We start from the raw sequence: 67023 nt of genomic DNA, 5'->3' as shown, positions 1-67023 counted from the left end.
GAATGGATTTGTAGCGGGGGCGTTAACTAAACCTTGGATGTGTTGGAACATAAACGGTGCGGCATTGAAACGGATATTGTTAAGCGCACAGTAAAGGAAAAATAATTCATTTTGGTTTACCTTGTGGTTGTTGGATCTTGCAAAAATAATATGCCCCAAGACACGTTGAAAATAACGTATAGCGGGGTTTTGAATGTGAGAAGCATGAAGAGCTCTCCAACCGGTAGGATTTTCTCCAGTGAGATGGAACCAAAATTCAAAAGCGAGATCCTCCCAGGATCGACCATTGAGTTCTTGAAAGATTGAGCGGTGAGCAATTGGAGCATGATTAAAATGCAAATAGGAAGCTACGACATCTTGATCTAGAGCATATTCACGGTTGAACATCCGGAATTGGATGCTACCGGTTGAGAATGGTTGAGTAGAGGGAGTGTCGTAGTTGAAGGAACTCAAAAATTCTAAGACGAGCGGCTCATAAGTAGGTACGGGTTCGGTACAAAGGTGGTGGAGGCTAGATTTAGTGAGCAAACGGGTGACACCATCAATGAGACCCAAAGTTTCTAGACACTCGGTGTTCACAAATTTTGTGGGAACAACCGAACGTTCGTAGAAAGCAACATATTTTGTTCGTTGAGCATCATCTCGGAAGATAATGTTTGAAAGGTCGGGAGGTGGTCGCTCGGGACGCTCACTACGGATTAATGAACGTGGAGGCATGGTGAGTATGGAAATGAAAAATAAAAATGTAGTGTAGAAGAGTAGAGAATGGTATGATAGTTGTGAGGAAGAAGAGTGGTGGTGGTGTGGTTTTATAGTGAGGTTTGAAAATGGGGTGGTTAATGGAGAATTAAAATGGATTAATGGTGGTGTTTGAAGTTTGAATAGAATAGAATAATGGGAAATGAATGGAGTTTAAGAGGTGAATGATGGAGGATGAATGAGGTTAATGGAGTTTAAATGGAATAAATAGGGGAAGAATGAGGAGAATGAATTTTGAAATTCAAATTCAAAATTCAAAAAATGGGATAAATGTGGTCTTCTGCGTGGTCAAAAAGGCAGCACAGACTGCTGGCCTTGGGAAGGCGCGCGTCTCAGGCAGCCAGTCTGCTGGGGGACAGGCATGGAGACGGGCGTCTCCTGTCCTATGCATGCAGACTGCTGGTCCCACATGAATGGAGACGTGCGTCTCCTAGTTCAGGTAAGTGGTTTCCACACGTGCAGGTGTGGACCAATTCTGACAGTAGCAATAATACAGAATACCAGCTCAGTACATTGTCATTGTATCATACTATAAACGGCAAAAATATGGTATACAGGAATGCATAGCAGTTTAATAGTGATGTAGTAAAACACAGTAGCAGTAATAAATAGAATATTGCATTTAAAATTAAACCAGTACTGAGTGTTCACAGAAGCAGAAAGCAAAAGTGCAGAAAAATGTAAATCTAAACTAGGAATAGAAATTACTAAAACTAGAAATAAAAATCTAATAATCTAAACGGTAACATCTAGCCACGTCTATTGTTGTTTTGATTAGACTGAATGTGTTTGAAAACTTCGTCGAACTGAGCATTGACGGTGTCGATAAAATCGAAGAAATGCATTTGCAAAGTGTGTAGCTCGTTGCGCACATGTTGTATATCTTGTTGTAGCGCAGTGATGGCTTGCTCGTGCGTATTCAGATTAGGCAGTCTTTGATTTACCGATGCGGTAGATGTAGCGGGTTGTTGTTGCTCGACCTCGACATCAGTCATATCAACAGTGTGATCTTCAACGGAATCTTCAGAACGAGTTTCAGGCTCATACTCAGATACAGGTTCATCAATAGGAAGAGGTTCATAATCAGGAATGGGTTCATCAACAGGAAGAGGTTCATAATAACCAGGAGGTGTTTCAGGTTCAGATTCAGATGCAGGCATTTCCTCATCAAAATGTTCATAAGCTTGAGGAGTTTCAGGTGATGGCTCTCTCTCAGGAATCTGACCATAGTAAAGCCAGTTGGTAGGGTTGTGTACACTTGTCCTAGGATTCGGTAAGGTGAACTGATACCAAACTTTGTTATCAATGAGCAATTCAAAACGATCAGGTCCAAGATTACCGATGATACCTCGATTAAAGCAGAAATTGATGTCCATAGAGGTATGGGTACCAAAAGGTGTCAATCTAAGCAAAGGCACTCTCATTCCTATGGCATTAGCGATCATAGTGACGAATCCGCCGATCCTAATGGGTGAAACTTCGTCTTGCGTGATGCGTTCGAAGTTTGTTAGCATGAATGCGATGGCATTGACCGGGCGATTCTGAGATGTACAAAACATGATGAACAACTCTTCTCTAGTAACTTCAGTGACATTATCTGGTTTGCCAAAAATATAGTGAGCAAGGATCTTGTGAAAGTAGCGGAAAGCAGGATTGTGGATGTTCTCAGATTGAAATTCATTCTCTTCAGGGTTGTCGTTTCCAGTGATCTTGCCCCAGTATTTTTCCAACTCCCAGTATGGAAGATTTTCTTCAGCTACTTGGGCGTATGCATCAGGTCCATGAGGTAGTTCTAACATTTCAGCAAAATCTCGGATGCAGAAATTAAACTCCATACCAAAGAGTCTAAAGAGAATAACTCCTTTTTTCAGTCCTTGTCCACAGTTTGGAAGATAGGTCAGGGAGCTCAAGAATTCCAGAGTGAGCTTCCGATAAGTGCTAAACTTGCGTAACAAGTGAGAACCAGTCCAACCGATTTGGTTAAGCAGGTGTAGGATGCTTTCTTCGATACCAAGCTTCACCATAGTTGGTTGGTGAGGATAGCAAGTCAATTCCATGTGTCTTTCAGCCAGCTTGTTAAATCTTGCTTCTTGTCCTCTACCACGGAACACAACTTCCATATTGTCAACTTCTTGCATCGTAGTTAGTAGTTAATTGAAAAACCTAGAAGTTGAAAATATTGAGATTAAGTTAGAACTAGGCTAGTGTTAATTTTTAAAAAATAATAAAATTAAATAAAACAAGTTATAATAATAATAATTATAATTATAAAAAGGAAGTATTTTCTCGAATGAAGAAAGCGGCTATAATTATAATAGTTATTATAAGATGTATGAAAAATAGTAAGAAAATTAAAATCTAGAATAATTAAAAATAGAATAGTTAAATGGGAATTAAAAATTAAAAATTTTAAAAATAAAATAGAGTAAAATAAAAAAATTAAAATAAAAAATAATAAAAAGAATAAATAAATGTGGGTTGTCTCCCACCAAGCGCTTTGTTTAATGTCGTAAGCTCGACGATTGAAAAATAGAAAACTATTTTTTCGAAAGAGCGGGCAGTTCGTCAAGTTTAAAAACTTCGATGTTTTCATCGTATTCGAGATGATGGTAATACTTAAGACGTTGCCCATTTACGACAAAAGGTTTGACGGTTTCTCCTTTGATTTCTATCGCTCCACTCGGAAATATGTTAGTTATTTCGAAAGGGCCAGACCATCTAGATCGTAACTTACCAGGAAATAATTTTAGTCTAGAATTAAATAAGAGCACTTTATCGCCTATGCTAAAATTTTTCCTAGATATACGCTTGTCGTGCCATTTTTTAGTTCGCTCTTTATAGATTTTGGCGTTTTCGTAAGCGTCTTGTCTAAGTTCTTCTAATTCGTTTATGTCTAGAAGTCGTTTCTCACCAGCGGCAGTGTAGTTTAGGTTTAAGTTCTTAATGGCCCAATAGGCTTTATGTTCTAACTCTACTGGTAGGTGGCATGATTTTCCATAAACGAGTTTGAATGGGGTAGTTCCTATTGGAGTTTTAAAAGCTGTTCTATAAGCCCATAAAGCTTCGTTTAGCTTGGTTGACCAATCTTTCCTAGATATAGCAACAGTTTTCTCCAATATTTGTTTTATTTCGCGGTTGGATACTTCTACTTGACCGCTTGTTTGTGGATGGTATGGTGTGGCTATTCGATGATTTACTCCATATTTTCGAAGGAGTTTCTCAAGTATTCTTGAAATGAAATGGGAACCACCATCGCTAATTACCAATCTTGGCACACCGAACCTAGGAAAGATGACGTTTTTGAAAAGTTTAATAACTACTCGTGTATCGTTTGTAGGAGAAGCAATAGCTTCTATCCATTTTGAAACGTAATTGACGGCTACGAGTATATATTGATTTCCAAACGATGACGGAAACGGTCCCATGAAGTCTATTCCCCAGACGTCAAATATTTCTACTTCAAGAATGCCTTTTTGAGGCATTTCATCGCGTCTTGAAATGTTTCCAGTTCGTTGGCATCTATCACAGCTTAGTACAGCAAAATGGACGTCTTTCCACAGGTTGGGCCAGAAAAGTCCAGATTGAAGGATTTTGGCGCAGGTTCTAGATGTGCTATGGTGTCCTCCACACGGTGCAGAATGACAATGTGTTATTATGCTTCTTATCTCTTCCTCTGGTACACAACGTCTAAAGATTCCATCGGGGCCTCTTTTGAAAAGGAGTGGGTCGTCCCAATAGTAATGTTTTAGGTCATGGAAGAATTTCTTCTTCTGTTGGTAGCTTAGATCAGGAGGAAGCACACCAGCAGCTAGGTAATTTACGAAATCTGCATACCAAGGTGTGTTAGATCGGGCTAAAGCTATTTCAGCTAATTTCTCGGTTTCAGAGTTTGGACGGTATGGTTCGAATTCATTTGCTTCTAATTGGGCGATGAGTCTTTCATAAGGGAAATCATCGTCAATTGGTACTTGTTCGGGTTTCAGATTTTCCAATCGAGAGAGGTGATCTGCTACGACATTTTCAGTGCCTTTCTTATCTTTAATTTCCAGGTCGAATTCTTGTAGTAACAAGATCCATCTCAAAAGTCTTGGTTTAGCGTCCTTTTTGGTTAGGAGGTACCTAATGGCGGCGTGGTCAGTGTATATGATTATTTTAGCTCCTACCAGGTAAGAACGGAATTTGTCTAATGCGAATACGACAGCTAATAATTCTTTTTCTGTCGTGGCATAATTCATCTGAGCTTCGTCTAGAGTTCTACTCGCATAATATATGACATGTAGTTTCTTATCCTTTCTTTGTCCTAGAACGGCTCCTACAGCATAATCACTTGCGTCACACATTATTTCGAAAGGCTCATTCCAGTCGGGAGGTTGCATAATTGGCGCAGAGATCAATGCTTGTTTAAGCGTTTGAAATGCTTCAGTGCATTTATCGGTGAAAATAAATTCGGCGTCTTTCATGAGTAGTTCAGTTAAGGGTTTGGTTATTTTAGAGAAATCCTTAATGAAGCGTCGGTAAAAACCAGCATGTCCCAGAAAACTTCTTATTTCTCTAACGGTTTTGGGAGGTTGAAGGTTTTCGATAATTTCGATTTTTGCTTTATCAACTTCGATTCCTCTATCGGATACGATGTGTCCAAGTACAATTCCTTGTCGAACCATGAAATGGCATTTTTCCCAATTAAGGACTAGGTTTACGCTTACGCATCGTCTAAGCACCATTTCAAGGTTTTCTAAACATGTTTCAAAACTTCCTCCACAGACAGAGAAGTCGTCCATAAAGACCTCCATTATTCCATCTAGGAAGTCGGAAAATATTGCCATCATGCATCTTTGGAAGGTCGCGGGTGCATTGCAGAGTCCAAAAGGCATTCGTCTATAAGCGAATGTACCATAAGGACAGGTGAATGTGGTCTTCTCTTGGTCGTCAGGGTGGATAGGAATTTGGAAAAATCCGGAGTATCCATCCAGATAACAAAAATGTGAGTGTTTAGCTAGGCGTTCGAGCATTTGATCTATGAAAGGTAAAGGGAAATGGTCTTTTCGGGTAGCTTTATTTAGCTTCCTATAGTCAATGCACATCCTCCATCCAGTTTGGGTACGTTGTGCTACAGATTCTCCTTTTGCGTTAGTGATTACAGTGACTCCTCCTTTCTTTGGTACGACGTGAACAGGGCTAACCCATTTACTATCGGATATAGGATATATTATTCCAGCTTCTAGCAGTTTTTGGATTTCCTTTTTAACCACATCGCTCATAATAGGATTTATTCGCCTTTGATGTTCCCTAGAGGTTTTACTATCGTCTTCGAGCATAATGCGGTGCATACACAGAGAAGGGCTTATACCTTTCAGATCTGATATGTTGTATCCTAAAGCGGTAGGGTATTTTCTTAGGACATTGAGTAATTTTTCAGTCTCGGTTCGTCCTAAGTTGGCGTTCACTATAACTGGTCGGTTTAGTTCTTCGTCTAGAAATTCGTATCTAAGATCGGTAGGAAGTGTCTTCAGCTCTATAGCAGGTTTCTTAGGTCCAGGTATAGGATCAGGGGTTAAAGCTAAGCATTCACTCAGGTGGTTATCTTGATATTCCTCACGCCAGTTGTCATCTTCAAAAATTGGCGGCATAGGAATTCTTAGGATTTCGGTTTCCTTATTTGGTTCGGATTTTATTTCCTTGACACACTCGTCGATTATGTCAGCAGAACAGCATGTGTCAATTATAGAAGGTGCTTTTAGGAATTGGGAAAGGATAAATTCTATTTTCTCTTCTCCTACTTCGAAAGTAAGCTTTCCTCGCTTTACATCTATAATTGCACCAGCGGTCGCTAAAAATGGTCTTCCTAAAATGATCGGGATGTTAGAATCTTCTTGGATATCCATAATGATGAAGTCAGTTGGGATGTAGAATTGACCTACACGAACAGGGATATTCTCTAACATTCCTACAGGATATTTAACTGAACGGTCTGCTAGTTGAAGAGACATTCTTGTTGCTTTAAGCTCACCTAGATTGAGTTTCTTACAGGTCGAAAGAGGCATCAAACTAACACTAGCTCTAGATCGCACAAGGCTTTCTCTATGATGGTTTTTCCAATTACGCAGGGTATAGAGAAACTACCAGGGTCTTTCAGTTTTGGAGGCATGTTGTTTTGGATGATAGCGCTACATTCAGCGGTAAGCGTTATAGTTTCGTTATCCCCGAGTTTCTTTTTGTTTGATAAGATTTCTTTTAAGAACTTAGCGTACGAAGGCATCTCAGTTATGGCTTCTGTGAATGGTATGGTTATGTTTAATTGCTTCAGAAGTTCTACAAATCTTTTAAATTGCGCTTCGGTTTTTGATTTGGCTAATCTCTGAGGGTAAGGAATTGGTGGCTTGTAAGGTGGTGGTGGAACATAAGGTTTCTCCTTTTCGAGTTCCACTTCGTTATTGTTCTCATCAGTCTTAGCAGTTTGTTCGTCGGTTGTTTTCTTTTGGGTTTCCTTTGGCTCTTGTTGTGACATGGGTACGTTTTGGGTTCTAGGATCTATGGGTCCATCGTAATTAGTTCCGCTTCGTAGTGTTATCGCGTTCGCATGTCCTTTAGGATTAGGTTGTGGTTGAGCAGGAAACGTGCCAGCAGGGGCAGCAGTAGGTGCTTGTTGTTGAGCTACTTGTGAGATTTGAGTTTCTAACATTTTGTTATGCGTAGCTAAAGCATCTACTTTGTTCGATAGTTGTTTTAGTTGCTCGCTATTGTGGATGTTTTGATTCAGGAAGTCTTTATTGGTTTGTTGTTGGGAAGCTATGAAGTTCTCCATCATGATTTCTAGGTTTGACTTCCTAGGGGTGTTTTGAGCAGCTACAGGCGCTTTTTGGTAGCCAGGTGGTACAGCAGGTGCTTGTCCAGGTGCGTACAACGCATTGTTGTTCTTATAAGAAAAGTTCGGGTGGTTTTTCCATCCAGGGTTGTATGTGTTAGAATAAGGGTTTCCTTGAGCGTAATTTACTTGATCAGATGGGACTCCAGTCAAGAGTTGACATTCAGCAACTACATGCCCAGTCAATCCACAAATCTCGCAGTTAGGTGCTACAGCGGCAGCGGTGGCTGAAGGAGTGATGGTCAAATTCTCGATCTTTTGAGTTAAAGCGTCTACTTTAGCGTTAACGCGGTCTATACCACTAATTTCGTACATTCCTCCTTTGGTTTGGGCTTTCTCTAGAGCGGCGCGTTCTCCTCCCCATTGGTAATGGTTTTGTGCCATGTTCTCTATGAGTTTGTATGCTTCATCATGGGGTTTGTCCATTAATGCTCCGCCAGCAGCGGCATCTATAGTCATTTTAGTGTTATATAAGAGACCACCATAAAAGGTATGGATGATCAGCCATGGTTCGAGTCCATGATGAGGGCATATTCTAAGCATGTCCTTGTAACGTTCCCAAGCTTCGAAAAGCGATTCGTTATCTTTCAGGGTAAATTCGTTGATTTGACCTCTAAGCATAGCAGTTTTGCTAGGCGGAAAGTATCTTGCTAAGAATACTCTCTTCAATTCGTCCCACGTAGTTATGGAATTGGAAGGCAGGGATTGAAGCCACGCTCTCGCTCTATCTCTCAAGGAGAAAGGAAAAAGGCGTAATCGAATAGCTTCGGAACTAACGTTGTTGGCTTTGATAGTGTCGGCGTATTGCACGAACACGGATAAATGGAGATTGGGATCGTCTACAGGGCTTCCAGAGAATTGATTCTGTTGAACAGCTTGGACCAGTGAAGGTTTCAGTTCGAAATTGTTCGCTTCAATCGCAGGTGGTGCGATACTTGAATGCGGTTCAGCGCGTGAAGGAGCGGCATAGTCTCTAAGAGGACGAATAGCAGCCATCTCTAACTTCGGGGTGATTTGATTGATTTGATCAGTAAAAATCAATTCCTGATTTATCGGAATTTCTGCTACTTCGGGAAGGTTGCGAGCTCGACGTTTAACGTTAATGAAACGTTCGATCTCGTTAATTCGTTGTATTAAGTCTCCTCCTTGTGAACGAGTATTTGGCATACAATCGTTCAAAAAGAAAGGGAAGAATTATCCTAGTCTCTACGGTGTAACAGTGAGTTACGATATCGACCTCAATAGTCCCCGGCAACGGCGCCAAAAACTTGATCGCGACTTTACGTGTTTATAAATCTGATAACTGCAAGTGCACAGTCGTGTCGTGTAGTTTTAAAAGATATCGAATCCACAGGGACTATGAATCGATCTACCGTTATCTAAGGTTACTATGTAAAGCTAGGAGTACTAAAATTTCGATTGTTCCTAAGGGAAAGTGATTGTGAGAGAATAAAGAATAATAATAAAAGACAGGTATCAGTATGTATTTCGTTTAACTAGAGGTAATCCGAAGGTTCATTGGCTTTTGCATAATTAAATTAAAAATCTTTACTAATTCCGATTGATTAAAAATCCTCGTCTCAAACTTTCGCTCTGTTGATTCAGACTACTATCCTAATCCTAATGTACGCTTTCGCCATCCCATTAGATTTTAGAAGAGCTTTTTGGAAACAATGTAATTAATAAAATGCCTATTTTACGAGGTTGTTATCTATTTAAATCTCCTAATCTCAAACTTTCGCTCTGTTGACTCGGAGCAAGCTAATACCCCTAACGTACGCTTTCGCCATCCCGCTCGAGTGTAAAAACAATTTTTGAAAATAAATAAGTTCCAATTAGTTTTAATACGCTTTCGCCATCCTTAAAACTAATGTCCTATGTCTACTATCCAGTTAAAGATCTCAAACTTTCGCTCTATTGATTTTAACCTTTGACCGTCCTAATCCCTCAAACTTTCGCTCTATTGGTTTTAAGACTTACTAATTAAACTAGACATATAAACCAAAAATAAGTGATAATTAATAAAACATAATTTAAGCCAATTTATTTCGGATCCCTACGGTTAACTTACTTTACATACCGACACCTTTAGTAATTTAGCCAGACATATTAATACGATTAAACATGCATAAATCGGTTCGGTTCATAATAATAAGCATATTAAATGGCATATAATATATCATGCAAATAAATAATATAAATAAGGCGGTAAATAAAAACCTGAATTAAAATAAATCTGAATTGAATTGAATCTTGAAGTACTTGAACTTCCACCACAGGTTGGCTGGATCGTTCTTCGGAATTTAAATGGCAGAAAATAAAAACAAGGAAATAAAGCGATAAATCTAACGTAAGGCTAGATCTATGAAAAGTTCACAACAATTTCCAGTGTAGAAATCGTTGTGAGAAAATAAACGGTTAAATGAAAACAGAATAAGGAAAAGCAGTTCGCGGTACAATTTCGGCAGCACTTCGTTGGCAGGAAATCGGACCGATTGAAGTGAAGTGACAGGTCCTATTTATAGGAGGAGGTATGCAGTTGCTTTGCGTGAAAAGAGGAGCTTTTTGCAGACCACGACGTGGAGACGTGCGTCTCCGATTCTTCAGGGAGTGGCCTTGACTGACTTGAGACGTGCGTCTCAAGTGGAGATTCTTTAGGGAGGTGGAGACGTGCGTCTCCCCTTTGCTGAGGTGGCAGAGACGTGCGTCTCTGCTTACTAGCGTGGCCTGGGTTGCTTCCTTCGTGGGCTGGATTGCTCTTTTGGGCCTTTTGGGTCCTAATTGCACCCCTCTTTCGTTTCAGCACCCCTTTTCGTCTTTTAAGCATAAATATTGGTCATTTAAGCTCGATTTTCTTTCCTTTTCGCAAATAGTCGTAATTGAAGTGTAAAACCTGAAACAAAGCAAATACACGCGTAATATCATAATAAATTAACATAATAAACGGAAAATGCTATAAATATCTATGGATTTTAGGCTAAATATACGATATAAAATCGTGTTATCAAATTCCCCCAGACTTGAACCTTTGCTTGTCCTCAAGCAAAATAAGAAGATAAAGATAAATGAAACACACTTCCACCACGTCGTTCAGTCATACTTAGCTACATAGTGTTCTTATTCGGAAATAACGAATCTTAGCAATAAACCTATAGTAACAACACTAAACAACTCCCAGTATGCATACCAATCCGAATCATGCCATTATAGCTCGACCTATTTGACTTGTCGTCATGTTTCACCCTTTTCATTCGCGCGCAATCACATTAAGCCCATTATCTTGACACGCACATAGCAGAGTAGTCGGTTAGTGACTATGATCCTTCTCATGGAGTTCTGGCACAATATGTGGTATACTCCTTAGCATTCACTTGTAGATTGTGGGGAATCGGACAATAGTCCTTCCTACCAAGTTCATTACCAGATGACTTCTGAACCAATCGACAGTGAGTTTTTAAATTCTTTGTATATGAGATTTGCGACCGTTAGGTTAAATGATCTTGTGAGGATCACCTTACTTAGTAGGCACATTTCTTTTTACGGCTGAACACATAATTATTATGAGGATCATACACTTATATTCATCGACTCTCTGCGTAGTTTGTATCTAAGACGGTGCCGACTGCTAGAATAAACTACTAAGGGTTATTTCAAAACTTAAAGTCGATGGTTTTGGTATAGCGGGTATTCAAATCGGTTATGCATACTCGGGGGTTTTAGAGTGTTGCGACAATAAGGATATTGACTAATTCAGTTTCGGTGCGTTGAGTGATTGAGTAGCTTTGTATTTCTCGAACGTGTGGGGTTTGCGTTTATCGTTTAGGAGCAAAATTTTTGTTATGGCTCAAGAAAATGGAAGAAATTGAAATAACTACGGAATTATACATATAAGACTTAAATTCCATAAATATTCTTTATTGAATTAGAAAAACATTACAAGGAAGGGAAATAACTGAAGGGAAAAATAAAACTAAAGGAAATAGAAATAATACGACTCAAAAACTTGATCGCGACTTTACGTGTCTATAAATCTGATAACTGCAAGTGCACAGTCGTGTCGTGTAGTTTTAAAAGATATCGAATCCACAGGGACTATGAATCGATCTACCGTTATCTAAGGTTACTATGTAAAGCTAGGAGTACTAAAATTTCGATTGTTCCTAAGGGAAAGTGATTGTGAGAGAATAAAGAATAATAATAAAAGACAGGTATCAGTATGTATTTCGTTTAACTAGAGGTAATCCGAAGGTTCATTGGCTTTTGCATAATTAAATTAAAAATCTTTACTAATTCCGATTGATTAAAAATCCTCGTCTCAAACTTTCGCTCTGTTGATTCAGACTACTATCCTAATCCTAATGTACGCTTTCGCCATCCCATTAGATTTTAGAAGAGCTTTTTGGAAACAATGTAATTAATAAAATGCCTATTTTACGAGGTTGTTATCTATTTAAATCTCCTAATCTCAAACTTTCGCTCTGTTGACTCGGAGCAAGCTAATACCCCTAACGTACGCTTTCGCCATCCCGCTCGAGTGTAAAAACAATTTTTGAAAATAAATAAGTTCCAATTAGTTTTAATACGCTTTCGCCATCCTTAAAACTAATGTCCTATGTCTACTATCCAGTTAAAGATCTCAAACTTTCGCTCTATTGATTTTAACCTTTGACCGTCCTAATCCCTCAAACTTTCGCTCTATTGGTTTTAAGACTTACTAATTAAACTAGACATATAAACCAAAAATAAGTGATAATTAATAAAACATAATTTAAGCCAATTTATTTCGGATCCCTACGGTTAACTTACTTTACATACCGACACCTTTAGTAATTTAGCCAGACATATTAATACGATTAAACATGCATAAATCGGTTCGGTTCATAATAATAAGCATATTAAATGGCATATAATATATCATGCAAATAAATAATATAAATAAGGCGGTAAATAAAAACCTGAATTAAAATAAATCTGAATTGAATTGAATCTTGAAGTACTTGAACTTCCACCACAGGTTGGCTGGATCGTTCTTCGGAATTTAAATGGCAGAAAATAAAAACAAGGAAATAAAGCGATAAATCTAACGTAAGGCTAGATCTATGAAAAGTTCACAACAATTTCCAGTGTAGAAATCGTTGTGAGAAAATAAACGGTTAAATGAAAACAGAATAAGGAAAAGCAGTTCGCGGTACAATTTCGGCAGCACTTCGTTGGCAGGAAATCGGACCGATTGAAGTGAAGTGACAGGTCCTATTTATAGGAGGAGGTATGCAGTTGCTTTGCGTGAAAAGAGGAGCTTTTTGCAGACCACGACGTGGAGACGTGCGTCTCCGATTCTTCAGGGAGTGGCCTTGACTGACTTGAGACGTGCGTCTCAAGTGGAGATTCTTTAGGGAGGTGGAGACGTGCGTCTCCCCTTTGCTGAGGTGGCAGAGACGTGCGTCTCTGCTTACTAGCGTGGCCTGGGTTGCTTCCTTCGTGGGCTGGATTGCTCTTTTGGGCCTTTTGGGTCCTAATTGCACCCCTCTTTCGTTTCAGCACCCCTTTTCGTCTTTTAAGCATAAATATTGGTCATTTAAGCTCGATTTTCTTTCCTTTTCGCAAATAGTCGTAATTGAAGTGTAAAACCTGAAACAAAGCAAATACACGCGTAATATCATAATAAATTAACATAATAAACGGAAAATGCTATAAATATCTATGGATTTTAGGCTAAATATACGATATAAAATCGTGTTATCAGGAATAGGGTTCGGCGGAGGTTCTGAGGAGGATGAAGATCTTTTCCTTTCAGATGACATTTTATCCTTTGGTTCTAACTCAAATGTACGTTGTGCAAAAGCAGCCTCAGAGGTAGACAAGGAGGTAGGATTAATCAGAGAGGTCAATCAGGGGACGATTCATTCGAGGCAGAAAGAACACATTGAGCCACCCAAATCGTTTGACGGAGCTGTGAAACACGCGAAGGATATGGTGATGCTCAAAAAAATCAGGGAGAACAACAGAGAAAGCGGTATGGTTTTTAGCACTTTTGAGGAAGGTGGGGGAAACTCAAAGTCTGAGGAAACGCGTGAAGCAGATTCAGGCGGTAAAGGGGGGCCCAATACATTGGGGACTCCTAGTGGACGCGTGGCGAGATTGCATGGTAGGAAAAAAACTCATTTTAAGAAACTAAGTAGTTTTACTGGGCCGAGCATCTTTTGTAAAGTGAGGCCCAAAAAGAAAAAGGCAACTTCTGCTTTTTTAGGTGGGCTGAATACTGTGCTTACGCCTCTAGCTTCGGATCCAATTTCTCAATTCCCTTTAATATCGATCAACAGTTCTGATAGTGCCCTTGGGGAAAAATCAGAAGATACGGAAATCAAAAGGTGCAATAAAAGGATAACTGATTTTATCCAGCAGTGAACAGGAGGAGGGATGCTAACGCAACACATCATCTCTTTGGGAGTAACAATTAACAAGCAGAGTTCCTTAATTCAGTCAGAAGAGATGTGCGGTTCAGCTAAGGAAGGAGTGAAGGAGCAAACAATAGTGTCCCAATGATTATCGGGTCATTCAATATAATGGGGGGATGCAGCCTGGTCAAGAGGAGAAGGATTCATCAGATAATAACTTCAGGGAAGGCAGATGTTTTTCTGATCCAGGAAACTAAATTGAGAAGCTGTTCGGAGGCGACGGCGAAAAGTTTCTGGTGCGAGGAAGGCATCGAGTTTTCTGTGACGGATTCAGAAGGTATGTCTGGTGGTTTAATTATTCTGTGGAAAGCCTCGAAAGTGAATGTGATTGGTAGTTTTAGGGGTGATGGTTTTCTGGGCATCATAGTGGAGTCGAAAGAGTTCGAGTCGAAAGAGTGTCCTCTCTATATCTGCAATGTGTATTCTCCTTGCGGTCTCTCTTCTAAACGTGTTCTTTGGAAAAATCTGTTAGACGTTAAAGAGCGTTTTAACGATGGCGAATGGTTAATTGGTGGAGACTTCAATTCTGTTAAAAATGGAGGGGAAAGGAGAGGGAGGTCGGCGTTGGGAAATCAGGAGGAGTGGGAGGAGTTCGCTGGGTTCATCTCTGATGTAGGTTTGGAAGATGTACCGTGCAAAGGTAAGATTTTCAGTTGGATTAGTAGTGATGGCAGGGCGAAAAGTAGGATAGACCATTTTTTGGTTTCAAGTAATTTAGTTAATTGGTACGGAGTTGTTGGCCAACATATAGGAGATAGAGACATTTCCGACCATTGCCCCATTTGGCTAGTGGTGGATAAAATGGACTGGGGTCCGAAACCTTTTAAATTCAACAATGAGTGGTTTAATCACAAGGAATTTATAGGTTTCGTAGAGAAGGAATGGAAGGATATGTTTGTTCAAGGGCGTGGAGACTTTGTGTTGAAAGAGAAGTTGAGACTTCTCAAGATAAAATTGAGATGGTGAAATTTGAATGTGTTCGGAAAAATCAACCTAGAGATGGAGGAGGGTGTGAAGGAGACAAATGTTTTGGACAATCATCTCTCGGATGAGGAGGTGGATAGGGGGGATAGAAGGAGGGCTAATAGGAAGTTTTGGACTAACCTTAAGATTAGGGAAAACATGTTAATTCAAAAGGAGAGAGTAAAGTGGTTAAACGATGGTGATGATAATAGTAAATTCTTCCATTCGGTTTTGAGGAGCGGAAGGAGGCGCAATTACCTTGGTCATATTTCAACGGGGAGGGGAATTCTAAGCAAGGTGGAGGAAGTTAAGGAGGAGGTTTTTGTTCATTTTGAGTCGAAATTCAAGGAAAGTGACGCTTTTAGACCGGTTTTGGATGGTGATCTATTCAACAAGATTAACCTCAAAGAGAAAGACTATCTAGATTCTCCTTTCGAGGAAAGTGAAATAAAGGAGGCGGTGTGGAGTTGTGATGGGGACAAAAGTCCGGGTCCGGATGGGTACTCGATTCTTTTTTACAATAAGTGTTGGGAGTTCGTCAAGCCGGATGTCTTTTCTTGTTTTAGAGATTTTTACTCGTGGAACACTCTCTCTAAGTCCATAACTTCATCCTTCTTGGCTTTGATTCCTAAAACTAACAATCCCTTAGTTTTAGACGATTATAGGCCAATATGCTTGGTTGGGAGCATCCATAAAATCATATCAAAAGCTTTGGCGGGAAGAATCAAGAAGGTTATAGGGAAAGTCATATCCAATTGTCAAAGTGCCTTTGTACCGGGAAGACAATTGTTAGACGGGGTTGTAGTGGCAAAGGAATTGGTGGACTATGCAACAAAGGCTAAGAAGGAAGTGCTTCTCTTTAAAGTTGACTTTGAGAAAGCGTATGACAAGGTTAATTGGGAGTTTCTTCGAGCAATGTTGATTAGAATGGGGTTTGGAGAAAGATGGATAAAATGGATGAAAGCAATCGTTTTCACGAGCCATATGTCGGTGTTGGTGAATGGTAGCCCAACCAAGGAGTTCAAGGTGGAGAAGGGATTGAGGCAAGGCGATCCAATCTCTCCTTTTCTCTTTGTCATAGTGGCGGAAGGGTTGAAAGGGCTAGTGAATAGAGCGGTGGAAAATGGTGATTTTGCGGGGTTTACTTTCAAGAGAAGGTGTTTCATAGATGTCCTCCAATTTGCGGACGACACCTTATTGATTGGAGATGGTAGTTGGGCTCATTTGTGGGCTATTAAATCGGTTTTGAAAGCCTTTGAGATGATTTCGGATTTGGGTATCAACTTCCACAAGAGCAAGTTAATTGGGATTAATATTAGAGACAATTTCTTGGAGATAGCCACCAACTTTCTTGGTTGTAGGAGGGAAGAAAAGGAGTTCTCTTTCTTAAGTCTACCTATCGGTAGCAATCCAAGAAGGATTAACACTTGGGATCCTTTGTTGAAGAAAATTAGAAGGAGATTGGAGAGTTGGAAAGGAAGGTACCTTAATTTTGGAGGAAGAATCACCCTTGTGAAGGCGGTCCTTAGTAGCCTAGCTATTTTTTATCTTTCTTTCTTCAAGGCACCAAAGAAAGTTATTAAGGATATTAATCGTATCCAAAGTAATTTTTTATGGGGCGGATCGGAAAACAAAAGGTGCATCCACTGGATTAGTTGGAAATCGGTTTGCCTTCCTATTGAGAAAGGAGGGTTGGGGATTAGAAGGATTGAACACTTTAACACGGCTCTCTTGTATAAGTGGAAATGGAGGATTGTAGAAAAACCTGATTCGTTGTGGTATGGGGTGTTGAAAGCGCGGTATGGAGATGTTAATCTTTGTGTAGCTCATGCGGTGTCCAAAGGGAAGGGGGAGGAATCAAAATCTCATTGGTGGAGGGACATAATGACATTGGAACCACGAGATTTTTTTAATACTAACTCTTTTTTTTTTCTGTAGGTAACGGCGGAACTATTTCGTTTTGGCACTCAAATTGGATTAAACAGGGCATTCTTAAAGATGTTTATCCATTGCTGTATTTTCTTTCCCCTCTGAAGGATGTCTCAGTGGCACTCATGGGGAGCTGGAGTGACGAGAGATGGAGGTGGGGAGACTTCGGTTTGTCGAGGTTTTTACCTAGCTCGCAGCACTATGCTCCATCTTGGAATGCCTCTATTTTGGGTCTGCATCAGGTTTCCTCGGGTAATTCAGAGCAATCAGGGACAGCAGCAGTGCTGTTTTCGGAGCAGTTGGGAGCGCAGCCGACTTACGATGTTCATGAAGCTGTTGTGGCATCGCTGGAGCAGCTGCATCATGATCTGCAGGATGTCTTCTTAGACCAGAATTGCGTTGACAGGGTGGTTTGGTTGCCCGAAAAACAAGACTCTTTTTCGGTTAGAAGCTGTTACGAAGCTCTAGGCAAGTTTCAAATCCCGTTTGGCCCGTAGGGTGAGTTTGATAAGGTTTTAAGTCTTGTTTGGAAGATTGATGCGCCTTTGAAATCGAAAGCTTTTGGTTGGCGGTGCTTCAATAATAAGATCCCGATAAGAGGAGCTCTTTTCCGGAAAGGTATAATTGCTCAATCTAATTCTTTTTGTGTCTTTTGTCGCTGCAATGTTGAAGAACCATCCCACCTTCTGCTGTCTTGCTATTGTGTGGATTTGGTTTGGAGAGAAATAGCCGAATGGATTGGTTTCGAAAATTTTAAAGCGGCGGATATTAAGGAGAGCTTTATGCGGTGGTACATTTTCGGAAGGAAAGCTAGAGTTAGAAAAGGAAAGGAGGGAATTTTTTGGTTATCGGTGGTTTGGTATATTTGGTTAGTCAGGAACGGGATTGTGTTTAGAAGCGATACTTGGAATATCTCGGACATTGTTTGGGGAATTAAAGCTTTGGTTTGGAGGTGGTCTTTTGTTGGGAATATTATGCACACCAATTGTAATTTTTATGAATTTAGTAGGGATCCCATATTCTACCTATCGTAAGGCTCAATTGGAGCATAATCTTCTTTGGCCGGTACTCATTCCGTGCTTCTTGTATCCCTTTTTGAGAACTTGGGTTCTCGTGGTATAATATATCTCTTGCTTATTAAAAAAAAAAAACTTCTTTCATTCAAAAAAATGGAATCAATACAAGAAGGTATATAATTAATATAGCTCGTTGACGCTTAACAAACTCTACCTTAAAGTTTGGAAAATTACATAACAAAGTCTTATTAAAGTCTTATTAGAGCGAATAACAAAATTTTATTATTATAAAATTAAAATATTAATTTTAAAATTATTTTTTCCTTCAATATTTTGAAGAGAAGTTTTCTTTTTCTCTTTCTTTCCATAATAGTTTATTTTACTATTTTCTTTCTATTATAATTACAATACATTAACTATAAATTATACAAAATTTTCTTAAAAATGAATAACTAAAATTAATTGATAAATTAGTTAAAATTAATTATTTTTTTAATATCTTTGAAATTAAGTTAAATATAATAACTATAGATTTTTTATAATTCAATTTTATCTACATCGTTCATTTAATGAAAATATTTATTTCCTATCTCATAGCTTATATGGAGTGCCCATGTACATATTCATTCAATGTTACAAAATAAGATTTTTCATATTTGTATAAAAGAATTGAAACTTTTTTACTTACTTCATTTTCTATATCATATATGTGAGACATGATAGTTAACCAATTATTAATATTGATAGTTGCTTATTATTAATGATTATTATACAAATTTAAATTTTTTATTTATTTGTCCACAACGAATTAAAACGTATTAAAATTAATGATACGTTTGACTTTTTTTAAAAAATGAACAAGCCCTAAGTTTAATGTCAGAATAAATTTAAAAATGTCAGAAACAATTTTTTTTTAATATAAGTTTCATTTAAAAAAAAAAGTCAGAATGAATTTATCTCTCTTACAAACCTCACCAATGAAAGAATATTACTTTATTGTTTAGCAAGTCCAATGTATGATATATTGTTTCGTTACAATTGATTCATAAAAGGGTATTATATGAACATGGCCCCAGAATTTGAAAAAAAAATTAAAATAACCAGGTTTAATAAATAAAATACAGAAAAAACCAACTTTTCGGGGTATTTACCAAACTGTCTAGGTTTGGGACATACTGGAAGAGAATGCGCCAAATGAAATGGCGCATGCATGTCACACAAGCCAAACCATTTGGCGCATAAGAAGAAAAATTAGGGCAAGAATTTGCAAGCCATTTGAAATGGCGCATATGGCCATGTATTAACACATAGGCGCCAAACCAATTGGCTCCTATGTGTGGGCCTTTTTTTTTTTTCAAAATTAACCCGTTTCGGGTATTTTCGCGTACCGTTTTCGATTTCGGTCTATTATTTTCGTAAAAGCGTCTAATAAATCGAGTTCGTAAAAATCTTATTAACCCTAAATAATGTAATGTATGCGTTATCGATATCGGTTTTTTACTAAAGCTCAATTTATTGATGAAAGACCGATGAACGGTTACAAGAGGTGAACGGTTACAAGAGGTGGTAAGCGAAACTGATACATTGCATTAAAAAAAATACAGATTATACTAAACTTGCGACGATGTCGAGCCACGATTAGGGCATCTTTTTATATTGTGCCCCACCTGACGGCAAATGCTGCATTTTCGTTCCATTTTGTCGCGGACGTCCATTTCGGTTCTAATCCGTGTACTACTGGGACGCCCTTTTTTCTTTCGCCGCATTGCGTCGTTGTGCCAAACTACCTCTCCATCATACTCAGGCCAGTAATCCTCCTTGGCCACCACAGGAAACGCAACACTGTAAACTCTGAGCAATGTCTGAGTCTTGTAAATCGGAGACAGTAGTGATATAGCGTCGCGGTGGGCAAACGCACATGCAGCTATGACGTGTGAGCAAGGCATACGAAAAGCTTGAAACCTTCCACAGTCGCACCAATCTTCGTCAAGAAGAACCCTATATTGTTGCCTTGGCAGTCCCTCATTGTGGTCAATTGTCTCGCGCACACTGAACGTGCGATTGAATCGGTCGAAAGAAGTTACTTGGTGAGTGTTTGCTTTTGCCGATTGTTGTTGCATAAATTTCATGCAACTATCACTTAATAGTTGACCAGCTTGCCTAACATCACCCCATCTCCTGCCTCTTGTTGAGAAGAGTGAAGCCATCCTAAAGTATGTGGCCTCCACCAGTGCTGTGATTGGAAGGTTACGAATGCCTTTGAAAACGCCATTCATGGATTCCACGAGATTGGTTGTCATATGGCCCCATCGCACGCCATTGTCGTAAGCCCTTGTCCATTTGTCCCTGGAAAGATTATCTACCCAAGTACCTGCCTCTGGATTTGTCATTACAATCTCACTCCGATAATGCTGGAATGTGGGTTGGGTCAATGCATAACCAGCATTGACTAGGGCCTTTCTTAGATGTCTGTCCTTGATCTCCCTCATGAAGTTTTGGGCGATGTGGCGAATACAATAGACGTGTTTTGAAGATGGGTCATGCCATCCGTTCGCTGGATTATTGTAAGCACTCTCTATGGAAGCGTGCCTATCAGAGATTAAACATATGTCAGGCTGGGGAGCAACATGTTCTCGGAGGTTCCTTAGAAAGAAACTCCAAGCCGCCGCAGTTTCACCTTCGACGATAGCAAATACCACTGGAAATATGTTGATGTTCCCGTCTTGTGCAACCGCCATGAGCATGGTTCCTTTGTATTTGCCGTATAACCATGTCCCATCAATTTGAAGTATGGGTTTACAGTGTGCAAAACCTCGGACGCAAGGTTTGAACGCCCAAAAAAGCCGATGGAATATTCCGTTTCCTTGGACAGGGTTTCCATCCGGGGCATGCGCGGGCAGTGTCTCTAGAATAGTAACAGTGCCAGGTGCGTAACTATGTAGCGCATTGAGGTATCGGGGAAGAATTTTGTACGACTCCTCCCAGTTGCCGTAGACTGTCTCAATTGCCTTTGTTTTTGCAACCCACGCCTTTCTGTAAGATGGAGTGTAGTTGAAGGTTGTAACGATGTGTGATATTATATTTTTAACCTTCAGAGACGGATCAGAGGTTATGAGAGGCAAGATCTCCTGACATATAAGATCGGCACTGAGTTTTGTATGATCCTGGGAATTGTTAGGGTTGACACACGTGTGTTTCTGCGTAATCGACCCTATTTTCCATGCATTACTTCTCTTCCTATAAGAAGCCAACAGTCTGAACCCGCACTCTGGATTTTTACAAGTGATTACATACCGTTCCAGGTTTGAACGGTCTACTTCAAAATCAACGTTGTTCGCCATGTGCCATTTTTTTATTCTTCTCAGACAAGCCTCCTTAGAAGGAAACTTGTCTCCCTCCTTTAATTCTTCGTCATTTTGGATGTAGGGTGTGAAGAAGATGTCAGATGATGGTTCGTCACCTTGCAGGTTCAAGTTACTCATATGTGCTGGAGGTGCGTACGCATGAGCTGGAGGCACCAACGTTTGTTGCTCGTCGTCGGATTCCTCGTTGACCATGTCGTCAAATTCAGTTTCCAGATCATCTTCTTCCTCGTCTATGACGTTGATAGGAAAATAGCAAGTGTACTATTTTCGCCTATGTAGTAGTAATGGGAAAATCCCAAGTATCGAATCTCAAGGACTGCTTGACGATATAGAGTTTTATCAGTGTTTCAATTAAACAAAAGTTCAAAAGATTGTTTTGATTGGTTTTGCAAATAAAGTAAATAAACAGAATAATAGAACTATGAACAGAGATGAGTAGATTGCTAGGGACGGTGAATGATTCTTCATGCAACGAATTCTCTGTCTCAATACAATAACATGCTTCTCATAGTTAATTACCGGTTCTTTAGAGTATCTAATCCTAAGGCCTTAGTGAAAAGATCTTTGACCTCACAACCTAATTACTATGTCCATAGATAATTACGGTTATGATCAAGCATTCCAATAACAAGAAATTCCGGTTACAATATGATATCCCTAGTCCTAGGTGATATAGATATTATATGTTCTTAATCATGTCCACAAATAATATGCCGTCCAGCTACACTATTCATTCATATTCAGAATCCGTTTTTCTGACGGATAAAGCATTATTAACGGATGAAGAACAAATTAACAAATACGAAAAGTAAAATAGTTATTGCATCAATTGAATGAATTCATCACAATCAGAATCAGGGTCACCCCCCTAGCAATGGGGGGTTTAGCTACTCATGAAAATAACAGAAACCATAGTGTAAATTGTAGACATTACAGATAAATGAAGGAAATCCAATCTTCAATGGCAAAAGCTCATAGAAATCTTCAATCCTTGCATAGAATCTGAGTTCTCCAGCCTTCTACAGTGTATTTTCGCTCCCAAATTCGTCGAACCCCTGTCCAAACGCAACCTCCTCCTTTTATTTCTGCCAAACTGGGCTTTTCAGCAAGAAAGCCCATTCTTTTACGTGCACACGCGTGTGGACACGCGTTTGGTGGCTGTGACACGCGTCCTGGGACGCGTCTTGGCAGGGGCAGGCATTCCTTTGTAATTCTGGCAGCTGGGACGCGTTTGGGCACGCGTCTGGCAGTCTGGGACGCGTCTGGGCACGCGTTTGGTGGCCTGGGACGCGTCTGGGCACGCGTTTGGTCAGCAGACCTCAGCATTTCACTTCCACACGCGTTTGGGGACGCGTTTGAGCAGCAGAATGCACTTTCATAGGCTCCACACGCGTGTGGGGACGCGTTTGGCCAGGCCATGTGCTTTTTCATCAGTTTCTTCACGTTTCGCACTGATTTTCTCCACTTCATTCATCTGAGCCTACAAACACTTAAACACAAAACCAAAGCATAAAATGACGAATAATAAATTAAAACATAAAATAAAATACTTAAAGATAACTAAAAACAGCGGTAAAAATACGTGTGAAAACCACTGATCAAACTCCCCCAAACTTAAACCGTTGCTTGACCTCAAGCGACAATTACAAGAGTTAATGACCTTCAAGGCACATCGGTATTCATACGTGAGATATCCAGTTTTATTGATCAAGAAACAGTGGTCCGACATTCACATGACGCGACGAGTTTCTGCTCCCACTTTAAACCTTAAGCTCCCCTTTTCGATACCTCTCCAACTATGCTTTGCACTTAAGTCTCTTTCCGATTTTCCTCCTCTTTCATTCGGACAATCACATTACGGCACTGTATTTCTCATAATAATCATCACATGCATGAGACAGATCAAGACTTTATATTTTCTTTTCTCTGGCACCAAACGAGCAGCATTTGCTACTTTCTTATTACCGATAAAATTTTCAAACTTTACAGTTGTATATTGTCCTTTTGGACGACGTTTGGGGATCAACCTCCTTTGGGCTGAATAACCGGGTAAGGGTTACCCAACTTAGCGAGCCGGTTGCCTTTTACCGCCTTTTCATCATTTGGTGCCAACCTTATATCCTTTATTTTTTTTTTCAACCAATCATCATGCATGTGAATCTGAATTATGCCAGACTGTATCAATAAACTACTCGAGGAGTACTTCTCAGGATACAAGTACTATGGTGCAAATCTACACGTTGGACTCGTATTTCATTTAAGGAACCAAGGGTGTTTAACCAAACCTCTTCTTGTCACATTATTCTGAACTTCCTGTCCTCAACCAATCCTCCCTTCATCTCTATATACTATTCCCGATCGCTCTTTAAGATCCAAACTCTTCAAAATTTAAAAATTTCGGTTAAAATTTGGGAGAATGATTTTGTAAGTCTTACACATATTATAGCAGCAAAATAAATTAAAAATGCAAAGAGTGAAACCTCCCCCAAACTTGAACAAAACATTGACCTCAATGTTTTAGAACAAGCCCGAGAGAGGTGACTCACAGAGGGTACTGCACTCCATAGCTTCCACTTGAAATGCCCCTTTTATTTCCTGAAAATAAAACAAACAAACAGAGAAATTAATTATTAAAACTGTGGGTTGCCTCCCACGAAGCGCTTCGTTTAACGTCGCATGGCTCGACGGTCCATTACCCTTTATTATGGAGGGTATTTTCAATTCCACACCTGGTTGCTTTTCACCTCCGCAACCAAAAACTCATGAAGATGAAAGGCATGGACAACTTTTCCCTTCAATTCACTTACCACATTCTTCTTGACTTTCTTAGCCTTCTTCGGACTTTTGATAGCTTCATGAGTTGTTTCTACCCGAGATGCTATGCTTGAAACTTTTTCTTGGAGCTGCTCAGGCTTTTTGTCTTTTATTTCACTTTCTGTCATACCACCAGAATTTTGATCATTCACAACCGCCATATGTTTCTTAACTCCTAACATCTTCAAGGTTACTTCTTCATCAAAAGATCTCAGCGTTAGTGTCCCCTTTTCAATGTCGAGGTTGCAGCGACCTGTCGACAAAAATGGCCTCCCAAGAAGGATAGGAGTTTCTTCGTCTTCCGGAATGTCCATGACGTGGAAGTCCACGGGGAATACAAACTTATCCACTTCCACCAATACATCTTCTGCTACCCCATATGATTTCTTGATGGTGTGGTCGGCGAACCTTAACTGTGTCTTACTCTCACTAATCTTTTGCAACTCAAGCTTTTTAAAGATTGACAAAGGCATTAAACTCACGCTAGAACCAGAATCGAGGAGTACCTTTTTAAAAGTTATGTTATTGATAGTGCATGGTATTGCCACCGCTCCCGGGTCTTTCCTCTTTATTGGGATCTTTCTTGCTGACGAGACTAAACCGCACTTCTCAGTTGCAATCTTTTGTTCTCCTTCCACTGATCTCTTTTTCGCCATCACCTCCTTCATAAATTTCCTATACAAGGGCATGTGCTCAAGTGCTTCAAAGAATGGTAGATTTACCTCTAGCCTTTTGAACAATTTAGTGAACTTCTCGAAGTCTTTCTCTTTTGACTTCTTCTTTGTCACTCTGGAAGGGAAAGGTAGTTTGATCGTCGGTTCAGCATCTTTCTTTTTTTCTTCAACTGGTTTAACCGGTGGTATTACAACTTCTGGCTCTTTCGAATTCTCTCTTATTTCTAGATCCACCTCTATTACCATAGGGTCATCTATTTCCTCTTTCTCTTTTTCTGATTCAGCCACCTTTTTGCTCCTTGTTGTAACAGCATTAATCTTCTCTTGATCTTTCGGATTTTTCACAGTTGCACTCGGAAAGTTACCTTGTGCCTGTAGAGTGATATGCTGTGCTATTTGACCCACCTGAACCTCTAGATTTTTTATTGAAGCTGTGGTGTTCCTATGGTTGTTTCTTGTCTCTTCTTGAAACTGAGAGCATTGTCCAGCCAATCTCTCGATAGCTACTTCCCACTCCGCCTTCTGAGGGCCTTGTTGTTGTTGTTGATCTTTCCAAGCGAAGTTGGGATGATTCTTCCACCCAGGATTATAGGTGTTAGAATAAGGATTATTTTGCCTCAGGAATTTGATTTCTTCAATTTGCTTGGGAGTTGCAACACAACATACAGTTTGATGAGGACCATTGCAAATTTCACATATTACAGGTTGAGCTTGTTGCACTTGAGCCACCCGTTGTGTACCTATATTCATAGCCTTCAATCTTTTTTCAACTTCAGCCGATATCGCATCTTCAACTCGGATTTTTGAGGTTTCCAGCTTGAGGTCAATGATTCCTTCTGGTTTACTGGCACACCTATCATACAGCTCCAAATGCTCATTTGCAGCTATAGCTTCAATGATCTTGATGATACCAGAGGCTGTTGTGAAATTTGTTGAGCCTCCAGCTGCTGTGTCGATTAACTGCTTTGTTTTCATTCTGAGCCCATTGACAAATACTTGCATCTGTTCAGTCTTGTCCATATTATGAGTGGGACATGCTACTAGAATTCTTTTGAATCTTTTGTAAGCATCTCCTAAGGGCTCACCCTCCTTCTGCTTGAAGTTCAAAATGTCATACCTCTTTCTTATAAAGACCGAGGCGGGGAAATACTCATTCAAGAAAGCCTTCTCCATTTCTTCCCATGATGTGATACTGCCTGCTGGAAGAGAATAAAACCACTCTTCTGCTTCTTCGGCTAAAGTGAACGGGAACATTCTCAGCTTCTTTGCTTCTTCTGTATGCCCTTCAATTTTTAGAGTTGTGCTCATGGTCAGAAATCTCTGCAGGTGCTTGTTTGCATCTTCATTTACCTTTCCGGTGAAAGGTTTCCTTTCAAGCTGATTGATTGTGCTTGGATGTAGTTGAAAATTTGCAGCATTTACCGGTTGGTTGACAATTGTTTGTCTTCCCCCCGGTGTGTTTGCAGCACCATAGTCACCAAGGAGTCTCTCAGGAGGAGGAGGATTTTCACCCATGGTTTCTTCTTCACTTTCAGACTCTGAATCGGAATGAACTGACACAATTTCCTCTTCAGGTTCCAGTTTAGCCAACCAAGCTTGTCTTCGCCTTGCGTGCAAAGTTCTTTCGATTTCTGCGTCAAAAAGAAATTCAGCTGAGGCCTTACCTCGCATACACAGATTAGACAAATATTAGAATTAGGAAAAATAAATAAAAAGTGCAGAAAATAAAATTTTAGTCGCAGAGCAACAAAATTTTAATTGAAATAAATCTAGAACTCTATAATCTTCGGCAGTCCCCGGCAACGGCGCCAAAAACTTGATAGGAAAATAGCAAGTGTACTATTTTCGCCTATGTAGTAGTAATGGGAAAATCCCAAGTATCGAATCTCAAGGACTGCTTGACGATATAGAGTTTTATCAGTGTTTCAATTAAACAAAAGTTCAAAAGATTGTTTTGATTGGTTTTGCAAATAAAGTAAATAAACAGAATAATAGAACTATGAACAGAGATGAGTAGATTGCTAGGGACGGTGAATGATTCTTCATGCAACGAATTCTCTGTCTCAATACAATAACATGCTTCTCATAGTTAATTACCGGTTCTTTAGAGTATCTAATCCTAAGGCCTTAGTGAAAAGATCTTTGACCTCACAACCTAATTACTATGTCCATAGATAATTACGGTTATGATCAAGCATTCCAATAACAAGAAATTCCGGTTACAATATGATATCCCTAGTCCTAGGTGATATAGATATTATATGTTCTTAATCATGTCCACAAATAATATGCCGTCCAGCTACACTATTCATTCATATTCAGAATCCGTTTTTCTGACGGATAAAGCATTATTAACGGATGAAGAACAAATTAACAAATACGAAAAGTAAAATAGTTATTGCATCAATTGAATGAATTCATCACAATCAGAATCAGGGTCACCCCCCTAGCAATGGGGGGTTTAGCTACTCATGAAAATAACAGAAACCATAGTGTAAATTGTAGACATTACAGATAAATGAAGGAAATCCAATCTTCAATGGCAAAAGCTCATAGAAATCTTCAATCCTTGCATAGAATCTGAGTTCTCCAGCCTTCTACAGTGTATTTTCGCTCCCAAATTCGTCGAACCCCTGTCCAAACGCAACCTCCTCCTTTTATTTCTGCCAAACTGGGCTTTTCAGCAAGAAAGCCCATTCTTTTACGTGCACACGCGTGTGGACACGCGTTTGGTGGCTGTGACACGCGTCCTGGGACGCGTCTTGGCAGGGGCAGGCATTCCTTTGTAATTCTGGCAGCTGGGACGCGTTTGGGCACGCGTCTGGCAGTCTGGGACGCGTCTGGGCACGCGTTTGGTGGCCTGGGACGCGTCTGGGCACGCGTTTGGTCAGCAGACCTCAGCATTTCACTTCCACACGCGTTTGGGGACGCGTTTGAGCAGCAGAATGCACTTTCATAGGCTCCACACGCGTGTGGGGACGCGTTTGGCCAGGCCATGTGCTTTTTCATCAGTTTCTTCACGTTTCGCACTGATTTTCTCCACTTCATTCATCTGAGCCTACAAACACTTAAACACAAAACCAAAGCATAAAATGACGAATAATAAATTAAAACATAAAATAAAATACTTAAAGATAACTAAAAACAGCGGTAAAAATACGTGTGAAAACCACTGATCAGACGTCAACCTCGTCTTGCTCGTTGATTGGTGGGTCAATAACTTGTGACTGAACAACATGAGTTTCTTGTGTCTCAACCTGAAGAGTAACGTACAACTCGATGGAATCCAACCCAGAGTATTCGTGGGTGGTAAACATATCTTGCAAGTCTTCGTCAGTGGCAATCTCCATCTCGTAAAACTTGACGGTGTTGTCTTCATTGAAAGAGGGACATTGGTAAAAAATGCTTGCAATAGGACCCATTGCAATCTTAGAGTATAGTCGCTGAATGAAGTATGAAAATGTTGCTCTTTTGCTCATCAACAATGGTACAACCTGAGTGTTTCTCATCACAAAACCGGCTATCTCATGAGTGTAAGTCTCACCGTTTAGATGGGCATGCACAAGGTACTGGGTAGATGAAGTCATTTTGGAGGGGAAAGTGTGTGGGTGTGGTGGAGCTCAAGTCAGATTAGGTAAAATTGTTGGTGTGAGTTGTAATGTTTAGCATATATTGGATGTCTTATAAATTGTGCTTCTTACGTCCTTGCATTATCTCAACACATAGACACGCTGATCTATGTCCTGTACCTCATCACGCGTCTGAAAGGATTCCTGATAAGATTCCTGTAACGATTCCCCTAGGCAGAGCATGCATGCAACCCTATCTGGCAGCTAGTTCTGCAATAATTATTTTTTTATATATATATATATATATATATATATATATATATATATATATATATCTTTATTTATGCATATATAAATATTTATATATATATATATATATATATATATATATATATATGTATATATATATATATATATATATATATGTATATATATATATATATATATATATATATGTATATATATATACATATATAAATATTTATATATAATATATATATATATATATATATATATATATATATATATATATATATATATATATCTTTATTTATGCATATATAAATATTTATTTTTATATATATATATATATAAATATATATATATTTATGTTAATATATGGTGGTTCTTACAGACCCACTAGTATAGGTCTGCCACTATCTTCCGAATTGATTATAAAAGACAGGCACACTGATCTAGGTCTGCAACAGGATTCCGTATTGATTGTAAAAGACAGACACACTGATCTAGGTCTGCCACCAGATTCCGAATTGATTATACAAGACAGACACACTGATCTATGTCTGCCACCAGATTCCGAATTGATTACAAAAGACAGACACACTGATCTAGGTCTGTTTATATATAAATAATAATTACGTATATATATTTTAAATAATATTTACGTATATATATTTTATTTAATAAATGTAAATATTGTAATTAATAATTATATGTATTTTAATAATATATATTACTAATTATAAATATAGTTAATAATTACGTATATAAATTACCAATTATGTGTATGTTAATTATTGTACACGTCCGCTAGGGTAAATATTGTCCAAACGAAAACAACTAACACAACAACTACATTTATTTTAATTCAATGACCCTGCGTTGACAACACAAAACCATCGGTAAATCACGATGTTAAGTTGCAGAATAGAAAAGAAGAGAAAAGAACACAGAACAACTGGTAGTACACGCTCACTCTTTGCAACAAATAAAACAACAGTTAATCTAAACTACTCAAGTGTCACTGCAATAACAAGGGGATCTTCAACGCCTCGGTTAACTTCTCCACTGTGTGTCCAAAACATTAGATCCACGTCCACATCGTCTTTCACAAGATCCCAATAATACATGTACGTGCCTTCAGGGTTATTATCAGTCAACGTAATGTATGGACATCGGTAATCTAGCTGTTTAACTTTTCTGGTTGGACCATCTAGTTGACGAAACCCAGTGTTGATGGCTCTAACAATTCTCTGGAAATTCCAGTGAGGGTTAAGGCAAACCCGCATGTGACTACCTTCCTCAAAGAAGACCACAGCCCAAACAGAGTTCATTTTTAAGTGTTTACACTATGATTGAGAGAAGAGTTAGTACTTCAACTCCACACACACACTTCTATTTATAGCGGGTGCAAGGCAGAGGGAAATTTTATTGTTAATTATGAATAACTTAAATAATAATTGGAAACTTTGTAACAATAAAATATCATTTCATTGAAATATGTTAACAACATTTAATTGAAAGGTACAGATATGCTAAGAGCATTTAATTGAACGGTACAGAAGTTACTGAAATGATATAGAAACTGTAGCGCCTAGGATATAACAACGGTTAAAACAATGTCTTCTCTGTCCTCCATCATTAGAGTGCATTGGATGTCGTCTTCCATAGTCTCCCACCAACGTTGCCTTTCGAGAAAAACACCTCCCCTTGTTCGAAGTCTCTTGATAGATCTGATTTGTTCGCCTGGACTGCACTCCCCGTCCAAAAACCTAAGGATGTTTCTCTTAAGCTGGTCCATGGTTTGGATATTCCAAAACATCACCTGCATCGGAGGTTTGACGGCAGAGTAGATAACATATCCGTTCCTTCTACGAACGTCCGGTTGATAGACCAGACGCCTCACAGGTGGTGGAGGCTCAGAAGTCCGGTGCGAGCTATCTGGCCTTATTCGAGATCTCATTTTTCAGTGTGGGTACTGATGCGCACGAAACCCTAATTTATAGAGGCATGGACGTCTTGCCTTAGGTCCATTTCTTCATTAGGGTTTCATCTAGGGTTTTGCATGTAGGTCCAAAAACGAAAACCCTAATTTTGAAAAAAAAAAGGTCCCTTCTAATGCGCCATTCCATTTGGCGCATTAGTGCTTTTTGTTTACTGGAAGGCGCCATTTCATTTGGCGCATAAGAAGGATTTAAAAAAAAAAAAGCCAAATGGAATGGCGCATATGTAGTTGGTGTGGACCACCCCTGGTCCCACATGGTCCCCACCTGCATGCGTCTGAAAGTAGTTACTGTTAACTAGCATGGACCTGCAGCAATTGCTGAAACGATTGATGAAAGGAGTTACTGTTAACCAGCATGCGCCTGCAAAAATTTCTGATACGATTCCTGATAAGATTCCTGATAAGATTCCTGCCAGGATTCCTCCTACTCCTGCATGCATGCTACCCGAGCTGTCACCTAGTTCTGAGCTGCATGCATGACACCATGCCTTGCCACCGAAAGTTTGACTGCATGCATGCCAACAATTTCTGCAGAAGCAACACCTAGCACTTATGAATGTGTTGACATGTCCAGCATGCAGGATGTTACCGTTTTTTGCCTCATGAATATATAAAGCCCTTAGAATTCTGGAGAAACCTCACCATAATCACTCACCTACTCTAACAACAATCCTTTTGCAATCAGCTTACGAATTTACATCCTTCAACCATGTCTCTCCTAACAATGGGCGAAACACACAGAGGAACCCCCCAGAACATCGCTACCTACGTAAGTATATTAGTATTACTTTAAAATCATGCAACTGTCCCTGATCAACTAACTGATTTTTTTTGGCATACTGACTCTTTTCAGAACGCTCAACGTTTTCGCACTCGTAGTCACGCTACCATCGCTCCGGATGACCGCATTGTGCCATACCTGAACGTTGCTGGTTTCGGTCCGATTAGAAGGATAGCCGAGTCTTCTATTGACCACAAGTTTGTTCTTGCTTTGCTAGAACGCTGGAGGCCAGAGACACACACCTTCCATCTTCCAACAGGGGAGTGCACCATCACCCTTGAAGATGTTCATATGCTACTTGGCCTTCCTGTTGACGGTAAGGCAATTAATGGCTGTGTTATGCAGGCGAATTCCTTATGCCTTGAGGCAATTGGGATAGACTTGATAGAAGGAACCGTTGGTGCTAGGGGGCAAGGTGTTAACCTTAAGAGGTTAAAGAATTATTATAAAAAATTTCACTTGAACGATGCGTCTCCCCAAGAGACCATACTGCAGAAAACTAGGTGTTACTTACTATTGCTTATTGGAAACGTTTTGTTCCCAGATAGCACTGGTAACACTGTTAACTTTATGTATCTTCGTTTGCTAATGGATTTTAGTAGAGTTGGTCTGTACAGCTGGGGTTCTGCAGTTCTGGCCACCGTGTACCAATCACTATGCAAAAATGCAGTTGCTGATTCCTGCACATTCTATGGATGCGCCCTGTTGGTGCAGGTGTGGGGGTGGTGGAGGATGCCAATACTGGCCCCGGTTAACAATGGAAGTTGGGACTTTTCGTATGCCCTGAGGTAAGTTTTTAGTATACCATTTTTTCCTTACACATTCTACTCCATTCTAACTAAATCATTATATTTTCGTTGTAGATTTTGTGTGAAAAAAATGGACTTCACACTTAATCCGCGGTCAAATATCACAATGTACCGCACGCTAATTGATCACCTTGGACCCCATCAAGTATTATCTCTAATTCTTTTCTTTTTTTTTTTAAAGTATTTTCTATAAATAATTTTTCCCGAAGTAATGTATAACTCTCATGCATGCAGTTCATATGGCGACCGTATCTCGAGTGCGAGTATGAGCCTAGAGCTCAGGATGCAGAAATTTGGACGACAAAGTGTTGCTTAATCCGGTACAACATCATAGAAATGCATCAAAGTGACCGGGTAATGCTTCAGTTTGGGATGCGTCAACGGATACCCGACCCTCCAGTTGACTTGGGAGTGTGGCACCTCAGAAGAGTTAACCATCAATGGACACACCAACACTGGAAGGATTTTGCACCCGATCATCGCCAGATGTGGAAGGACCGTCGCCAGTATGTCCTGAACTTCCCCGTTAGTGACCACGAAATGAAACCTTCTCCTGAATACATGAGTTGGTATCGTACAGCCACATCCCCTAACTTGTTTCTTGCAGCTCCGTTCTATTTAATTGATCCCCGTGCACAGAACTACATCTTGCCACAACAACAACAACCGGAAGAGGAACAACAACAACAACAACAACAACAACTCCGGCAACAACAACGACAACAGCAACGACAACAACAACGCCTACAACAACGCCAACAACAACTCCTACAACAGCAACAACAACAACAACTCCAGGAACAACAACAACTCCAGCAACAACAACAAAATATATTCAGTACTCCATCCCGTTCCGCACGCAACTTCCGCCAATCAAATATTTTCCAATCCCAATCTCAACCATTACAAGAGTATGAAGACCACCGTCATTCCTCGGACCAATATCAGACCCATTCACAACCATTCGGATTTGGAGCACTTGCAGGGTCCACAAGGGGATTCGGCCAAAACCTAACTCCCGGTTCATCTAGCCTTCATCTTAGTCCCGACGATGGTCCTCATGGTGAATCCTCTTACCGTGGCACCCCCTCCGGCTTCGCAACACCTTCAAACCAATTCGGCTTTAATCAAGGTAGTTCTAGTGCTGCTGGATGCTATCAACCCGAAGTCTTTTCCCAACCCACACCACCACCACGACTAAACACATTTGAGGGAATGGGTAGCCGACTTTACAACAGCGGTTTTCCGGATAATTATGGGGGCGTCGACGAATTCATAGACAGCGATCCACGCGACATCCCAGTACCAGCCCCCGTGACACAAACCCAACAAGAAGCACAAAGGGGCAGGGGTAGGGGTAGAGCTAGGGCAAGAGGCGGTGTCAATATTCGCGGCGGAATCAACGATCGCGGTAAACGTCCCATTATAAGACCAGGTTGCGGAACGGATGGCTATCTTGGTGATGGACGTCATTGATCATGTTGTTGTATTTTCATTAATCTGTTGTATCGTTTCTCAAATTGTTTGTAACCGATGTTTAGTTTTTAATTATATTGTAATCGATGTTGTTGTATTTTCATTAATCTGTTGTATCGTTTCTCAAATTGTTTGTAACCGATGTTTAGTTTTTAATTATATTGTAATCGATGTTGTTGTATCATTAATCTGTATTTTCATTAATCTGTTACAATTTCGATTTTCGTTTTCTGCTTTACATTTTTAAGACGAAAAAATATTTTACAAATTTATTTATGTATATATCTTAACAAATAAAAATATAATAGGATTTTTAAAAAAAATTATTTTCATCAATCTTAATTAAAATAAATTAAAAAAAATGAAAAAAAAATAAAAAAAAAAGGAATTGCACTTAGGCGCCAAATGGTTTGGCAACTAGGGCAAAACCCTAGACTAATGCGCCATTCCATTTGGCGCATGCTTTATGAATTTTAGGGTTAGCCAATTCATTTGGCGCATGCATCCCTAATTAACACCTGTACGCCATTTCATTTGGCGCATCCACTTCCCCGGGGTCCCAAACCTAGACAGTTTGGTAAATACCCTGAAAACATGGTTTTTTTCGTATTTTTTTTATTAAACCTAGTTATTTAAATTTTTTTTTCCCAGAATTTATTGTTATTTACAAATTGATTAAATAGAAAGGCATACTCTGCTTGATTCTTTTTTCATTGAGAGTCACTTGGCATTCTCATACAAAGGAATTTTTTTAATAATTTTTTTAATTTTCACTTATAACTACTACTTTAAATTAATTTCCACTTTAAATTCAAGAAATAGACAAAAGTTTATAAGTTTTTTTAATTCAATAAAAAATTATGATTACAAATTGAAAATTGAAAAGGATTATTTATTTGAAAGGGGTTTTCCTTTCAAAAAAGCCTTCATCGCCGCCAATGTCCTCTCAGGTTGAGCTGAATTACCTCCATCTTTTATTGTTGCAAATGTCAGAATATTTTCATATATTTGGGTCGACCCAGCACCCTAAACAATTAAATAGCAAAATACTTAGTTTTAAAGGTAGGACTATAGGAATAAATATAGGTAGTAAAAGATGTTCAAGGAAGATAAAATTGTTATGATTAGAAATTTACCAGCCCTCCTTGAAACCATGTGTGATAAGGCCTTGTTGTGTTAAATCCAAAATCTTTGGCCATTTCATTTATTAAGGTACGTGTCCCAATAAAAGGAATGACAGCATTATTACTACCACTGCAAGTGAAAAATAATTTTGTGTTATTAAAAGTATTAAACAGTAAATTAATACTTAGTACCCTTACACCTAACTTTACAAGGGTTCCTAGCATATAGATGGTTGGATTCTCCAGATTTTGCATATTATACACTAGATCCCTATTACAGAATATAATTGGTTTCAACACTCAATTAAACTATGAACCAAATGAGTCAAATTATACGAGAAATAAATAAAAACTTAGCACTAAATAAAAATAAGTCAATTTATATTCTATTCCAAAATGGAATTGGTATTAGCACATAAGTTTTGTAAAAAATAAAATCGTACCCACTACATAGTGACCATCTTTCGATCCCTACAAGCATAGCATGGAAAGCTTTTTGCGTTTCTTTCCTATTCAGGTATGCAATTGTTGCATCTCTTCTACATACACGAGCCTTCTCTCCTCCTTGCTAAATAAAAGATAAGAGCAAGCATAAGAACATGAACATAAAAAACAAATCAAGAAGAGAAATTGGATTAAGAGATTGGATGAAATTTATATACCTGTAGGTATGCTTGATTTTTTGGTGGCGGTGGACAAATATCATCCATCATGTTGAAAGTGTTTATACAGTCTTCCACCTGTATGTAAGCTCAATTGTTAAAAGGTGATCTTTTTAAATCACATACAACAATGTATTCTTTTTTTTAAAAAAAATTCTATATATTATATGTATACCTCCATTGAAAATTCTGTATCCACCCACATCTTGACAATCGGTAGTAAATTCACCAGTTCTATATTGTCGCTTTATTGTGGCATAATCACAAACACTTTTTAACATCTCATACGTTGACGATGATAGATGTCCACGAAGCCATAAAAAATCCGCAATGGAGTTAAAATCGGTATTAAATTCCAAAAGAGGATTTTCTATCTGTAAATATCAATTGAGTAAAATCGGTATTAAATAGTGTTTAAATGATTTTTAAAATTTAAATAACTATATAAAATTTAGAAAATAGGATGACTCAGAGCTATCCCTTTTAGATTTATATTGGCTTTGGTTCAGAGAATAAGCTGAGCAAGTTGGGGTGCATAATGTCCTAAAGACAAACAAACATGCATTATATTACATCAATCAAAATAAATTTACAAAAAAATTATATATATATATATATATATATATATATATATATATATATAAATTAAAGATAAGATACTACCTGCATAGCCCTCCCCCGCGATAAAAAAGTCATTGGTTTTGAACTTGTAAAATTTAGAGAACCAATGTTGGAGAAAAACAAGGTTGTCCCTTGCTGCAAATCACAAAGTTAGTATGTATTTGAGAAAAAACTATATCATAAATAAAATTTGAAAATTAAATAAAAGTGTACTTTGGTAAATATAAAAATTATGTGTTAAATTTTTCTTTTAATTAATGTTTTGGTAAATATAAAATCAAATTTTATCAAAATGAAATATAAATTCTAAAGCTTATTATAAAATTGTAAGCAAAGGATAAAGCAAATTCATAAAACCATAGAGGGAAATTTAAATCTGTAATCAAATCAACTTTACTTGTTATGAATAAAACATTACCAGTGAATTCATCATTCATACAAAAAGAAGACGTGTTGACTGAATAGGAGAATCCAACCCCAACAGGAGAATCCAGATATAACATGTTGGCTTCTGTAATACAAAATGATCAAATAAATGAAACAAGTTTTAAAAATTACTTGTTTTCATTTTGGTTATGAAAATATGTAAGATTGCTTCTTCCTAGTATGTGTTCAATGAGAGGTTTTAATAGTATCTATGTTACATAGAGGTACATGCAATATGTTAGTAGAAGCCTTTTGATTTATTGAGATGTTTGAAAGGCTGGTTTAAGAATAATTGATTGTTGGAGATTTAAAAGATAGAAATGGATTAGATCATATTGAAATGCTTATTCTTGATCAAAAGTTGTAACTTATGTTTTTGCAATATTTTATAAAAAGTTAGGGTCCAAAAGAGAGAATGAACTCCATTAATATTTTTTTTTTAAAGGCAAGAGAAAGATGTATATTAATAAGAGGGAGAACTAAGGGTTCTCCAACCTATTTACAAAAGGGCCACAAAGCCAAAACCCCACAAAAAGATAATTACAAACCAATTAAAATTATGAGAGAAATAGTATGGGATCTCTACTAAACTCATAAAAAGAATAATTGGCATGGGTAATTTTCCCACAAAAAGACCACTTCCAAACTAAAGTCTTAATATTCCAAACTATATCATTGAAATTCCATTCCTCCTCCCGAAAGCAAACACCATTCCTAACACCCCATAAAGACCAATTAGTCGCTAGCCACACAACATCAAGTTTGCCTTCCTTCACCTTATGAGATCGAAAAAAATGATGCCAATCCATAAAGTTAGGAAGACACTCTTCTTCCTTTCCATCCACTTTACCCAACCAAAGAGCTATTTCATTCCAAATCTCTTTAACCACTTTACAACCAAAAAAGAAATGGTTACTATTTTCAACCTCAATATCACACAAAGTACAACGGGAATTCTCAAAAGATAAAGGAATACCTCTACGGACCAAAGACTCTTTAGTAGGAAGCCTATCAAGGAGAAGTCTCCATCCAAAGGCTTTTATATTGTAAGGAACATCCGCTTTCCACACAAAGCGAAAAGCCTCATCATGCTTGCCATAAGGACCGAAAGGTATTAAACACCTTTCATAGAAATCGTAGCAAGATGCCACCGAGAACTCCTCATCTACATCCCCCTTCCATCATACTTCATCCGACTCCAAAGAGTCCTTCGGACCTACGGAATGCAACAAAGACTCCCGAAGTCTCGAAAAATTCCTCTCCAAGCCCCTTTCCACCAAAAGATTTTCGGGGAGACCGAGGTCACCCCACACCCAATTGCCTTCTATCCATCCTCCCATCGCCCCAACCGCTACCCCTTTAAGGAGGGAAGCCTCATATAAATCCGGATAAACGGTACTCAAAGGAAAGCCTACCAACCACGCCACCTCCCAAAACGGAGTCAAGAACCCATTTTTGATTTCAAAATGGCAACAATTAATAATAGGATCCCTATAAGGGTCAATACCTAAATTAACGATATCCTTCCACCAATTAGAATACAAAACACCACTTCTACCAATTTTCCCTCCCTTACAAATTTGAGACACTATATCCCCATACCGAGCCTTCAAAACATCAAGCCAAAGCGAATTTCCACCTTGAAGAATTCTCCATCTCCATTTGGAAAGGAGAGCAAGATTAAACAACTTTATGTTCTTTACCCCTAAACCTCCTTTTTCGAACGGCAAATTCACCTTGTTCCAACTAACCCAATGAATTTTCCTTCTTTCCTCCACTCCTCCCCACAAAAAATTACTTTGAATCCTAGTAAATTCTTTCACCACCTTCAAAGGCATCTTGTAAAAAGACATAGTAAAAATAGTCAAAGAACTAAGAACGGACTTCAAAAGGGTAATTCTTCCCCCCAAACTAAGAAACCGGTTTTTCCAACTTCCCAATCTCCTCTTCATTTTGCCCATTAGAATTTCCCACGTCTCTTCCTTATTAGGATTAAAACCAATAGGAATACCAAGAAAGAAGAAATTACTAGCTTCAATTTTACAAGAGAGGAAGGTGGCCGCCGCCTCTAAGAAAGAATTGTTGTTATTAATGCCTATCAATTTGCTCTTATGGAAGTTGATTCCAAGGCCCGACACAATTTCGAACGCCCTAAGAATCGCTTTGATAGCCCAAACTTGCTTCCAAGACCCTTCCCCCACCAAAAGAGTGTCATCCGCAAATTGTAAAATGTCAACCGAACAATCCCCTCTAATTTTAAAACTAAAAAATTCACCCAAATCCATAGAACGTCTCACCAAAGCCGATAATCCCTCCGCCGCTATCACATAAAGGAAAGGAGATAGCGGATCACCTTGTCTCAAGCCACGAAACACTTCAAATTCTTTAGTTGGGCTCCCATTAACGAGAACCGACATGCTACTTTTAAAGACCAATAACTCCATCCACTTCATCCATCTATTGCCAAACCCCATTCTTCTTAACATGGTCCTTAGGAAATTCCAACTCACACAATCATAAGCTTTTTTAAAGTCAACTTTGAAAAGCAAACAATTCTTATTCTCCTTTCTAGCAACATCAACCACCTCATTAGCCACAAGGACCCCATCCAACAATTGTCTTCCCGGCACAAAAGCACTTTGGCAAGGAGAAACAATCGGATCAAGCACACCTTTTAATCTACCCGCCAAGAGTTTGGCCACCACCTTATACAAACAACCCACCAAACATATGGGACGGTAATCATCCAAATCCAAAGGATCGGGAGACTTCGGAATCAATGTTAAGAAAGAAGAAGTAATAGCTTTGGATAGAACTTTACCATGATAGAAAGCCTTTAAAAAAGCCACGAAATCCTCCTTAACAACATGCCAACACTTTTTAAGGAAAAGAAAAGTATACCCATCCGGACCCGGACTTTTATCCCCTCCACAACTCCAAATAGCATCCTTTATCTCACTCTCTAAAAAAGGTTTTTCAATGTCTTCCGCCATCTCCTTCTTAATACCCTTCAAATGAATACCTTCCAAACTAGGTCTTCTCTCATCCTCCTCAACAAATTTCCTACCAAAATGATCCACAACCGCCTCCCTAACCTCTTCCACCGAAACCGCCAAACTCCCTCCCGCAAGAATAGGGCCAATATGTTTTATTCTTCTCTTCTCCTTAATCACCTTGTGGAAAAACCGGCTATTATCATTCCCTTCCCTCAACCACTTTAATCTAGACTTTTGAAGAAGCATATTCTCTTTAATCCTCATATTCCTCCAAAACCGACTAGACGCCTCTTTCCTCCTCTCTAGAGTCACCGGAAGTAAAGAGCCATCATCCTCCTCAAGGATGTCATCGGCCAAGTTAATATCCCTCACACCCTCTTCCACCTCCACATCAAGATGCCCAAAAACCTCCTTATTCCACCTCCTAAGAATATCCTTGAAAAGCCGAAGCTTCTCTTTTAAGACAAAATCACCTCTACCCTCAACCACCAACTTCTTCCACTCAACCTCCACAAAAGGGATAAAATCATTATGAGAAAACCATTCATTATTGAACATAAAAGGTTTTGGACCCCAATTAGCAACATCCGACATAAGCCACACCGGACTCTGGTCCGAAATGTCTCTATCACCGATAAATTGCCCAACCACCCCCCATCTACTAACAACGTTATCGGCCACAAGGAAACAATCAATTCTACTCATGGACTTCCCATCCCCACTAAACCAAGAAAATTTCTTTCCTTTGCACGGAATATCAATTAAAGCACTTTTTTGAATGAACTCCGAAAAGGCTTCCATCTCCTTCTTCTTTATGACTAAGGATCTTCCCTTCCTCTCCCTCCTATCTTTAATAGAGTTGAAATCCCCTCCCATAATCCACTCACCATCATTATATTTGTCCTTCAACTCCAACAAAGAATCCCATAACCTTCTTTTTTTGTCCAAATTGCATGAGGAATAAATGTTGACCAAATAATACGTCTCCCCCATCCGAACCACCTTAATACCCAAAAAACCCTCGCCTTTAAAGCTAAATAAAACATCCACACTACCAACTTTCCAAAGCGTAATAAGGCCACCCGACATCCCCGAAGCATTCGAGAAAGAATAACCTATCTCCGTGTTGCTCCAAAAACTTCTAACCGTCTCCTCTTTAAGATAAGACATCTTGGACTCTTGTATCATAAAAACGTCCGCATTCCCTTTTTTGATAATATCACTAATTCTCCTTCTCTTTAAAGCGTTCATCCCCCCTCTAATGTTAAAGCTTCCGATTATCATTAATGCACCTTTTTTGACTCCCTCCCCCCCTCCTTTGAGATATCATCACCATTCTCCAATAAATCTATCCTTCTCCCCAAATTACCTACACCTTCCATATCTACCACTCCCAAACCTAAGATGGCCTCCAACAATTTCTCCTTGATGTTACCATCCAACATGCCCCATAATTTCTTGTTATTCCTACAGATATCGGATTCTTCACTATGCCTCCCGTACACCGCCATTTTAGAACCACCGACACCGGAACCTGCACTCCCAGAGAAAGAATAAACACCGCCACTATTTCCTTTAAAGCTAACAGCCCTCCTTTTCTTTCCTCTAGACATAACATTACCGCCCCTGCCCACGTACTCCTTCAACCCTTTGTATTTCACCTTTTTAGATTTAAAATCTCTTGTACTCACTTCCTGCTGTGTATTTCTACCATCCCCCTCCTTTAATAAACTACACCCAACAAAAGATTGAGAAACAGAATGAGAGATGGAATTAGAAGATATGGACTGTGGTTGCGCAAGAGAGCCGCTAAAATCCTGTTTAGGATTCGGACCGGCCGAAATATTCACAGGCGCTCCAACCTCGACATCGTTCCTTCCCACCCTGTTTGTTACCAACACCCCCTTCATCTTCTCCTTAATCTTCACCGCCCTAACCGCTTCATCAAAACTACTATCGACCGACTCAAAAACCCCCTTCCGATTGATACCAATACCTCCAGCAACATTTTCCAACTCTTCCTCTCCTTGAGACCCCTGAACATTAGAATTCCCGTGACGAAGAGAAGAAGAAGGATATAATACCGGAAAAACTTCCGGAACAGACTCAGAATTAATTTCCAAACACTCCTCCCCAGAATAACCAGACTCCACCTGTAAATCGTTTGACAGTAAATCATCCGAATCCGAAGATTCGGGGCCAGGGTTTTGAGTTTTAGAATTACCTGAAAATGCCCATGGAGAGCCGTAGCTGTCTTCTTTAATCAGCAGCAAGTAAGGGATACCATCTATATTCACCTTTAAAGAATTCGGTACATCAGCTGACAGTTTGACTCTGACCATTATGCGCGCCACATCAAAGCAAACACCGCTGGCAGTATGTTCATCGGTACATATAAAGTCACCGAAAAATCCACCAAGAGCCATGAAAAAATCAGAATTCCAAGCAAGTAGCGGGATGCCGAAAACTCTCATCCACACAACACGAGACTCGTCCCTGTCTGCCTCTTTCCATGGACTGATATCTTCAAACCACTCTTTCCACCATACCTCCCCATCTCCAATCATGTCTTCTATGAATCCAGTTTCCCTGTCTTCCAATAGGCACAAATTACCTCCCATAGGAGACACCTTCACCGCAAACATACCCTCCATATCGAAGTGGGATTGAATATTGTACGCAGAACCTGGGATTTTCACACGGCCCACATATGCTTTGCTGAAACGCTTCCTATCCTCCGGATTAGAAGAGAAACACATAGATGAAACCGTGTTCTGACTACACCCACCCTTCACAGTGGCCTTTTGAACGACTTCTGCGTAGCTTCTGCCCATCTTTCTTCCCCCAGAACCACCCGACTTTCCAAATTCCACCTCTGAAGATTGAAATTGAACCGGCCCACGATATTCTCCCGCTCCCATACTCCTCTTAACTCCTTTCAGCACTTCGCCTCTCACAAATCTAGGTGGGTTAGCATGAATTTTGTTTCCTGCAATCTGAACATTGTCTAATCGAACCCCAAGCATCTTGATATCTTCCACCTCCTTGAACCTTGCGAAACCGAAACGTCTACCTCTGTTATTTCTCCTCGGCGAAATCGCAACTTCGACCACCCTACCGATACAACCAAAAAGTTCAAACAGATCCTTCGCCATCGAAAAGTCAGGAAAATCGGAAATGAAGAACGACGACACCTCCACCCCTTCATCCCTGTGATTGCGATTCCTCCCCCCTGCCGGAAAAACGTCCCATCTACGATGAGAAATCGGAACTCTGTGTTTGTGTGTGACCCTTCTCCACTCTCCTTCCCCAAACGGCCGTGAAAAATTGTTCATCTGCACAAGAGCAACAACGAACCCTAACCCCTCTTTTAGAGAGAGGTTAGAGCGAAACCAACAGTAGAGAGAGAAAACGTAATATTTTTACTATATCTCCGTTTACCATTAATATTTTAAATTCTCCATTAACATTTTAAATTTATTAAATTTATTGAGTAAATAATATATTTAGACTGCATATAAATTAAATACATTAATTATATAAAGATTTTTTAAAAATTAAAATTTAATTATAAACAGAAATGAAAGAAGTGTTTCACATTAACTACAAATGACGAATTTCACATAGAAATTAACTAACTTTGAAGCACTAACTATAACGAAATAATAAGATGTAAGCCGCTATCTCTACCGTAATATCCAAACGGTTAAATTGCCGAATACTACGTATTAGAGTTTATCTTATAGTCTTAGTACCAATTTCTTTAGTGTACATGATTATTTTTCTTATTATATTAACAAACGTCATATTTAGTAATTTTTTGTAGACATGGTTCTTCTGGAATAATAGAGGAGATCATGAGTTACCTGAGTTCCAGCTGTAAGGGTTTCTCACAAGACCTTTAACAGTGAGCTTAAAAGGCCCGTTATCGACAAAAGCGCCGCCTCCGATAGAAGAGCAGCCCGGTCCTTCAAAACACATAAACATATCATCAGCAAGACTCATAAATTAAGTTTAATAAAGAGAAATGCTAATTTAGAAAAATATTAACTAACTACTAACTACTAGTCATTAGCAGGGCAACAAATTTTTTTCTACATAAGAACATAATATACATAATATGTACAGAAACTCTACCGCCACTTAACCATAGCACGACTGGTTTTGAAGCCGGATGAACACTACAAGAAAATCTGTGATTAGCTACGATCAAAACCGTAGCTAATTTGAAGTAAATCTCTATCAAACTGATTTAGGCTGAGATTAGTTGTGGATTAACTACTATATGTGCCGTAGCTTGGATTGAGTGGCTAATTATCTAGACTAAATTTTCCTAGCAAAATTCAAGCTAATATTTTACATTTCGTAGCTAAACCGAAACAAAAATGTAGCAAATTATCCGTCTTATATTAACGTTTTCAAACTAAATAGCTGCAATATCGCCACAAAATTTTCATAGTAAATCTCAAGCTAAATTAGGCTCATTCCAATTTTTAATCTTCTAATCAAAACCCAAGAATCTATAAATTATTAATATTTTTTCATTTAAATTATACTTAATTACTAAAATATTTAGAATAATACTTCAAAGCAATTTCATATTTATAAACTAACCAAAAATCAATTTTACAATAGACCATTTAATCAATTCTAAGATACATATTTATCCCCACTTCAAAGAATATTCAAACAATCTATGCTTATCTGATCTCCACACACCCAAATACTTGGTTAAACGACCGACGTTCACGTGAAGATCTTTCTCCTCCAAAAAGGGATATGCCTCAACTCTGTCATACCTATGGACTGTAGGAGAGCATAAACGGAAACATAACCCCAACTCCCAAATAAGCCTATGTCCTCAATAACCTCTAAAAACATCAGAAGTCATGCTAACCGACACCGGAAGCATCAAAGCCCAAAACGCAAGAGAATGGTACACTGTATTAAAAGAATCAAGTGGTATCATCATACCATGAGGAAATGCAACCTTTGGCACGTGCTCATCAAATCGAATATCAAACGGCTCCAAACCTGATTTCTTCGTAAAATAAAACAGAGACAACCTGCTCTACATAACAAACAACAATAGGCATTTAAAAGACACAATAACAAAAGAAGAAGGATGCAGAAGACCTGTTCCAGACATGCTCAGAGCAATAAACATCGAAAGAACAAGCTCCCACTATAAGTAGATCGATGAACCTGATGCCACCTAAACAGAAAACAAAAAATTAATAAAATAGCACTAGATTATAAGCAAGTTTCAATGTAACTTTATTTAATTATCTCTTTAAAACTCAAATAATTCATTCTGCATGAAGTTAACTTAAATCTTTTGCTAAGAATATTACTAGTATCGGTCAACACAATAACTCAAAGATAAACCTAAAAAACAAAACTCATAAGTCACTTTAGAAGCTGGTATCAAGATACCTCCATTCTCCTCACTCAGGAGTTCAGCGGTGATTTGATTCCAGCGTTTCACCGGCTCTTTGGCAGCAACAACGGGGTTCGACAAGCCATTCACATTCTCTTTAACAATTACTTGCTCTACTACTACATCTACTTGCTTCCCTTTCTTGCCCTTTGGAAATCTCACCCTCTTTGCTCTACTACTACATTTGATTCAGTACCTGTAATGTTTGGTATGTCAACTGTACGACTAGGTTTCTCCCCTGCATGATTCGGTACAACAACTGAATGACGTGGTTCAGCCCATGCATCATTCGGTACAACAGCTGTATGACTTGTGACATGGTTTAATATTTGCATCATTATCAAGCGGAAACATAGTCACACACATCACGCAATCACAACAATAATATAACACATAACATCATTTTAATAACCACAATTATGTCTCATATATGAGTAAAATGTAACTGTTACACTTATAACTATACAACACTATATTAAACAATATAGGATACTACATGCTTCGTAACTGAAATCATCTTGCTAACAAATTCACATCAAAATGAACATATTTATGCACTAACATGGAAAGAGAAAGATAAAAAGAAAGTACCATCTCCATTTTTGTCTTGTTTTTCAAGGTACCATTCTGTTTTGCTGCATATTCATCCAATTCTGAACGGAATAAACAAAACAAAAAACAGCAAGATATGAAGAAGAATAGAAATTCAAATATGAATATTAAATAGAATTCAATTAAAGAAAGTACATAATAAAACACTAAATCAAATAAGAAATGAGAATTTAAAAAATAGGGTTAAAGACCATTTAGAGTAGAGTTATAAAGCAAACAATTTTGACTAGTGGAGTTTAGTACCGTAGGAGCTGAACCATTCATACCACATAAAAATGACACGTAAGCATAATAACCTACAAAGAAACATGTTCATTAATTTGAAGAAATAAAACTGATAGGGACTTACACTAAAGAACTCCATTACATGTATTACATGAAAAAAATAAAAAATTGCACCAAATTAAGTTTGCATTTATGGCATTATAGGCATGTTCAAGCATCTCATTAAAAAAATTACAAGGTGTAGTTAAAACCTAAAAGATACAAACTAACAATGCTGTATTTTGCACGGAATATCAAGTTGCACTTCCATGTTGCTGCCAATGAAGTAACATAAAACTAACATTTATTGGATCAGAACTCCCGTGACCGATATATCTGATATAATACAAGAAATGTTTAAAACTTAAGCTTAAACCAACTTTATTTTGCAAAATTAACCATTTTCTTGCTTCAATTTGAAACTGAAAAAGCCAATAAAATATCTTCAAGATTCTGTTTCTCTTAATTTCCTGCATTATACAAATCAGTGAATGGTTTAGTTCATCCACTCGCTCTAACTTTTCTTGTCGACAACTTGTCGATTCTGTTTCGGTGCTATTTAAGCATAATTACTATCTTTACATTCATTTTGACACTTGATGTTGTGCACTAAGTTCATGACAGTCGAACATCACTGTGCATTGCACGAGTCTAAAACCAGTTGATCAACAAACTCAAGGTTCATACTAGACACTATGATAGTAGGTAGAATGATAATCCATAAGACGTTTTCTTTTCGAGGAGATTCATATGGGAGTATCATTAGTAGAAACCTGAAATCTCCATGTCACATACTGGATATACAAATAGTTGATTCCTATAGCAACTCCAAAACCCAAAATCGATGAAAGTAGTATCGAGTAAATGGCCGCCAAATGGAACTGCAACAAAGTAATGAGGTTATGGTTTGCTGAATCAATCATTATAAAGAAATCTCAACATTTTATCTTACATAAGTATAAAACAGATGCACAGTTAAAGCCACAAGTGCAAACTCAAGGGCGGCGTATGTCCATATATACTCTTTGATTGCAGGAAACAACGTAAGTTAACAGTCAAAGAAAGAACAATATTGTTATAATAAAGAAAAAATAGATTCAGTTTTGTTTGAGTTTATACCAAGGAAGATTGCAAAAACAGATGCTAAGAGGCCCAATGTAAAGGAAAACGGTGCCGATAAAATGAGAGCTTGAGTCTTCAAATCAGGAAGCTGAACAGTGAGACAAGACTAAGATCAGAGTACGAAGAAATTATTTCTTCTCTACTATGAATTATATGCTTAAAAGGAACCAAACGAGTTAAAGATCTAGTAAATGCTGTAGTATTATATCAAAGGAAATAGGCATACCAGTAGTTGTTCAAGGAAGAAAAAATAACATATTATGCTTATCAGGACAAGCACCACAAAGTCTTGCCAAGCACTGTAAAAAGAAGAAGCAAAATTAATACTAAATAAGTTCAAATAAAATACGCCTATAATCAATTATGCAAAAAGTATATGTGCTAACACAGATTTCAAAATCACCTTAGTGTCTCTGAATTTAAGTTTTGGCAATCCTGCAACTTTCTGTTTCTTTGTTGAACGGAGCTGGGTATGCGGAGCAAGGTTACAGATAAATTCTGAACCTCTTCCAAGCATATATCACATTTCTTGCTTCCTTTTGTGTAACGTGTTGAACCATTTGATTAAACATTCTTCATGCACCAAATCTAGACCACCTTTACAACGACATTCCATTTTAAAGGTATTTCTTTCATCGCATGCGTCAAGACATATCCTGCACACCGCAAAGATACCCAAAAAATTAGAGGAAATTTTTGAATAGTTTCTACCATCAAATACGAAGAATCTTCTAATGTAAACGCTTGTCTTGAAACTATCTCATTCTTATGTTTGATAGGCGCATCATGACAGCCTGAAACAGTTCAAAGTGAAAGAAGAAATAAGGAAAGAAACACGCGCACAAACACACAATTTGATCATACAAAAGCAAAATGCCTTCTTGAAATCGTTAGGATTTGCAAAGCCGAGTATTTTAACATCGTCATTGGGTGGCCTTCTAACTTCAACATTTTTAATTCTAAGAGAGCATACACCAAAAAGGGATTGCAAGTACCCTATGAAGTATGAACAGATATCATTAATCAGATACTAGAAATTAAAACCACATTTCCAGAGCAAGTATCCTATGCAGAAAACAGCACACCTTGTTCAACCACGACATCGGCCACAGAATGCAGTAAAACATGCTTCTCTTTATGCAGCATTCCAAAACATGGAAATGATACCGGCCTTGTGACCTGAGCTAGATAAAACACATAACTAGATTACATTTCAAGAGATCCATACATGCAAATGCAAACATCATACATTCTTTGATATAGACTTGATATTCTTACACACAACTACGAAGACTAATCTCTTATGCAGGTTATCAGCTTATCTACATAGATAAGAGACGCACTTTAGCTTCGAGACTGAGCTGAAAAATGTCATAAAATCGTCAAACATTGAGTAAAACACTAGAAACATAGGAAGTTAAATCCTTTCTCAGCATTGTAAAAAAATATAAGTGTATATCAAACAAGTTATTAAACATAAAGGGCTTAAAGCAATATATACACTACAACATTTATTGTCTCTTGCAACACTTAGAAAATGTTGCCAAAAATGTAAAAAGCGTTGCCTATATAAATAGGGGACGATTTTTGAGCGTCTTTTATGCGGGCGTTGCCTATTACCTAAGGCAACGTTCTTTTTGTTCTTTGGGCACAATATTCATAAGCGTTCCCTAAACTGCAGGTATAGGAGACGTTTGTTTTTTGCATCTATGACAACATTTTATAAATGTTGCTATATCTGGGAACAATTAGTAAGCGTTCCCTAAACATTCAGGGCACCTCCTCCTCAAATGTTGCTATATAAAATACTTTTTCTGTTCATTTACTTAAATATAACTAAATTATAAACAAAAGATTTTAAGACAATTTTTTTTTACGTTTCTATATTAAATTTTTTTCATCATTAAGGGTAACTCAAACAAAAAATATACCACAAAATTTGAGTTCACTCAATAGCTCAAATACATAGATGTTAAAAAATTTGAGTTCACTTATTAGCTCAATACATAGATGTCACAAAATTTGAGTTCACTCATTAGCTAAAATTTCTCGAAATTATGCAACTCATTCAAATTATCTTGCAATTAATCATCATCTACGCCGTTCTCTTGAAATTCATCACCAACATTGTCCTTGTAAAATTCATCCTTTATGTCGTCTTCTTGAAATAATGAATCATCTACATCATCATTTTCATCTTCTTCATTGATATATTTCTATACAAAAACCACAAACAAAAAAATCAGAAAAAAAACCCATTACACTTTTTTCATAATTCCATCACTACCAACTTCTATTTTAGGAAAAAACAATCGGCACCTATTTTTGTTTATGCAACTTTCTTAGATATGCAAAGTAAGAACGAGAAGCAAGTGTAGAGTGTGATATATGCATACAAATAAAAGTAAAAAAATGTACACAAGTGGCTCTTCTAATTTACCTGAATCCATGTTTTATGTTTAGGTCTTCCTTCAGTGATGTAATGCTGGAACACCTCAGCAAGGAGAATGTGTTATATTCCGATGGAATATACGTAATATCCACCTAATCACAACAAGAATTTACAAATTATATAATAAGGGAAAAATAAAGCCATTTATATTTTCATATGCATTGTAAAGAACATTATAACAGTCTACTTAAAAAGCATTAAATTTAAAATGAAAGTGGAAAAAATTCCAAGACCATTGATTTGATTTATACTCACCAAACTGAATTGACCATGATTAGAATGGTCCCTAAGAATTTCAGCAAGGGTATTCTGCAAAATATCAAAAGTAATATGTGGTTCAAAATAACAAATTTATAGATCTATTTTAAATTTGTAGAAAAAGAAATACCTTTCCTTCATTAATAAACTTAAAGATCATATTGGCTTCTTGCACAATAATTCCTTTATGAATTATACAAGCATCTGGCTGGGGCACCACGACATAAAGGTTAAATTTTATATTGTTTCTGTAATTCCAAGTCCAACCTCACAATTGAAAGTGATTACTTGTATTTTAGATTGTATTATAGCAAGTGACTCAACAACATCTCTTAGATAGCTTCAAATAACAACTTAGAATTTGGATTTAACTCTAACTTAACTTAAAAAAATAATTCAAATAATTAGAATTACTAGGTCCTTTTAGAAACTAATCTTCAATTTGGGATATCAAACACTAGAATCAATTAAATATGCTAGGCAGCATATACGATTTCTTACCATATAAAACTACTTTAAACATGTACATTAATTGACCATGTGGCTGAAGTTTATGTACAAATATAAATAAAGACTAATATTATCATTTATCTGCTGGAAAGAAAATATCAATTGTTTTCAGGACATCTACTGGAAATAACTTAAATACACATATAGAATCAAGTTTTACTAATAATAGATATTGTATAGTTTGAAATACCTTTTTTTAATGGTTAGAAGAGATTCTGCAACATGGAGTTTTCCATAAACACTCTTCAAAACCTGTTGAAGCAAAAATAAAGTTAGGTATTTATCACATTGAAACAAGCATAATTAAATATACATAGGTGAAAACAAAAAATAAGTTATGTTAACAATGCATGTTCACTCTTCTAGCTTCCAAAACAATAGAAAAAATTAATAAATATGATATAAATTCATATAATTGAAAAATCAAGGGTTTCTGCAATTTTGATTAGGAATACGAGGGAAATCGGCTATTTCAATTTCGGTTACAGACAAAAAGATTTCGTTTAAGGCGATGAAGGTAAAAATCAATTTCAACGGTGAAAATTGAAATTGATTTGGGTTTTGAAGGCGAAAATCGATATGGGTTTCCAGGTTGAAAGCAAAATTGGATTTGAGTTCTGAGGTTAACAAAGAATTTGGGTTCTAAAGCAAAATTGATTTCTCTTTGGTGAAAATCGAATTGGATTTTCAGGATGAAAACAAAATTGGATTTGAGATATGAGGTTAAACAAGAATTTGGGTTCAGAAGCGATTTCCTTCGTTGAAAAACGATTTAGGTTCTGAGATTGAAAACAAGATTGGATTTGAGTTCTTAGGTTAAACAAGAATGAAATACGAAATCAATTTGGGTTTGGAAGTGAAATCGATATTGAAAGGGAAGGTTGAAATTAAACGAGAATAAAAAACAAAAATCAAATTTGGGTTAAATGAAAAGATATGAAAAAGGGTAACGATGACTTCATTTGTTTAAGAAGGGTTTTTTTATCAAGATTTTGTCTCTAAATATTATTAATATTTTTGTTTGTTATTATATTTTATTATTATTATTCTGTTTTGTAAAAGTATTTATATAATATTAATTATATAATTACTTATGCTCTGAACTATTAATTTAAATTTATAAAATAAATTATTATTGTTATATTTTTAATTAAACATACTAACTTTTATAAATAAATAAGAGTAAATAAACTTTGATATACTTTTAGGAAAATTGCTATCATAATTTTTATTATAATTATTTTCACAACAAAAAACATTATAGGTTTTTGTTAAAATATTTTATTTAAAAAATTATATATGTTTAAAAGGAAGTGTTCAATCTTGAAATTTATTAGTATTAAAATTTAATGCAATTTATTTTAGGAAGTACTGCAACAATTCAAAAATGTCCCCATAAGTGTTTAAGGGGACAATTATCGAATATTGCCAAGACAATAATAGAGGTACATTTAAAATCGTCCCCAAAAGTATTTAGGGGACATTTATAAGTTGTTGTAAAAAAATTATTAGCATCGCGTGCAAAATGTTGCCAGAAATATATTTTTGGCAACAATTTTTACATGTTGCATTAAAAAGTGTTGCTAGAGACAATAAATGGTGTAGTGATATTATGAACTAGTGTGTCACTAAATATACATATATAGTTACAAGATGTGATTTCAATTCATAAACATAAGATAGTATATTCTGAGGATAAATATTGTATAGTCTAGTATCGAAAAATCTAATGGGTAATAAACATTCAGAACACAGTGTAGATGAGAACTACCAGTAAAATAAGATATCCCTTGATCTCTCATAGTTTTGGCTCATGACATGAAAAAACTAAAATCTAAACAGGGTGAGAGTAACCAAGAGAGTTTAACCACCATATACATGATCAGATCCTAAGAAAATTCTTTAAATCCATATTCACTGAATTGATTTTCTGATTACAACACAGATGCTTGTGTTGATAATCCTATTTTTTTAACTTACTCTCTCTAAATTGAAATCAATATGCAACAAAACAGGTGCACCTACTTATTAACAATGATAAATTTCATTCTCATGAAAACCCTAGTTACAAATCATCCTCGAATCTCACGTATCATAGTTTCAACCCTAATTCAATATTAATTTCCCACTAATCTAAACTAAACTGAAATTTATGAAATAAAAAAACAAAGTTAAGAAAACGAACCGTCTTCCCCTTCTTCTTTCTCCTCTTCATCATCTGTATCAACTTCAGCCTCTTCATTGAAGAAATTTGAAGCAAAAAATTTCTTGAACTAGCGCTTGCGGATAGCTTTTCCGCCGCTATCGTAATCATCGTCCCCATCATCCTCTTCTTCCTCATCTTCATCAACCTCACCCGCATCATCATCGATACAACTAAATCTTCTCCGCTTCTTTCCACCGCCTCTATCCTCCTCCTCCTCCGCTTACTCTTCATCGAAATTGACACCCTGCGCCTCGTAATCCTCATCGTCTTCGTCTTCGTCTTCGTGTTCGCGGTCCATTCCTCTATGACTCATTGCAAACCCTAATTTCGCGATGCGTGAGAGCTACAGATAATTGTGAACAAGATAAAAGAAATTTTAATTTTTAATATGATATATTACTAATTCTTAATATTATATAGTTTATAATAATAATAATAATAATAATAATAATAATAATAATAATAATAATAATAATAATAATAATAATAATAATAATAATAATAATAATAATAATAATAAAAAAAAATAAGTAAAAAAAATGGACAGTTATTCGTTGAAAAACAGTAACAATAATAATATATAAACTATTTTAATAAGTCAGTAATAACAATGTAACTTTGTTGTTAGTTTATGTAATTTAAGTTAATTTATTGTTTTTTAAATTGAGATTAACTATAAAAATAATTGGTAGCAAAATTATGGTAGCTAATCCTCTATTTTCTTGTAGTGGAACTTCTGCCTCGACAAAATAGTAAAAGAGTTTTCTACTTTCACTAACAGACATATAGCCTGAATATTGTTTGAAGTCAACCGATGGTTGGTCAGGAAGGCTTACTATTTTATCCTCTTCTAATGAGGAGGAGTTCACTCTTAAAATAAAAATAAATAAGAAAGTGAGAACACAAAACTTCATTTTTCAGAAATTTGTGAAGCAGGAAATGAAATATTTTGAAGATGAACTTGAACTTGGTATGATGTTTATGCCTTGCGCCTTTAACCAATTCCTACTTTTTTTAAAATTCTTTTCTTATGTATAAAGACTTACCGAAAATAGTAGAGACATACTTTAAGTAAACAAATTCACTTTTTCTATTTTCATACAACTTCAAATTTTAATGCACATGACAAGAACTTCTTGCGAAACTATAAAATCATAAAATCATAAATATAATTAAAACACATTTTGGTAATAGATTATATGTCTTTAAACCAAATTTAGATTTAAATTATTTAAACAACGTTAATAAATCAAATAAAAAATAATTTTTTTAATTTTTCACATTATATATATTCAGGTATTTTTTATATTTTCGTAATCAACTATTTTTTTTACATTATTTGTAAAATTCAAAAAACAAATTAATTATCCCAAGTGGACAACATAAGCAACATAGGTTAGAGAAATCTAGCCTTTGGCTTTTATTCCATCTTGGTGGAATTCTTTTTGTTAGTGTCATGTCTGCTTCCCATATTTTAAAAATTGGATCCGTCAACACACCAGTGAGAATATTGAATCACTGTTGTTTTAACCACTGCGTCATTGGCCGGTGCGGTCATTACTTGCTTACTAGTGTTAATGTTACTAGTAGTGATTTTTTATTTATTTTAATTTATCACTTTTTTTACATAAATTTATATCTTAACTCTTAAAAATTAAACTTTTAAAATATTTATCTCATAACTCTGAAAAGCTTTCACGAAAGAAATTTAACTTTACAAAAAAATATTATTTTGATTTTCATTTTAGCATAAATATTTTTTTTTTAAAGTTTAGCTTAAATGAATCTATTCATATTAATTTAAATTAAGTTAAAACTAATATTTTTGTCATTTTAACTTAATATTTGTGTCATTTTTAAGTTAATATCATTTTTTAATTAATAAATTCTTTTACATAAATTTATATCTTAACTCTTGAAAAATGTATCTCTTTACTCTAAACAAATTTTCACAAATGAAATTTAACTTAAAACATCAATCATTTTAACATTCATTTGACCATAAATTATAATTTTATTTATTTATTTTAAATGAATTTCATAGATACATTTTAAAAATAAGTTTAAAAAAAAATTATTTTTGCCGTTTAACTTAATATTATGTCCTTTTTAAATTAATATAAATTCTTTTAATAAATTTATTTCTTAACTCTTTAAAAATTTATTGTTTAACACATTTTTTTTAATAAGCAATATTGAACTGAGAACTAAAATAATCTTTTAAAAAATTTATCGCTTAACACTTTTTTTAAAATATATTTTTTTTAAATGCTGTATGAAAAATTAAAAGAATTTCTTGCACAACTTATTAAAATATTAGATTTATTTTTAATGATAATAGTATTTTTGTTTAAATCAACACTGCTACAAGCATTTTGCTAATTGTTTGACTAATTAAAATGTACAATTTTAACAAGCCCACACAACTAATATTAATGTGGTCTATAATATTATCTAATATAACATATGAATTGAAAATGTACTTTCATATGATAATATTTCTTCCTTAACATCATATTATAATGTATTCTTTTCATTAAAAGCTAATAGCTCAACTATAAAATAAAGATTGCAAACCTTTAATTGTGTGTCTATAAATTATAATACACAAATCTAATAAAATTAATAATTATAAATAAGTTAGGTTACAAAATTTGATAAGGTACTCAGGGAAAAAGAAAGGACGGATAGACCCACTGTTTTAAAAATCAAATTGGTCATCAAATCATTGACGGTATTAGATCACTCCTTTATTAGTTTAACCACTAGATCATTGATCGAACCACATGATTAAATCGGATTAAACCAGATAATTCGGTTAAATAAACCAATCTCTATTGCAATACTATATATTTATTAAAATTGTCGAACCAGATGACTTAGTCTCTAAAAATTAAAATTTTAAAATTTCACGATTTCACATGTTTATTCTTTACATTCAAATTCTTTTTGTGTAAGCAAGATTTTAATAAAAGGGAGAACTAAGGGTTCTCCAACCCGATTTCACAAATACACAAGAAAACCCGACAAAAAGAAAAGTTTACACACCAATTGTTACTACGATAAAAAGTACAAGGGATCCTTGCAAGTAGGGGAAAAGTTATTCCAAAATAAGATTTTGATTAAAATCTAATTATATTTTTAAAAAAATCATGAAAACGGCATCATTTTGTGCAAAAAAAAAAAAACATGCATCTGAACTATCGATTTTCTAAAACCGCCGGTTCACCGATTTTTTCCAGTTTTGACCGAGTTTGGCCGGTTCTCACCGGTTCAATAGCATACCTTGTCCAACAATCAGACCCGATCGGTGACCCCTCCGGTGTTGCAAATTATTAATAATAATGAATAATATGAGTGTGCTCCAAAATGACAAGGAAAATATGCTATAATTTGAATTTTGAATTCGGAGAGTGGCAACTCTTTATGAAATACTGCAGAATAAAACCATGCAACTGTTGGTGAGCCATGCTGTGGGCCAAAAGTCATAACTCTTGGAAAAGAAATTGTTTCACCAAGGGTCGCTATCTTGTGAAACAATATCAACATGGCCTATAAAAGCATAATTTTGGATTCAAAATTCTCATCACAAAAAATCGAAAAATCCTCTAAAATAAATTCCAGACACTCTTTGCTACATTTGGGTTTTCATCCGTCTTGTGCAGACTCGAGAAGGCTGACTTATCCTGGGTATTCCTGCGTAGAAATTCCAAGACAAATTGGGAGTGCTTGAAATACTATAAGGAAAGTGTTCCGTACAAAATTCCAACCTCGATTCCATTTGGTTTAAATTAATTTTCCAACAATCTTATAGTATTTCATATTATGGCAATCGAAGTTTTTGCATCAAAATCAAGAACCCATCAAAATCTTCATCATAAATTCGGGTATGTTTTATTACTTCTCATAGAAATCCGAGCATTCAATTCATTGTGATGTTACTTAGACATTAATGGTTTGCGTCTAAAAGTATGCATTTGTGTTAGCATTATCCTTCAATCTCTTAACATCTCTAATTCAAATAAAACTGTTTTGGAGTATTAATAATAATCTATTATCATGACTGGATATCATATATAATGCGCTGCTTATACCAGTATACAGTATAAATCATTTCATTGGCCGGATTCTGCTTCAGTTGCCATGGTGAAAGGACGTCGAGGCGAGCGTGTTAGGTACTCTTCTTTTCATTTCACATGATATCGTCTTTTTTGTTCCGATTTGCAATTTTATGTACTTGTAGGTCTATCTTTTTGAAGTTCAATGTTCTGAGTTAGTGATTATGATTGATAATTGGTTTAGTTAGGATATAGTTACTGTTTGAACCGCGAGAAATTTGATGCTTTCTGTCATTGAAAAATATCTGATTTTGAGAAATTAGCATACAATGTAGAGGCAATTTGAATGATTTTATTTTTAGTTTATAGAGAAAATGTTTAATCTATTGTTATTTCAAATATCAGTTTGTGTATTTACTCTGTCTTTCATATCTATTTAACAAATATCATTTTGGAATTTTACTTTATTTCCTCGTAAAATAAGCTAAAATTATACTCTCCTTTTTTATTTGTATTAGGCTTTATGTGAGTGGTACCATCCTTGGATACAAAAGGTATATTCTTCATCCTTTTCTAATTTATGTAATTGTGTTACCCATCATTCACTATGTTTGGGTTTTGGAAAATTTAAATATTGTGTTAGATGCTATTGTTTAATGCTTATTTTTGTATGTTATTTTTGTTGATCCAAATCAAACCAGTACCCAAACACATCTCTAGTCCAAATTGAAGGAGTTAACACCAAGGAGGAGTTAGGATGATATGCCGGCAAGCGTTTGACTCTGGATATCTCTGGATACAACTTCAGATGAATTCTACACCAAAATTGATAGTCAAAGGTTTGAGACAGGGTTGTCATTGACAATGCGGTTTTCTCCAATTCAACTATAGTCATGGTAAGATGCAAAGAAAACTCCTTAATTTAGATTAACTTGTAGGATTAATTATTACTTTAAATGAGTTATTAATGGTTGTGGTTTGGTTAAATTTCACAGTTTCATAGTGCTAGAAAGCATGGAATTCTTTTGGAAGCGGTGCAGATTCTCAGCATGGAATTTCATAGTTTGGTTAAATTTCACTTTTGGAAGCCTGAGAGTGTTTTGAAGTATATTGAATAGGTATTACTAATTACTATTAGTTTGTTTCTTTAAAAGTGATTATTTAATTTTCGATATAGTATACTATTTGAATAATTGAAATTGATTCAACCTCACTATCTGTATCAGTCACTTGGTAGCATTCACAATGGAAAAACCAATCACAGAAATGGGCTCATTGCTTTGGAATTAAAGGGCACTGATCGTGTTGGTCTTTTTTCTGAAGTGTTTGGGGTATTGGCCGAGTTTCAACGCGATGTGGTTGAGGCTAAAGTTTGATAACACAATGGCAGAACTGCTTCCTTAATTTATGTTGAAAATGGATTCAACATGGTTTCAAGATGATATTGAATGTTTAATCTTCTAGAAATTATGTTTAACGATTTCAGTTTGATGTATATCTGTTCATTCATGTCTTTAAAGATAATGTGTAGTTTCTCAGACTACACAATATTAACACATGCCTTTTAAATTTATATGCTTTGGCCAAAATGGTCCTTTTATCATTGGCTGAATAAATTTACTTTTTTCGTAGAAATTTATGAAAGAATATTGCAAAACATGTTAATTTGATGATTTACTATAATTTTAACACAAGGAATGATTCTTATATAGAGAACTCTAGCTTTATTCAAATAATGGCCTACATATAGCCGCGGTTTTAATTAGTGGCCATAAACAAACTGTGGCAAGATCTAGACAACTAACACAACTAAAAATCTCGCCTTTAGAGACCGATTTAGAGACTGAAAATCTGCAAAATCAGTCACTAAATTCATCAGCGACCAAATTTGCGACCAAAATTAGGCAGTAGCAAAAACCCTAGTCGCTAGTTTGTAGCGACCATTTTAGAGTCCGACCTTTAGTGACTGATTTCAGAGACTGAATTTAGTGACTGATTTCAGAGACGGAAACAGCGACCGAACCCATATTTCGAATTCAGAGACCATTTTTGTGACTGATTTTGAATTAATTTATATGTTTGTTGTGACCGAATTTACTACTGATTAAGAAACATTGTATGATAAATTCAGTCTCTATTTCAGTCTCTGAAGTCTGAGTTTGTTATTATAATTATTATTAATAATTTTCATTTCCGGGCAGCAATTTTTTAGATTTAATTTAATATGTCTAAAATTATTTCATACACACCAAACAATTAAACAAGCACACAACCATATGAACATAATATATTTAAGTATTACCAAAAACTTATCAAAAGATACATAATCAATCCAAAACATAACCAAGACTAAGTTATCACTACTAAACTTGCAAGTATCATCAGTAAATGGATGATTTTCAACATATTCAAACTTACAAAAGAGGGAATAAATCCCTTTCAACTCTTGCATACAAAAAGCAATATACTAACTCCAAAACATAAAAAATTAAGCCACACTACTACACTTGTCATTCTTGAACTAATTCATCACCATCATTGGGCACATCATCATTATCATAACACATATCATCATTATCATCAGCCACGTCATCATTATCATCAACCACATCATCTTCATGAACTTGATCTCTAATATATGGCTTGGGCCGAAAGTTTAAGCTTTTCATCAATTATTTTAACATATCACGAAGTTCATCCCTTTCATTTCTCATTTCTTCCCTTTCAATTCTCATTTCTTCCCTCTGAGCGAGCGTTGCCCAAGACAAGGACGTTTTTTATCGCTTTTTGGCCATACTTTTCTGAAATGTCCCCTAAACTATAGAAATAGGGGACGTTTTTACGAGTCATCTTAGACAAAGATTTTAAATGTTGCTATAACTTGCATCGAGTTCAAAATATTCCCTAAAAGTGGTAGAGTGAGAGCACTCTATGGGGACGGTTTTCAAATGTTGTCATATCCGACAATAATTATAAATTGTTCCCTTAAAGTGAAATAGTGAGAAAACGTAAATGTAACTATAGGTTACCAAAAATATTTTGTATTATATTTTTCATAAAATAAACAACTGAAATAAAAATTGCAACAAACAACAAATTGCATGTACCAAGAAAATTGTGAGACTTAAATTTTCAAATATTAACTCAAATACACATAATAGTCACAAAATGTCTAACATTACTTAATATTATAAATTTAAGGGGAAAATACACTAACATCCCCTGAAGTCTCTTTAAATGACATAGACACCCCATCTAATTTGATATTAGACACTAACCTCCCTTGAAGTGTTTAAAATAAATAAAAACCTCCCTTATCAATTTAACACCGTTAATTAGTCCGTTAAATATGTTATTAATTTTCTTTTAAAATTAAAAACTATTGTTTTCCAATAGATGTTGAAACAACAACATTAGTTTTGCAGACAAAACATTGTTATCTAAATTATATGCAACATTAGCATTGGTTTTTCGATGCAGCAACTATAGATTTTTATGGATGTTGAAAAAACAAAGAAATTATATGCAGCAACATTAGTTTTGCAGCATAAGCATTATTATTCAAATTATATATGCATTATTATCAAAATTTAGTACCAGACCCCATTTCACACATGAATTATAAAAAAACAAAAGCAACATGTACAGCAACATGCAAAACTTTAAGTTTCAATAGACTTGCTACCTCATATGTCTATAACCACAAACTAAACCCAGTCACAATTGCAGTTATAATTTCTTATAATTGTTACGACACTAAGCGAAAAGTAAATATCAAATTTGTCATAAAACTCAAATATGACATAAACATATATCATATGATTCTCTCTAAAAATCAAAATATATTTCCAAAAGCATTTGCATCATATCTTCACGAGTGTCACTGAACATTCTCATGAGCGACTTGGCTATTTCCCGAGCGATCTTGACTTGCAGCTCCATGATGACTTTCTGTGTTTTCATAAGCACCGCTACTGTTTTTTTTACGTCGCACCTGTAACTTTTTCTGCACATAAAACAAACATGTCAATATTCATGTGAAGATAATTCCTACAAAATTTATAAGTTTTGCACTCATACCTGTTTGTTAGTTTTATCTCTTTGACAGCCCAATATATTGTGTCCAAATTCCTTACAATTTCCACATCTAATTGTATTTGATCTTCTTGCATCTTGAGGACCACCTCGACCTTCGATAACACTTCTCTTTCGATTAATTCTTGGTCGACCTGGAAGTCTCCTCAAGGCAGGAGGATCAATATTCTCATAGCTACCTCTATTTTTTATATCTAACTCAGGCATGGGATGTATAATCTCTTTATAACATAAACAATAGACTTTTGTAGTATACGCGTTATCAGCAAATAGTTCTACATTTTCTCTCTTGTACGAAATGCAAGCACATGCATGTTTACATGGTAAACCAGACACCCTCCAATAATCACAACCACATGTTCTAGATCTCAAGTTCACCACGAAGGTGGTATATCCATCTTTCACTTGAAACTCGTCATTACCGGCATATGTAAGCTTACACATTCTTCCATCTTGCATTGTAGTATCAAGCACCTTTCTAATCTTAGGTGTTATAATATTCTCAAAACCACATCCTTTTTCAAACCTTGTTTGAAATCTAGCCATCAACCTACAAGCCATTGACTCAATCATTGACAAAATTGTCTTTTTTCTGTCATCACCCAACCAACTATTAAAGGACTCTGAAATATTATTTGTTACGTGATCAGATTTGCATTCAGAGTCAATGGTATGTCTTGCCCACATGCTCTTAGGCCTTTCAGGATCTAGCAACCAATTTGCTGCCTCATTACTAACTTTCCTAAGTTTGTCCATGGCTTTGTTAAACAAAAACTCATTATATGCCATTGCAACAACCCAAAATTGTGTACTAAGAAGCAATGTTTTGAAATTCAGTTTGAAATTGTTTAACAAATGATTACAACAATACCTATAAAAATGATAAAAGAATAATTAGTACAAAATTTAAAAATAAAATATATAAAATATAAAGGATAATTGTTACTGGTGTTTGGCGTAAGGAAAAGTTTCTGCAACCGCATTTCGCAGTCCCTATTTCATAAATAAGTCAAACGATAAGCACGTATACATAAAAAAACTATATAAACCCAAATTACTGCAAAATGGTTTTGGTATTTACAAAATCATTATGGCCATATTCCTATGTACATTTGATTATAGTCCTAGGATCTAAAGCTACTGATATAGTTTTGGTTTTAAGAAATTTCAATTTTCATCATTATGGCAAAATAATTTTTAAGAAGTTACTGATAAAGTTACAAGGATAGAACTTATATCCACTTTTTATCAATTTAAATAGTATTCATAAATTAGTATGTGCAGTTCAATGTGAAAAAATAGTATGCACAGAAAAATGGCTTGTAATGAGTCACTAACCTTTTGCATATCAGACATGATTGTCACAGGTTTATCTTGCCATTCAGGAACAAATCTTAAAGCATCACTCAATAAAGACAAAAAAAACTTCCAAGAGTCTTTACATTCAACTTCCACAATAGAAAATGCAATTGGAAACATGCCTTTGTTTCCATCAACTGCCACAGCTGACAGTAAGACTCCCCCGTATGGTCCTTTTAGATGACACCCATCAATGCCAAACCATGGTCTGCAACCTCTCACAAAACCATTTTTCATTGCATTTAGGCAAACAAAAAACCTTTTAAACTCTGGGTTTTTGTTGATTTTGGGTTCCAATTGTAGTTTTATTATAGATCCAGGATTTATCTCCAAAGCAAGATTGGCCCAAACTGGCAAGTCATTGTATGAAAGTGCGTGAACCCCTTTAGTGTCTTGCCTAACCCTTTTTCTTGCACGATAAAGTTGAGCTACATTGCTCGGTTCTATTCCATAGCCATCTAACAATTCTTGTTTCATACTTGCATAACTAATATTCGGGTCAGCTTTTATCTTGCTTTCTAACTTCTTTGCAATCCAAGTAGATGTAGCATTTGAATTTTTTGACGTTCGTATGCAAGAATGAATAGGTTTGTATGTCTTTATCTTAAATGTTTTTCCATCCGGTGTAGGAGAGGCATGAATGCACCAACAACAACCATCTGCAGCACATATAGCGGTTACCCTTGACTTTTCATTTTTAATCCTCTTAATCTCAAATCCCTCTTGTATAACAAAATCTCTAAGTGCAGTTCTAAACTCATTCACATCAACAAACAACAAACCAAATTCTAGTTCAACTTTTTCATCATCAAGAGATTCAAATATTCTTCCTTTCATACCTCTATCAAAATAAATTGGCATCTTATCCTCATCTGAGTTTTGATCAGTAACAATAATATCATGTTTTTCTTCATAATCACTAAGCTCATCAATATTGATTTCATTTTTCCATTCTTCATTTATGTCGCTAAAACTTGAATCAGTTTCTTCACTTTCTTTTTGTTCAATTTCATCACCAACCCATTCAACATCAGACTCACTAATAACTGCATCAACCTGTCTAAGAGCTTTGGTTTCTTCATGATTTAATAATGTAGCATACACATGGATACAACTACACATGTTGTTTAGCTTAAACATGTCAAGAACATCTGAATCGGTTTTAATGGGATTTCTTGACTCACTACAAGGATGAGAAAAAGAAAGAGCTATTGACAAACCTGCATCCTTGTATCGAACATCAGTAGCCAACTCGTTAATGTCATCAACCAAATCAAAGTAAGAGTATCGGTCAGGATCAACATTCAAAATTGGCATGCTCACTTCTCCATCAAAATGTATCAACAAATGCACACAACCTTGGTTAGGTTTATCATGATCATTGTTACTCATCTTCTACCCCTAAAAACCTAAAATCATGAATGCAGAATGAAAAAAGATAAAGAAAAAAGGTTAAATAAAATGCATCAACCAATCATAGAAGAACATAAGAAATAGACGAACACGGTGTTACCGAGAGCGTGGAGAGAATGAAAGCAACAAAGACGGTGTTGTCGAAAGCGTTGAGAAAACGAAAGCAGCAAATACAGTGTAACCGAAAGCGTGGCGAGAACGAAAGTGACAAAGACGATGTTGTCAAGAATGAAAGCAATTAGAGCGATATTGATGAAGAAGAATACCCAATGCTTTAGGTGTTGTTAGATGATGCTTCCATAGTGATAAAAAGTGACTGGAAGAATAATATTTCTTTGAGAAAAAATTGAAGAGACGTAGAATTTAGAAGGAGAATAGACAGAGAAAATAAGAGCGTGTTTTATATTATTTTATATTTGACGGCACTTAACATTAGGTTAACGGCAAGGGAGGTTTCTGTCATGTGAAAAAAAGAGGGGATGTTAGTTACATGTTGCTAGAGTTCAGGGGAGGTTATTGTATTTTTCCCTAAATTTAATACTTAGAAGTATAAGTCAATCAAAATGAAAAAAATACATAGTTTCTTTAAGTTTAATGTTTAAATACAAGTTTAAAAGAAGATCATCCAACTCATTAAAGTTTCTCGAACTCATCATCATATCCATCGTCCTCTTCATCATCTATGACGTCCTCTTGAGGTTCACCACCTATGTCTTTCTCTGGAAGTTCATCACCTGTGTCATCCTCATCACCTAGTTCAATAAGACTCTTAATTAAATATTATTAACATAACAAAATCCTAGAAAGTTCTTGTCAAATATGGAATGAGAGTCACAAATCAGACAAAGAATTTTCAGACACCATTTCTCTTTTGCCCTTTGTCACTAAATTGTATCTAACTAGCATCTAATATCAATAGATATGTAGTATCCAATTCAATTGATAAAATAAAACATATAGTAAATGCCGACAATGGCAATACCTCTTTCAGTGAGGGAATAGTGTACAAAGTTTCAAAATTTAAGTTGTTTTGTTGCATTTTCTCTCTAAGAATTCTTGTCAAATAAAGCAGGACAAATGGCTTCTTTAAGTTGTTATCTAGATGCTCTGGCTGATTTGGTATCTGCAATGAAGTTTTTTCTACTAGGTCGGGAAGCTTTTGCTTCTCAACCTGCTTATAGAACTCATGGGCTAACACCGACAGCAAAAGATTAAGAAACAAAACTATGCTAACTAATATTGTGTAAAATTTCAATAAAAGGTAAAAGTAATAAGAAAATAGGGAGACCTAGTATGGCATAGAGGATCTAGTTTATCCCTTTTGTGCTATTGTACTATAAAAGAAGTTAGTGCTAAGAATTAATGAACAAAATTTTTGTGACTTGGACTCTATAAGCACTAGTGATAACTTCAAGTTAGACTTCCACCTCTTTTAAATAAGAGCCCATTTTTAAAGTGGCTTTAAGATATTGGTTTCACAAGACATACATAAAGGTATAAGCAGTAGAAAACAACTATCTTTATTATATGCAACTAATTCAAATATAAAATTATGCCAACATCATAAGCAAATCTGATCTATGATGATTAAACCTAAAATAAGCACACCCTTTTGTATACTTAAATATGTAGTTATTTTATCAAATATATGTCTAGGCATATATTTGAAATAAAAAAGAAAATATCAGGAAATAACTTCAATACACATATAGAACCGAGTTTTACTAATAATATATACTATAGAATTTGGAATACTTTTTTTTAATGGTTGTAAGATATTCTTCAACATGGAGTTTTCCATAAACACTTCAAAAAAAATCTGTTGAAGCAAAAATAAATTCCAACGGTGAAAGTTGAAATTGATTTTGGTTTTGAAGGTGAAAATCGATTTGGGTTCCCAGGTTAAAAACAAAATTGAATTTGAGTTCTGAGGTTAAAAAAGAATTTGCGTTCTAAAGAAAAATTGATTTCCCTTTGGTGAAAATCGATTTGGGTTTTCAGGTTGAAAACAAAATTGGACTTGAGATCTGAGGTTAAACAAGAATTTGGATTCAGAAGTTATTTTCTTCGGTGAAAATCGATTTGGGTTCTAAGATTGAAAACAAAATTGAATTTGAGTTCAGAGGTTAAACAAGTACAAAATATGAAATCAATTTGAATTTGAAAGTGAAATCGATTTCGAAAGAGAAGGTTAAAATTAAACGAGAATAAAAAATAAAAATTAAATCTGGGTTAAATGAAAAGATATAGGAAAGGGTAACGATGGCCTCATTCGTTTTAGGAAGGATTTTATAGTAAAGATACTGTCCCTAAATATTATTAATATTTTTTTCATTATTATATTATTTTATTATTATTATTCTGTTTTGTAAAAGTATTTATATAGTATTAATTATATAAATTCTTATGCAACATCTAAACTATTAATTTTAATTTATAAAGTAAATTATTATTGTTATATTTTTAATCAAACATACTAACTTTTATAAATAAATAAATAAGAGTAAATAAATTTTGATATTTTTTTCAAAAATTTGTTATCACAATTTTCATTAATATTTTCTTTACGAAAAGAAAAAATAATAGCTTTTTGTTAAAATATTTTATTTAAAAAAATATATGTTTAAAGGAAAGAGTGCAGTCTAGATCTTTATTAGTATTCAAATTTTATGCAACATTTTTAGGAAGTAATGCCACCATTCAAAAATGTCTCCATAAGTGTTTAAAGGGACAATTATTAAATATTGCCAAAACAATAACATAAGTACATTTAGGGGACATTTCTAAGTTGTTGTTAAAACTTTGTTAGCATTGCGCACAAAATGTTGCCAGAAATATATTTTTGACAACAATTTTTATATGTTGCATTAAAAATTGGTGAAGAGACAATAAATGTTATCTACTTTCAAAAAAATGGAATTAATACAAGAAGGTATATAATTAATATAGCTACGTTTAGATTAAGAATTTGCCGCCTTTTATAAACAATGAGCAACCATATTCGTTTAACGCTTAACAAACTCTACCTTAAAGTTTGGAAAATTACATAATAAAGTCTTATTAAAGTCTTATTAAAGCGAATAACAAAATTGTATTATTATAAAATCAAAATTTTAATTTTAAAATTATTTTTTCCTTCAATATTTTGAAGAGAAGTTTTCTTTTTCTCTTTCTTTCCATAATAGTTTATTTTACTATTTTCTTTCTATTATAATTACAATACATTAACTATAAATTATACAAAATTTTCTTAAAAATGAATAACTAAAATTAATTGATAAATTAGTTAAAATTAAATATTTTTTAATATCTTTGAAATTAAGTTAAATACAATAACTATAGATTTTTTATAATTCAATTTTATTTACATTGTTCATTTAATGAAAATATTTATTGCCTATCTCATAGCTTATATGGAGTGCCCATGTACATATTCATTCAATGTTACAAAATAAGATTTTTCATATTTGTATAAAAGAATTGAAACTTTTTTACTTACATCATTTTCTATATCATATATGTGAGACATGATAGTTAAGCAATTAATAATATTAGTTAATATTGATAATTGCTAATTATAATGATTATTATACAAATTTAAATTTTTTTATTTATTTGTCAATAATGAATTAAAACGTATTAAAATTAATGATACGTTTGACTTTTTTTAAAAATGAACAAGCCCTAA

At 36.0% G+C, this 67023-nt stretch overlaps 3 protein-coding genes, 2 long non-coding RNA genes, 1 other non-coding gene and 1 pseudogene across 8 annotated transcripts; 2 read left to right on the top strand and 5 right to left on the bottom strand.

Moving 5' to 3' along the window:
* The first annotated feature begins 8135 nt into the window (after nt 1-8135).
* Nucleotides 8136-8242, top strand: LOC131629171 (small nucleolar RNA R71). The gene has a single exon (XR_009291987.1). It is a non-coding gene; the product is annotated as a small nucleolar RNA R71 (small nucleolar RNA).
* A 5942-nt stretch (nt 8243-14184) lies between these two features.
* LOC131629163 (uncharacterized) lies at nt 14185-15042 on the top strand. Its single transcript, XM_058899957.1, has one exon. It carries the CDS (start codon nt 14185-14187, stop codon nt 15040-15042), a length of 858 nt encoding a protein of 285 aa, XP_058755940.1.
* Nucleotides 15043-34521: 19479 nt separating this feature from the next.
* LOC131629161 (serine carboxypeptidase-like 45) lies at nt 34522-53390 on the bottom strand (annotated as a pseudogene).
* Nucleotides 44250-46924, bottom strand: LOC131629154 (uncharacterized). 3 transcript variants are annotated; one of them, XR_009291983.1, is made up of 6 exons: nt 46815-46901; nt 46636-46743; nt 45842-46332; nt 45578-45639; nt 44983-45182; nt 44250-44761 (listed from the first exon to the last, which is right to left on the bottom strand). It is a non-coding gene; the product is annotated as an uncharacterized LOC131629154 (long non-coding RNA). The 3 variants fall into 3 exon arrangements; XR_009291981.1 differs by having other exon boundaries at nt 46636-46924; XR_009291982.1 differs by having other exon boundaries at nt 44983-45224; nt 45842-46924.
* Nucleotides 47660-52759, bottom strand: LOC131629156 (uncharacterized). The gene is made up of 3 exons (XR_009291984.1): nt 52390-52759; nt 48070-48345; nt 47660-47980 (listed from the first exon to the last, which is right to left on the bottom strand). It is a non-coding gene; the product is annotated as an uncharacterized LOC131629156 (long non-coding RNA).
* A 6948-nt stretch (nt 53391-60338) lies between the features above and the next one.
* Nucleotides 60339-61352, bottom strand: LOC131629168 (uncharacterized). Its single transcript, XM_058899962.1, has 2 exons — nt 60549-61352; nt 60339-60474 (listed from the first exon to the last, which is right to left on the bottom strand). The coding sequence occupies exons 1-2, from the start codon at nt 61350-61352 to the stop codon at nt 60349-60351; spliced, it is 930 nt and encodes a 309-aa protein (XP_058755945.1). The 3' UTR covers nt 60339-60348.
* LOC131629167 (uncharacterized) lies at nt 60549-63703 on the bottom strand. The gene is made up of 3 exons (XM_058899961.1): nt 63436-63703; nt 61902-63331; nt 60549-61556 (listed from the first exon to the last, which is right to left on the bottom strand). The coding sequence occupies exons 2-3, from the start codon at nt 63312-63314 to the stop codon at nt 61506-61508; spliced, it is 1464 nt and encodes a 487-aa protein (XP_058755944.1). The 5' UTR covers nt 63315-63331; nt 63436-63703; the 3' UTR covers nt 60549-61505.
* Between the last annotated feature and the right edge of the window lie 3320 nt (nt 63704-67023).

Source organism: Vicia villosa, unplaced genomic scaffold, assembly GCF_029867415.1.
Source record: "Vicia villosa cultivar HV-30 ecotype Madison, WI unplaced genomic scaffold, Vvil1.0 ctg.000530F_1_1_3, whole genome shotgun sequence".
Taxonomy (NCBI): Eukaryota; Viridiplantae; Streptophyta; class Magnoliopsida; order Fabales; family Fabaceae; genus Vicia; species Vicia villosa.
The sequence above is the reverse complement of the archived record's forward strand: the minus strand, read 5'-3'. Positions and strand labels throughout refer to the sequence as shown.

Coding starts and splice junctions, on each gene's coding strand:
- LOC131629163 (XM_058899957.1), top strand. CDS start 14,185: ATGGGGGGATGCAGCCTGGTCAAGAGGAGAAGGATTCATCAGATAATA.
- LOC131629168 (XM_058899962.1), bottom strand. CDS start 61,352: ATGGCATATAATGAGTTTTTGTTTAACAAAGCCATGGACAAACTTAGG. Junction 60,475..60,548: donor GAGATAAAACTAACAAACAG/GTATGAGTGCAA, acceptor TTTTATGTGCAG/AAAAAGTTACAGGTGCGACG.
- LOC131629167 (XM_058899961.1), bottom strand. CDS start 63,314: ATGAGTAACAATGATCATGATAAACCTAACCAAGGTTGTGTGCATTTG. Junction 61,557..61,901: donor TCATGTCTGATATGCAAAAG/GTTAGTGACTCA, acceptor TTTATGAAATAG/GGACTGCGAAATGCGGTTGC.